This window comes from Sphaerodactylus townsendi, linkage group LG09 (genome assembly GCF_021028975.2).
Source record: "Sphaerodactylus townsendi isolate TG3544 linkage group LG09, MPM_Stown_v2.3, whole genome shotgun sequence".
NCBI lineage: Eukaryota > Metazoa > Chordata > Lepidosauria > Squamata > Sphaerodactylidae > Sphaerodactylus > Sphaerodactylus townsendi.
Genome location: NC_059433.1, coordinates 23,366,628 through 23,438,716, shown reverse-complemented (window position 1 = coordinate 23,438,716; position 72,089 = coordinate 23,366,628). Strand labels below are relative to the sequence as shown.

General features: G+C 44.5%; 1 protein-coding gene across 1 annotated transcript; it reads left to right on the top strand.

Annotated features, from left to right (window-relative positions):
* The first annotated feature begins 24,320 nt into the window (after positions 1 to 24,320).
* On the top strand, positions 24,321 to 57,201 carry LY86 (lymphocyte antigen 86). The gene is made up of 5 exons (XM_048508137.1): positions 24,321 to 24,465; positions 40,601 to 40,687; positions 45,672 to 45,800; positions 52,541 to 52,593; positions 56,748 to 57,201. Exons 1-5 carry the CDS (start codon positions 24,327 to 24,329, stop codon positions 56,829 to 56,831), a joined length of 492 nt encoding a protein of 163 aa, XP_048364094.1. The 5' UTR covers positions 24,321 to 24,326; the 3' UTR covers positions 56,832 to 57,201.
* Positions 57,202 to 72,089: the final 14,888 nt, after the last annotated feature.

Below are 72,089 nucleotides of genomic sequence, written 5' to 3'. Positions count from 1 at the left end.
AGGGGCCTTTTCTTCGGACATTTTTTTCTAACAGGGGAAGACTTCTGGCATCAGAGGAAAGTACCATCTCTAGGGAAAGTACCCATGGAATCCAATCCCTAGTGAAATCACTGACATTTTTTAGCATAGTACTGATACCAATTATTTCTAACCCTCAGATAATAGAAATCATCCATCTTTTTAAAAAAGATGGCCTACTGTTTTGAAGGATATGTTACCTTCATAGGTGAAACTAATCATTTAGCTGAAATAAAAACTAATACAGCTTCCGTATCCCCATGCTAGTTTGATTTTGGCCATTAAATCTGGAGAACCGGGTTTGATTTCCCACTCCTTCACATGCAACCTGTTGGGTGACCTTGGGCTAGTCCCAGTTCTCTCAGAACTCTCTCAGCCCCACCTACTTCACAAGGTGTCTGATGTGGGGAGAGGAAGGGAAGGGGATTGTACACAGCTTTGAGACTTCTTAAAGGTAGAGAAAAGTAGGGTATAAAACCAACTCTTCTTCTAAAATCAACCTAATGGTTAGTGTCATAGCAGTGGAATGGAAGCTGGTTATACTTCAAACAGTGGACTTCTAAGTTGAAATATGCAATGTAATACTAAGAACTTTTAAATCTGCATGTTTCATCTTATTGTGTTGGGAAACTACTCTTTACATACAACTGACTGAATGGGGAAGTAGAAGAACATTTTGAAGTCTATTGATACGGACTTGAGGCCACTATGATAATTTCAGACAGTGTTTTAATAACTGGGGTGCTGTGTGGTTTCCGGGCTGTATGGCCGTGTTCTAGCAGCATTCTCTCCTGACGTTTCGCCTGCATCTGTGGCTGGCATCTTCAGAGGATCTGATAGTAGGAATGGAAAGCAAGTGGAGTATATATACTGTGAGGTCAAAAGTGTTTTAATAAGGTAGGAATCAGGAGCCACTTTGGGGGGCCCTAGTGTACTGTATACAAAATCACCTCTCCAGTTTGGGGTACATTAGCTATTTGTGCATTAACTTTGGCCTAGAAATTCTTGCAGTTAAGCATTAACTACTGAGTATCCATGGCAATTAAATGCTCTGTAAAAATAAGTTATTTGGAAGGGAAAGTACTATCAAAAAGGTCAAAAGTGAAAATTTGCTCTTGAGTTTTTTTCTGTGTTTTTTCACTTTGCAATAACCAGAATGAGAAATTCATAAATTGGATTTGTAATTACTTGGGATGGCTTTTATAGCACTTGGGTAAACCTCAAGATAGCAGGAAAAAAGACAGGGTTACACTTACCTGTAACTGTTACTCATTGAGGTCTTCTGTGCAAACACACATTTGGACTGCGATTGCATGCAGGCCTGCTGTTTGACAGATTTTGCAAGTTCCTACTGCAACAGTAGGGGGTGGTGTACCCTCCAGATTGTGATGCGACGGCTCCTTCCCACTCAAACCGGTCACAAGATCTGGAGGGAAGCACCCCCTCTCTCTTGAGTTCCTGATTGCTGCTGTAAAGACTACATCACCCAGGAAAATCCACTGAAACACTTCGGGGGTAGGGCGGGTCATCGAATAAATAAATAAATAAATAAAAAACATTGTGACAAGAAGAGAGTTCACAGTGGAGCAGAAGGAACAGGACATGGGTCTGCACAGAAGACCTCAATGAACAGCAATAACAGAAAAGTACAGCCCTGTCTTCATTATTGGTTTTCAGTGCAGCCACACATTGGGATTCTAGTTTGCTTACCCCCCAAAAAAGTGATGTGGAACACTCAAAGTTCAAAGACCTTTATTAGGCATTAAAACATAGCAGAACTAGGTAATCCAAATACAGTTTAACAAGACAAAACAAGTACTTATAACACAACACAAGCCTTTATTGGCATATAAAACAGGACAAAATTTTAAAACAAAACAAGGTAACAGGTACTCCTGTTTCATAAAGTGCATACTTCAGAGAGAAAGAGGAACCCAGGACATTATTTCGTAATAGTGAGCAAGAATTTGGCCACTATGTCCAGTGGCTTAGGATTCTCTGTATTCAGAAGATAGTTCAATTTAAGATTAAAAAGGCTTGGGTGGACTAATAAGGGATCCCCTAAAAACAGGTTTGGTCTAAAATCGTTAAATTTTGGACAGACTAATAAAATGTGCTCCAATGACTCCTCGGAGGTTTGACAGTATTCACAGGTATGCTTTTGCTGTGAAGGCACCGTGAATCTCTCTGGGGAAAAGATTAGTGGGAACGTGTTGGTTCTCGCTCTGGTTAGTAACCACCTCAACTTAGGGTCAGACAAGATGTGTAAGTATGCAGCTGTCCTGCATTTCCCCGGCACGATGCTAAAATGGAGAACAAGCTCCTTGCTTTACTAACTAGATGTTGGTGGATGTAGAACACTCTTCCCTGGGACAAAGAGTGCAAAACAGCCTTTCCCACCTCTACATTTTTTCTTGTTGATTTCATTTCTCTTTGAGCATATCAAACTATTTATTTCCATGTCGTTTTCTGATTCTTCACACTGACTTTTACACTTTTCCAATATAATGTATGCATTTATGTCAGCATTACTCATACATATCTATATGTGTATGTGTTAAGTGTCATCAAGCTGCTTCTGACTCATGGCACCCCTATCAATCAATGTCCTCCAAAACATCCTATCGTTAACAGCCTTGCTCCGGTCTTGCAAACTAAGGGCCATGGCTCCCTTTACAGAGTCAATCCATGTCATGATGGCTCTTCCTGTTTTTCTGCTGCCTTCAGCCTTTTGTAACATTAGTGTCTTTTCCACGCGCTAGAGTCAGGTAATAGTACTAACTAGTCGGGCGGGGCAGAGTAAGGGAACTTCTGAGCTTGTGAGAGAAACCGAAGCGCAACAAGTTGTCAGTTAAGTTGAAGTTCAGACTGCGGACTGTAAGACTTGTTTGTGGGAACGGAACCTCACCTCCTGCTTACTGGAGCAGCAGTGGCGTAGGAGGTTAAGAGCTCGTGTATCTAATCTGGAGGAACCGGGTTTGATTCCCAGCTCTGTCGCCTGAGCTGTGGAGGCTTATCTGGGGAATTCAGATTAGCCTGTACACTCCCACACACGCCAGCTGGGTGACCTTGGGCTAGTCACAGCTTCTCGGAGCTCTCTCAGCCCCACCCACCTCACAGGGTGTTTGTTGTGAGGGGGGAAGGGCAAGGAGATTGTAAGCCCCTTTGAGTCTCCTACAGGAGAGAAAGGGGGGATATAAATCCAAACTCTTCTTCTCTTCTTCTTCTTCTTCTACTGTGAGCCACCTCTGTTTTGGCACCCGCCATGTGGACCCTTCTCATGCCCTTATAACACGATGACACGAAATAATCAAAACAAATAAAAGGCAGACCATTTGCTCTTCCCTTCTTGGAATTTGCATCTTCAGATCCAATCTAATCCATTGGGGCACAGGTATCACAATCCAGCCCCCAGCCCATACAGGTTTGCAATGAATGGGTTGGAAGGGTTCCTCAGTCAGTCACAATCAACCCCCTTTGCACAAGTAGGGCATGCAAGATTGCAGTCCAAGTTGTGACTGTAATCAACATGCCTCTTGTCTCAGTTCATTAATACAGTTTATGGATCCAAATAGGCATCAGGCAAGGAAAGCCGTACATGTTTTAATCCCCACATTTAAACACACACAATATTTTGGCACACACCATGTCCACAATGCATATATCTTGAAAACAGAAACAGGATTGCAGGTGGAGTTCATTTCTCACTGATTTGCTGCCATGAAATGGCACTTTGACGGAATTCCCAGGGAATGCTATGAAATATTCATCATTGGTAAACGGCCCAGGAATATACTGAGTAAATGACCCCTGATGAAAACATTTGCATTAATATCGAACAGAAGATTGCTGAAAGGAAAGAGAGCTACAAACAACTCAGGCTTTGTCAGCATTAACAAGGAACAACCACGAACAGAAGGATAATGGGTTGGACAAATTATGCTGGCGCTGAGCTGCAAATGAGGAGAATCCCTGTTTTCTTCAACCTGACAAAACTGCAAATACCAGATCGTAACAACTTATACTTGTCCTGAGTCATCCCATTGACCTACACAAGGTCAACACAGTCTGCACTGAGTGGCAGCAGCTATCCCTGATCTCTGCTAAGGATTGTTACATCATATCCCACCTGTTTCTGATAACTGGAGACCCTGCAGACTGAGCCTGTAATGGCTCTGCATACAAAGTAGATGCTTTACCACTGAGCCATGCCAGTCCCTTAAATATTTCCATACCAAAAACCAAGGCATTGAATCACCCCTCATATTCTGCCTTTGCCTCAAATTATTAAACAGTGCAGAGGTGAGAGGCAATTATTTTGATCAGTTCTCAACATTACATTCTAGAATGTTCACTGGCAGACTACCAAAACTCAGTTATTTCCTGGCCCTCACTGAGGTAAAATTTAACTATACATATCAAAATAATACATTCATTGCTTGTGGTCCACATCGCTCCCTCGTGTTTTTTTAAAATCTATTTTCTTTTTTTGTCAGAAAGGCCCTTGAAGTAGCTTGCCACAAAACCAGTTAAAATATATCAAAAATCATAGCAAGGTACAGAACTAATTAAATCAAATCTATAACCAAAGCTAGCAGAAAAGAACAGAACGGAATACTCCAGTATTTACTAATATAATTAGTAAAATAACTTTACCCAGCAAAATGGAATAGCAAGACTAGATCTCCACAGCCTAACTCAAAAGCTTACATATAGCAATCTTAAATCATTTACAAAAGCCATAACAAACAAAACTAACGACGAATGTGCTGTGAGACCCTCATTAGACTGGGAGTTCTACAATCTTGGGACATCACTTGAGAATAAACTGTTTAGAGTGTGTGTGTATGTGTTCACACACACATCAAGTTGAAGTTGACTTAAGGTGACTCCATTTTCAAGGTAGGAGAAATTCAGAGGTGGTTTGCCATTGCTTGCCTCTGCTCGGGCTGAGAGTTCTGAGAACTGTGAGTGGCCCAAGGTCACCCAGCAGGCTTCCTGTGTAGGAGTAGGGAAACAAACTCATTTCTCCAGATTAGAGTCCCACTGCTCTTAACCATTACACCATGCTGATTCCAAAGACCAGGCAGTCTGAAGCAGAGCTTTCTCTGGTGATCTTAGTAGTCAGGTTGGGTAGTTTTTTGTCCCTTTTTCTTCCTTCTCTCCCTTTGTCAAGGCTGTAAGCTCATTGGGACAGAGACATAGAACTGGATCCTAGTTGTCCATGTTGTTGACACGTTCTTTCAATGCAAGGACTTTGAATGCAGGTTACACCATATTCATAATAAAAATTAAATGTTTAACTTCCCCCTCCCCTCCCTTGCATGCCACCCCTCCGCCTCCCCTCCCTCCGCTAGGGTGGGTGGGCCATGTCCAGATGCCGGGCCCCCTCCCTCTCCTCCCTTGCATGCCACCCCTCATGTGAAATACAGATTGTCTTTACCTCACTGCAAACGAGTTTTAACACTGTTTCAAAGATACTCTCAGGGTTTTTGTATTATCTGTCTAATTGCTTGCAATCATACCCATTTGGAAAATTAGGCACCACGCCCCACCCTGCACCAAAAAAATACATTATTGCAGTTCTGCCTGAAAATCCAACCAAATACTAAACACACATGTTTTCAAGGATCCATGTTATTTTAGTATACATTTGCTCTAGGCATATTTTACCACATTTGAGATATCGTCACAAGGCACGTGGTAAGATTGTGAAGGAAGGATCCTGGTTCTGCAATTTATCACTGTTGATGTTTAGTATCCATATTGGAATGCTCCACTCTAGAGAGGGTGAGGGGAATGGCAAGCAGTTTCTGCGAACCTACCAAATAATCTTGTAATTCCACAATACATAAAGCAACCTAAATCCAGCTGTGCCTCCCCGCCCCCATTGTGTAATCCTGATATAGAGAATTTAAAATTACCATTCATTCCTTGCTCCGGGAATCAAAGGCAGGTAAGATACAGTAGCCCAAATGAGGGCAGACAGATTTCTTTAATTGTTAAATACATGATGCTTTGGGAAATTTTACTTTTAGGTCAATAGTACTGTTGAATAAAAAGACTGCTTATAAAATTACAATGTTAATAGACAGCACCATCTAGTGGCCAGGAAAGGGGGAAATCTGAAGAGGGACCATTTCTGACCCCCATTTGTTTACACCCCTCCCATCATTTTTCTGAAAAAAAATAACCTATTAGCTTATATGTGTTTTCAGCAGACCACAATATGATCATCTGCCATCAGAGATGTACTTGCATAAACTTAGATTCCAATATCCTAACTCTGAGGGAAATAATTTTCCCAGGATACAAGGAAACAGAAATTAAGGTGCTGATCTGTTGTGGTACATAGGACCAAACAAAAGGAAGCAGCAGCATCCTTTTTCAGTTGTTCCATTTTTAAACTTCCTCACTCATAAAATGCAATTCCTGCAGTCTTCTCGATATGAGCAAACACCATTTTGTGTGAACAGGGCAACTCACATGTTTCCATGCTTCGTTATATACAAATGCCCACCCGCAACAAAACTGGGATTCCAACTGCACTTAGCAAAGCTGGAATAGAGTCATATACAGATATGACCCTATTCAAAACAAAATGGCAACTGCCTATACCAAGACAATTGTGTGTAGCATGTTTTGGGCAGAGGTGGGATCCAGCAGGTTCTCACAGGCTGCCGAGAGTAGGTTACTAATTATTTGTGTGCGCTGAGAGGGGGTTACTAATTGGTGATTTTGTCACGTGATTTTTGCCTTAGTTATGCCCCTCCTCCGCTCCTCAGCAGTAGCGCGCAGAACTTGAAGCAGTCTAGCAGGAGGTGCACCGGCGTGCGTGGCAGCCTGCACCTGCGTGCATTCGTTTCCCACCCAAGGACCGGCGCACCAGCTGCGTCCTTGCCACAGCCCTGCCCAGCAATGCCCCGCCCTGGAATGCCGGCCACGCCCCCGGCGTGCCCCACCCAGCCCCATTGGCGCTACACCACAGTTTGAATCCCACCATCATGGGAACCTGTCACTAAAATTTTTGGATCCCACCACTGGTTTTGGGACTCAAGTCAGAAGCACCAAAAGCATAACTGGAAAGGACTCTTTGGAGGAAAAGGTAAAGGGGTCAGAACAAATTAAAAGGGAGGCTGTGGTGTCCATCCAGGAATCTCAAACCAGTATAGAGTCTGAGAATTATTCATAACGGACTGTAGCCCTTCCAGTATATGCTTTATTAGCATGATAGGAAAACAAGTATGGTCAAAGAGTTTCAGAGGGTAGCCATGTTGGCCTGCAGCAGAACAGCTAAATCTGAGTTCATTAGCACCCGAGACCAAGAAGCCAACAAGATTTTGGGGGTAGAAGCTTTCCAGAGTTAAAACGTTGCGGAAGTTTTACTCCCGAACGTGTTGTGTTCCATGCTTTCCCAATAAACAGGCTCAGATAGAACTGAAATCAGTTTGTTGAGTCCAAACAGATTACACTTCAGGAATTCATTGCCAAGACTAAAACTTTCCAGCCAAATTATCCCAATGAAGGTTGTTGTGCACCTCTTCCCTGTATCCCGTTACTAGGTGACAGCTCTCGCTCTCTGCTTTCACAAGCTTGCTCCATCTCGCCAGGCCATGCTCCAGATAACAGTCCAGATGCACCCAGCCTGGGAAAGGTATTGCTGAAATAGCAGCAACAGCGAAGGAGCGCCATCCTCTCGTCCTCCTCTGGAAACATTCTGGTGAGACCAGTTGATATACAGACAGGTCTTGACAGACAGTTTACGCACAGAAAATCTTGTTGGTGTCTGAGAAGAAGAAAAGTTTGGATTTATACCCTCCCTTTCTCTCCTGTAAGGGGATTCAGAGGGGTTTACAAACTCCTTTCCCTTCCTCTACCCACCACAGACACCCAAAGGCATAGCTGCAATGGGGACATCCGGGGCAGCTCACCTCGGGTGCCACCATTGCAGTCACGTGGGGGGCATGGGCGGGGCGGAGTGTAGCGTAGCATAGCGTAGTGTAGTGTAGTGTAGCAAGACATGGGCATTTGGGGACATTTCAGAGGCAGGGCGGGAAGGGCACACATGGGGAGTTCATGCCCCAGGTGCAGTTTCCCTTCCTTTCGTCACTGCAGACACCTTGTGAGGTAGGTGGGGGCTGAGAGAGTTCTGAAGAGCTGTGACTAGCCCAAGGTCACCCAGCAGGAATGTAGGAGTGCAGAAACACATCTGGTTCACCAGATAAGACTCTGCCGCTCATGTGGAGGATCAGGGAATCAAACCTGGTTCTCCAGATTAGAGTCTACCTGCTCTTAATCACTACATCACGCTCGCTCTCAGGTGCTACTCAGGTACTACTGGACTCAGACCTAGCTATTGTGTAGGGATTAGAATGTTAGGCTAAGATCAGGTTCAAATCCCCTCTGCCATGAAAGCTTCCTGGGTGACCTTGAGCCGGTTACACATACTAAGTAAACCCTACTCTCAGAATTATTCCTATGAGGAGGAAAAATTAAGTTGGGAACAATGTAAGCTCCTTTGGGTCGCCATTAAGGAGAAAGGTAAAATATCAATGAAGTGAATAAACATAACATAGACAGTTTTTAAGGCATTGAAAAGCAATCCAAAGTGGGCACACGTTTCTTTTATTTGCATGTTCTTTTAGGTCTACAGAGATAATTCAGGGAAGATTGTGCCCTCATTTACCACTGTGAAGCAAAAATATTTTCAGTGACTAGCTCAATAGGGGGATATTAATATAAATACTTAGATAAAAAGCTCTCGAGCTCAATATTGAACAGATGGTTCATATAGAACAGTGGTGGAAAAACTTTGGCACTCCAGATGTTATGGACTACATTGTAGTCCATAACATCTGGAGTGCCAAAGGTTTGCCACCATGGATATAGAACAACCCCTCTGAGCCCACTCCCACCTCCAAACTCAAATAGAAAATGTGGGTAAGTAATCATTTGTGTTTTCAAAGCCATTAGCACCTTTGGCCAGGCAAGGGATGGAGCATAGTACTTTGCCCGTGCTATTACTCCTCAATGATGTACATACTGAGTACATTGCACTCACAATTAGCCAATGTGCTGCTCATGGCTCTCTTGTTCTTGGGGGCAAAGAGGGGAGATGTGCTAAAATTATTGCCACTAATGGAGTAGGTATTTGGCTTTGAGGATCCAAGGCATCCCCAGCTCAGCTTCTGTCTCTCTTTCTGCTGGCGCCTACTCTCTCTTGCCACTACATTCTACTCCTTCAAGCATCACTGTTTCACTGTTTTTGTCCACAACCAGGGGCAGAGTGAATGGAAACTGTGCCTAGGGTACACACGCCTGCCACCACGGAGCCTGCCCCTGCCACGCCCCCACCACACCCCCGCCGCGGCTTCACCCAGGGCATCACGCGCCCCCATGCCCCGTTGGCACTACACCACTGTTCACTATCAATACAACCATTATTTTAATTTTTCTGTGCGTGCCCAATAAAAGTGACCTCGGTTGGAACACTGAGAACCTACCTGTTAACACTGTCTACTAACCTGTGAATACCAGTGCCAGGAGGCATTATAAAAGGAAGGTCTCAGCCTCTATGCCCTATAGTTGGACCACCAGAAGAACAGATTGGCTACTGTGTAAGACAGGATGCTAGACTCGATGGACCACGGGTTTGATACAGCAAAGCTCTCATTATAAGACTTAACAAAAAAAGTATTTTAATTATCAGTTGTGGTTATTAAGTTGGAATTTTAAGTATGTGGTTAAAGAGCAAGTGATATTGCTTTTTACTGTCCACACTCGATGTAGATGAAATTAGGAGTTCTTATGTTAAGTCCTCATGTTATAGTTTTTTATCTTTTCCTTTTCTTGGTTTTTTGTAAGCATTTTAAGTACTCATAAAATTTGATACTATAGAGCTCTTCTTATGTTCTTAAGCCAATATTTACTCAGAAACATCCTGGAAAATTTGCCAAAAGAAGAGAATGCTGGTCTATTTTATTTCTTACTTGATAGAAGGGAGAAAAAGGTTTGAGGACAGAAAGGAGATTTGCAAGGAATAACATTTTATGTTTTCATAATTATCAGAAGTGCTCATCTTTGTTATTTCATCACCTTGTGGTGATGACAACCCCCTCCATCCTCCATGCCACCCCATTTTTTCTGGCCAAAGAGTCACATGGCCAGCTAGCTAGTCAGTGTGTGGACAGGCAGGAAATGGAATCTCTCTCCTCCTCCAACCCTTCCCTGGGGCTTCAGATGCTGTTTACAGAATGTTCCAGGAGTCTCTCCAACAAGGGCGGAGCAAGGAAGAACTGCCCCGGAACGCCCCCAGAACACCCTCGAACGCCCTGCCATGCCCCCTCCATGGCCCGGCCACGCCCATGCCGCAGTGCCATCCAGGGTGTCGCTCTCCCCCACCCCATTGGCACTACGCCACTGCTCCCCAAAGGACACCCTGCAGGAATATCGTCCTTATAGTGTCTAACACTGTATTTAACTTAGGCCTCAAGAGTCATTGCAGTTATTAGGGTATCCGTCAAGCTCCTGAAAATGACAATTATCGAGGGTGCACCAAGGCACTGCACCTGACCAATCACATCAACTGAGGTGACGCAAAATGTACGGTGAGAGTCTCTCTTCTCCCACCTGACTGCCAACTGACTAGCCAGCAGTATCCAGGGCAGGTTGGAAGGAGAGGGGAGGAGAAAGAGGCAACCCATGAATTAATGACATTAGCTATTTTGTTGTTTTCATTACCCAAACCAATAAAATGAACATAACTTTCAAAAATTCATTTCTCAATGCAGTTGGTAACGAGTGCACATTCCCATAATTCTATGGAGAATTGGTCTCACCTAATTACAGGTATTGCTTTCTGGATGACAATCGCCTCCCCCAAAATGGCCTCAGTGCTAAGTAATGACCAATGTAAAATGTACATGCATTTACACTTTTTTTTTCAATAAAAGATCATTGCTAAGGGTAGGGTCTGAGGGTTTTCCCCATCGGGTAAAGATCATAATTCTTCTCAGGAGTATGTTATCCTCACTGAGTGACTATATGAATTGTCACATAGAGATACCAAACAAGGGACACGTAAAATTGAGTGTGCAAGCCAACCTCCAAATCAGACTTGCACATAATTCTCAGCTGGAACAGTTTTCCTTTTTTTTTTCAATATTAAATTCAGTGCATTCTCCACCAATGCCAGATGGAGTTTCTCCATCACATTCCTGCGGATAATCGCTCTTCTTTCACCAGAGATTGCTACTGGTTTGTTTGATCAAAAGTTTGATCAATTCACACAGATCTACAGTCACTCTATCCATTCTCTTAGCTATCATACCTGTTCTGCATCATGGTTGGTTTCCATATATACCAACTCTGAACTTACCTGCTTTACATACATCTTGCAATTCTGCTGTCTTAGAAGGGAAATATCAAAAGATACCTTATGCTGCAAGGTTATGTTCTTACTCTCTGAATTCTGTAGAAACTATAGAGCATATGTTATTAAAGTGTCCCCTTTATGAGGAGGCAAGGAAAAAAATGCCTGTCACATCTACTACACAAGATGACATATTGTTCTGATAAAGTTTGTTGTGAATATTACAAGAAGGAGAATATTACTAAATGGGTAGCAAAATTCTGTCTATATATATAAAAAGCAAACAGTGACTTTGTTAGTCACTCCCTAACGCCAAAACGGCTGGACGGATCGCCCCCAATTTTTCACAAGACGTCCCTCCCTGTTGCGGGCAGGTAATCGGACCTTCAAATCGCCACAAGTCCATACCTGAGCCAGGTAAAATGTCTTTTTCCTGGCGCACCAGGCCATGAAGCTGGCTGTGTTTAACTGTCACCCTTAGAATGTCCGTGCAGCCTGTCTGTCTGTGGCCTGAGGGCTTGGTATGAGGGCTTAGAATGTTCAGCAGATGGGCAGAGATGAGCAGTGAAAACAGTAAATAGGTAACACTGTAAGGTAATACGAGTGGAAGTGAAACACATACACACTTTGCCATGTGAGACGTCACGTGGGGTTCCCCCACCCCCACACACATGCAGGTAACTTTCACTCTCTGTGCCTCACCCACTGCTACCACACAATACACATCCAGCTCATCCTCACACACCTCACTCTGCCCTCCCTCACATCCAACCACCACTTACCCACTTCCTCACCCATATTCACCACAGCTCTCTTTTACTAAAAGCGAGCTGGAGTTTCCCTTTTTCTTCTAAGAAAATCCACGCGGTGGGGGCAAACCAACACTACCCGCTCCGCTTCTTTTGCACATGGCCCTTTAAGAATCCAGGGAGCTGGCCTCGATCTGAGCGCCTCACCACCCTGCCTCTGCTGCCTGACTGGGATAGCCTCCTTGCCCCAGTTCTGCCTTCCCCAAGCCAGGACTGTGCGTGTCAACCAGCCTCATGGACAGCGGGATTCACACTCTGGACAGTTCCGTTGTGGAATGGAAAGGGTTACCTTATACTAAAAACACAAGACACCACCATATAACAATGTGAATTGAAAAGGGAAAGAGAGATTCCATTTGACCACCCCAAAAGGCTATGCTGGGGATCATTGGACCTGCATGGACATCTGTGTGGGTTGCGGACTGTGATGAGAAGGACAATTGCCACAGCAACGCTTGGCTGGGCCCCGCTAGTTTATTATAAAAAAGAAAAAATGATCTGAATATGGCATCCACCTTAGATATTTTTGTTTTCTCTAGTATTTTTATGCTGTTTGGTGTGTTTACAAAGTATAATGATATATAGATGGATAGTGCTGGAATACGGGAGAGAGATCTGCATTCTTGTTTTGTTGTAGATATTTTGGAGATTTGTTATATATTTGGTCATTGACTGTAAATAAAGTCTTCTTCTTCTTCTACATCTTGCTATGGGCAGAGAAGTTTAACAGAACCAGCCCAAAATTGTGGTCCTGTGTTCTCTCCTGAACACCTGTTCAGATGGTGCATATTTGTTCTCACTGCAACAGGAAATGATGGAGCAAATTTCACATTTGAAAAAACCAAATACCATTTAATGAAGAGCGTGCCTCAGGACTGCATGATGAAACCTCAAGTTTTCTTCTCAGATGTGCAAGTCATAAGTAACATTGTTTTCTCTGCCGGCAGGCACACACACTCAAGTTTCTGTTCTCTGCTTTAAATGGGCAATGCAGAGAATTGTTCTGCTTCTCAAATTCAACCAGAGTACAATATATTCTCATCACCACTGGCCTCCTACAACAACCACACTGGCACCCTGAGATTATCCTATTCTATTTAATGTAGAGTCCAAATTGGAATGGATGCAAGAGATTTTATCCACAAAATGTTTAGCAAAATTATTGCAGCTGCCTGCACAGCAGTACACCTCTTCCTGTCAGCCAGTATTCAATAGGACCCTATCCACCCTCAATATGCTGCCGGCAGGCAGGGTGTGGTCAAGTCCAGTCTCACAGGACAGACCAGAACAGAGCATAGTTAGGAGCCAGTCCAATAGGTCAAGGCAGGCGGCAGGCGAAGACGTAGTCACGGGTCAGTTCCACAGATCACGGCACAGGAGATCAGATAACAGGCTGGAGATCAGCAGTGGACCAGGCACACAGAAGCAACAGGAAACACACTTGTTGCACCCAGGCAGAAGCAAGCTCACAGCAAGGCTTATATAGAGAGCCTTGTTCAAGGGACTGGGATTCTGCAAGGAGTTAATCCTCATCAGATGCAGAGACTTCTCTCCCATATCTTGCTGCCAAACGAGCACGCCTTCTTTGCTTCTGCAGTAGCAGCCTCTGCTTCTATGCACAGCTGGTTCATCACTGGGTTCCCTAGGAGGATCTGCAGGCTCATCCACCTGCATGTCATCAGGCAGGGAAGGGCTGGGAGTTGGTTCTGCTGCCTGGTCTTCCTCAGGAGCAGTGTAAAGAACTTTCAGAAGAACTTGAAACAAAAGTAACTTTAAGCAGTTCGTTTATTCCAAAGCTTCAATGGTCTCAATACACGCCATGCGAGAACTGGCCCCCCTCAGCTAGCCTCGTCGTTTTTACAGACGAAAACACAGCCCCTCCTCCCATGCAAGTTCTCAAGCTCAGCTTCACACAGGAAAGCAAGAAAAGCAAAAGTAAGCATTGACATAGATGATAAGCAATACAAGGTCATTTCCCTGGGCAAGCAGCCCGTTGCGAGGGATGTACCAAGGCCGAGACGGCTGGATGAGCGGGCTAGCCCCCACTCTTACATGCCGCCTCCTCTAAGAAAGCTCCTTCCCCCCCCCCAGGTTTGCGAGGAAAAGCTTTATGAAAAGCCGCAATCAAAGGGGGGGCATCTATATTTTCCACATAGATCCACTGATTATGCCCCGAGGGATATCCCACCCAGGAGACCAAATATTGCAAGCGATTGCGAACAAAACGAGAGTCCAGAACAGCGTCGATCTCGTAATGCTTGTGGCCATCAACGATCACCGGCGGGGGAGCCTCCGTTGGGCCGTGCCAGACATCTGAAGCGGGAGCCTGCTTGAGCAAACTAGAGTGAAAGACAGGATGAATGTTACTTAAAGAGTTAGGCAATTCCAAACGCGCGGTCACCCCGTTAATGACTTGGGAGATTCTAAAAGGCCCTATAAATTTCTTGCCTAGCTTGGAATATTTGTGCACATCTCTCAAGTTTTTGGTAGACAGATAAACCCAGGCGCCCACTTGTAAAGGGAAATCAGCCCTATGTTTGTCAGCTTGCATCTTTTGAGCTTCTTGTGCCTGAGAAAGGGAGGTGGAGACCGTTTTCCAGCCCTCCCGGCCAGGGACTTGATCCAGTCTCCAAATTCTGGGGTTGCAATGTAGAGTCGGGGAGCTCAGGTAAAGGGGGAAACGAATGACCCGATACAATTTCAAAAGGCGCTTTTATTGGTACTACTGTGTACCGCATTATTGTAAGCATATTCAGCGAAGGGGAGCAGCTCGACCCAATTGTTTTGATGGTAGTTGGTGTAGCAACGTGGGTATTGTTCCAGTGTTCTGTTGGTCCGCTCGGTCTGGCCGTCACTTTGCATCGTAGAGGCGCAACAGCCGAGGTGGTCCCCAGAATGTCCAGAAACGCCTTCCAAAATTTTGAAATGAATTGGGGGCCCCTATCTGAAATTACTCTCTCCGGAGCGGAATGCAAACGATTTACGTGTTGGATGAACAACTTGGCTAGTTTAGGCGCCGACGGGATGGTTGGACAAGGAACGAAATGAGCCTGTTTCGAAAAAAAGGTCTACTACTACCCATAGTGCCGTATTCCCATGACTCTCAGGCAGATCCGTTATAAAGTCCATGGATATGATCTGCCAGGGTCTGGCAGCTGGAGGGATGGGGTGCAGTAGTCCATGAGGTTTCCCGGGGATTCCCTTGGCTTCCACGCACGTGGGACACCCCTTAATGTAAGCCTCAATATCCTTATGGAGCGCCACCAAAATTGCCGCCTAAGTAGGTGTAGGGTTTTCAAAAGCCAAAATGACTCCGCTTGGCGGGCATCATGCCCGGCCATTAGAACTTGTTTGCGGAGGGAAGGCGGCACGTACCAACAGTTTCCCCGCCTCCAAACCCCGCCTTGCAGCTGCAATAGGGGATCCGACTCCCCCTTCGGAATGTCCTCTTGCCCCGCCTCCTCTAGCTGACGGAGGAACGGCGAAACCACGTCCGGAATATCCAGGGGGTGGGGGAATGGCGGGGAGGCAGTCGTTTGGGATCGCGTGACCGCCAGCCCCAACTGGGAGGGAGAAAGGATAGTCCGAGGGGTGTTACGCAAGGAGGAGTCCACCCCCTTCGGCTGGCAGGACAAAGCATCAGCCAATTTGTTGCTGTTGCCCGGGAAAAAATGGACTGTAAAAGCAAACCTAGAGAAGAAATCGGCCCAACGCAGCTGTTTAGCTGACATTTTAAGTGGGGTAGACAAGGCAACTAAGTTCTTATGATCTGACCAAACCTGAAACGCGGTGGCAGCCCCCTCCAGCCAGTGCCGCCAAGTCGAAAGAGCCTCTTTAATGGCGGCCGTTTCCTTGTCCCCCACAGTCCAGTTCAGTTCAGGCCCAGAAAGTTTTTTTGACAAGTAAGCACACGGAACAAGTTTATTCGCTTTATTTTTCTGCAAGAGGGCAGCTCCTAGAGCCTTGTCCGAAGCGTCGACATGTACTATGAAAGGCAAGTCGGGATCCGGGTGCTTTAGAATGGGCTCGGTAGTGAAAGCAATCTTAAGAGCTTGAAAGGCGGATTGGCAATCCTCCGTCCAGGGAATGGGTGTCCCGGGTTTAGATGCTTGAGGACCTTTTCCTTTGGTGCGCAATAGATCTGTCAACGGCAGCGCCAACTGGGCAAACTGGGGAATAAAGTCTCGATAGAAATTGGCAAAGCCCAGGAAAGATTGAAGTTCCTTACGAGTGGTAGGGACGGGCCAGTCAACGACCGCTGCCACTTTGGCAGGGTCCATCTCCAGCCCCTCGGGCGAGATACGATAGCCCAAATAGTCCAGGGAAGTCTGGTGGAACACACATTTAGACAACTTGACAAACAGAGAATTATCGAGTAGCCGTTGCAACACAGCCCTGACCAACCGTTCATGCTCTTCCACCGTTTGTGAATATATCAGCACATCATCCAAATATACCACTACCCCTTTGAATAAAAAGTCTTGTACGACATCATTGATTAAAGCCATGAAAGCCCCTGGCGCTCCGGCTAATCCGAGTGGCATTACACAGTATTCATATTGTCCGAATTTAGTATTAAAAGCTGTTAAGTGTTCATACCCTTCAGCAATTCTTACTCGGTAGTAAGCCTCGCGTAAGTCCAATTTGGTAAAAATTCGTCCCGTTCCCAAAGCGTCTAGCAAATCTTTGATTAATGGCAAGGGGTATTTGTTGGAAAGAGAGACAGCATTTAACCCCCGATAGTCGGTGCAAAGGCGCAGGGAACCGTCCTTCTTTTTGACAAACAAGACCGGAGCCGCGTGGGTGCTTTTGGTTGCCCGCCGAATGAAACCCCTAGCCAAATTTTTATCAAGGAAAGCACGGAGCTCCTTTTGTTCAGCGGGGCTCATCCGATAAATTCTTCCTTTCGGCAGTTGTGCCCCCGGGACTAAGAGGATCTTGCAATCTGTGTCTCTATGGGGGGGAAGCTGATCGCATTCTCGTTCTTCAAAAACCCGAGCCAGATCCCAGTATTGTTTCGGGATCCCCGCCAGCTCAGGGCTCGGGGCGAGTTCAAGGGCCATTAAATTTTGTGAGATTGGGGTAACTAGAGGTTCGTCAGGTGGCTCCCCCTCATTCATATGTCCCCCACATGGTGGATCCGTGAATCGGACAATGCGTTGCCCCCAGAAAATGGTAGGTTCGTGGGATAGAAGCCAAGGCATGCCTAAGACGATGGGATGTTTGGCAACCGGGGCCAAAATGAAACTGCGTCTCTCCCAGTGGTCGGCACAACGTAAAAGCACTGGTTGGGTTCTGAACCGAGCCGGACCCTCCGTTCCCAAAGGGCTGCCATCCATCTGTGTAAAGGGGATGGGCTTGACTAATGCTATACGTTCGAGACCTAATTGTTCTGCCACCTGAGGTCTCATTAGACAGTGCGGGCAACCTGAGTCCACTAAAGCCCGGGCTAAAATATGGGTGTGCTTCGCTGAATTGGTTAAAGTGGTCATAAGGGTTATGGGGGCCCCCCCTTCACTCACCGCGTCTGGCGCCGTCTTTTCGTCAGCTGGACCAGAGGATAGGCTTACTCCTCCAAAGTCGTTGTCCTCGCTGTCATCTGGGTCATCATCCGCCAGGCTGCGGGCAGCTCCTTGAGGCTCCTTCGGGCCTGATTTACGGGGGGCCTAGCTATGGATTTCCGGGGCGCAGGGACAGGAGCCTTGGATTTCTTCGGACAGTTGGCTGCCAGGTGACCTGGGTCCCCACAATACAAACATAAACCAAGACGACGGCGACGATTGGATGTAGACTCGGTGGTGGGAGGTCCCGTCGCGGCTTTTCTTTGTGGAGCGACGGCTGTTGCCGGCTTTGCCGTTGCTTTGGTTGGTGGGGTTCTCCCTGTCTTAGAGCGGTTGAGACGGGATGCAATGTAATTCCCTGTTGTAATCCATTCCGCGATGGTTTGGGGCTGGCCCACCATATCTGCCCAGGTGCAGATCTCAGGATCAATCGCATCGTGAAAGTATTCGCATTTCATACGTTCGGGCCAGTCAGGAAGTTTATTAGCCGCTAAACGGAACTCACGAGCAAATTCGGCAAAGGGTCTGTTCCCTTGTTTGATGGTTTTAATAGTCTTACTGTCCTTGTTTGCTTCTTCAGGATCTTGAAAATGTAACCTAAGTCCCTGGAGCAAGGCGGCTACAGTTTGAAGTTCCGGGGCTCCCCCTATTTCATGTAGTTCCACAAACCATTCAGCCGCGTCTCCATCTAACACCGACCCGATGTCCCGTACTTTTTCCGCCTCGGAGCGGTAGAGATCATCAAATTCGAGCATGTGCGCATCCAATTGCAATATGAAGTAGGGCAGCCGGGAAGCAGTACCATCGAAACGGGCCGGAATAGGAGGTCGTGGGTGGCCTCTGCCAGCAACCGGAGCTGCTTGGGGCGCAGGAACCGGGGCAGGTGCGGGAGGCAGTTGGACCACGAATGCGGGTCGCGGTGGCGGCGGTGGGGGAAGAATTCTTTGCTGTGGCACGGGGGCTCCCCGTGGCGCCCCAACTGGAAGGTGAGGAAGGGGTGAGCGTGGTCGAGCAGCTCCGTCGGTCCTGGTGGCTGTTGCTGGCGGTGCTCTGACATCACGTCGAGTGGCGGCTTCCTTGTCTGCCAAATCCCTCTCCCGGCGCACCAGCGTCTCCCGTTCTTGCCGGAGCCTTTCGCGTTCCTGTCGTTGCAGGGCCGCTTCGACTTCCCCCTGAGTCTGAAGCGCCTTAACGCATTCGCGTTGGCAGTCGAGGTCCTGTTTGGTGTGGTCCAAAACCATGCGGGAGCGTTCGAGATCCTTCAGGAATTGTTCTCGGAGCATTTCTTTCTCCTGGGCTATTTCAGCGTCACGTTCATGGCGAAACTGTTCCCATTCCAATTCCAGAGCCTCCCGTTCCCTTTCGAGGGCCTCGCGTTCCAACTCCCAGTCCTGTTTGGCTCTGGCTAGGGCTACGCGTTGATCCTCCCAATCGTCTGGTTCCACGTCCGAACCCTGCTGCGAATCTTGAGTGGGTCCGGCGGTTGTCCCCAAGAAACTACGTAGGTCGGGGGGGGTCGGGTGCGCGGGCATCCTCTGCAAAAGTCAATCTGCGTTGGGACCCTCCAGGGAAATCCAAGAGACTCTCTACCGATTGTCGGGCCCCCGACGTAGTCTTCGGGCGCGCCCCCGTACTTCGCCAGTGGTGCACAGGTGGGGGTTCGAAATATTGTTCCAAATGTTTCTCCAACGATTCTTGGGTATCCCCGTGGATGGCTGAAACCCCAATTTCCTCCCTAACCATGCGCATTATTGGTTTGTAATCCACATGGTGGCGGGTGGTGATGTGCCTTTCTATGGGGGCACGATCCATCGACACTCCTCCACCAGGGTCGAAAAATTCCTGGCGCACCTCGAGACGTTCGGCCGAAACCGTGCGTCGAGATCTCAATGGGGCTTCCTCCATCCGCTCTTTCAGTTGGAGAAAGGCTACACTTCGGCTGAGCTGAGGCCTGGAGAGAGTCACTAGGGAACTTGGTTCTGTTGGCTCCTCCACAGGGACCGTCGAAAGCGCGGCAGAGAGGGAGCCCTCTTTGGGGGCTACCACAGTCTCTTCATACTCATCGTTTAGCGGCCCCTTGAATGGCAACCTCTGCATGTTGAAGGACACCAGAGATTCACAGAGTAGTTGAGTGTGAAGACTCAAACTCATACCAAACGTAGGTGGTGATTCCGGAGTTCTCGCATAATGTAAAGAACTTTCAGAAGAACTTGAAACAAAAGTAACTTTAAGCAGTTCGTTTATTCCAAAGCTTCAACGGTCTCAATACACGCCATGCGAGAACTGGCCCCCCTCAGCTAGCCTCGTCGTTTTTACAGACGAAAACACAGCCCCTCCTCCCATGCAAGTTCTCAAGCTCAGTTTCACACAGGAAAGCAAGAAAAGCAAAAGTAAGCATTGACATAGATGATAAGCAATACAAGGTCATTTCCCTGGGCAAGCAGCCCGTTGCGAGGGATGTACCAAGGCCGAGACGGCTGGATGAGCGGGCTAGCCCCCACTCTTACAGCAGTCACCTCTGGCTGCACTGTGTCCTCAGGTTCTGCTTCCGAGTCCTCTGTGTCCTGGTAAGTACTCAGGGGCTGGCTCATGACATGCAAGAGTTCTGCTAGTCTGCACTGTGCAGCTGCAGTGGCAACAGAGGAATATGATTTATTTAGTGCTATCGCTGCCACGGCATAAGCTTTCAAATGATCTCCAGTCTGTGTCTTCTTGGATTCATCTCGAGTCTTTCTCCACTGCTGCTCTAGGTGTCTCCTCTGTCTTTTCATCATATGTAGCCTCTCAGTAAGCCAAGGAGAAACCTGGGCTCTTAGACCTGAGAAAGGGCACCTGGGTGTGATTGTGTCAATTGCCCAGGTCCTTGCCCTGTTCTCAAAGTCAACCAGAGCATCAACAGGAGCACTGACCAGATCACCAAGAACATCCCCAATGCCATCTGGAAACTTATTGGATACATCAGGTTATGGGGGGTGGGTCATCTTAATCAACCCCACACCCTACAGTGTCTTGGTACCCCATCTAAGTCTAAACCCCAGCATGACAAGCCATATGTCCATGTCTAGAATCCCTCTCACCTTCAGATTATCTTCTTCTCACCCAGAGTAAACACCAGATCAAGATTGTGACCTGCACAGTGCATGGCACCTGCTATTACCTGAGACAGAGCCATGGTTGACAGGGAGACCATGAAACCCTGAGCCACTCTCAAGAAGGCAGCTTTCGCATGGATGAAATCCAAGACAACCAGTTTAGGAGACCTCAACACCACATCTGAGACCATCTTCACAAGCTCAGGTCGAGAGATGGTTGGGCAGCAGGAGTGGTTAGTATACCAACAGAATCCCAATCCCCTCTCACACTCAGCACAAGATACACAGGCTCTTTCTGCACAAACCTTTAAGGCAGGAAATAAACTGTTCCCTCCATGGAGCTCTGCATTGTTTTTATCCCCTTTGGTTCCCAAAACGTTTTATTTGCAGCCTCCAAACGCTTTAAATAAATGCCCTTTTAAAACAGCTTCGTTTGCTTGGGCAGACCTTTTAAGATGTTTCCCACACCTTCCTGCCTTCTCTGAACCTCCTCCTTGGCGCCATTTTCTGACCTTATTCCTTGCCCCTTGTCTGCTTTTCCTGCACCAGTCCTGTGGGTGTCTTCAGTTTTGTGGGGCTAATCTTTGAAGGATAGAGTATAGAAGGCAAAGAGAATCACAGCAAGAAGCTGTGAAGCATAGAGGCATCAATGAACAACATACTAAAACAAAGAAAGGTGGGGTGGGAATTAAACAATGGTGGCCAGGAGTCATTTCAAGGGGGTGAGTGTGGACATAAATCGTGGTAAAGGTGTGGATTGAAAATGTTTTAGAAACGTTTTGGGGGGATTTGTGCAAAAAGGGCCAGTGTTTCAAACCCAGCAGAGTTGTTGGAGCTTGAGTTCTGAATAGATCAAGGCAGGGGGATAGGATCACAACCTATAGCTGCACCACCTTGATACACTACTGAGTCCACTGGGGGGCATAGTTGGGAGAGGTTAATTCCACATCCTCCGAGCCAACTCTCAGTAATACATGCCAGATCAGCTCTCATCCAGAATTAAATCCTGAATGGCTGCCGCTTTACCCATAACTGATCCAGCATATAAAAGTAGGAGATTATAACCCAGTGGGAGGTTGATATTGTCATCCGCATCAATACTTTATTTGACAGCCTAGTCAGATCTGGACTCTGCACCAGTTTTTCAAGTAGTTCCAGGGAAATCAGATGGTAACTCAGGCTCAAAATACACTTTATGCAGAGACAAACATTCTGACCTGGGTCTCTTTCACTGACTGGATAGTTGACCCTCAAATAAGTTCTGGTCAAGAAATGGCTCAGTGGGCGTTTCCCCACTCTCCATGATCCCCCCTATGCAGCGCGCGGCATCCCTGGCGCGCGCCCGGGCGTCCCCACGACCCCGCGCTCTGTGCAGGGTCATCAAAAGGCGCCGTTTTCTCCAGCGCCAGGGATGCTGCGCGCTGAGAGGGTGTGACAGCGGCAGCATCGGGGCGGCTGCGCTGTCGCCGCCCCTGTCGTGGGGAGTGCCTGGGGGCCCCGCGCTACTTGAGGAGAGTAGCGTGGGGCTTAAGGTAAGTGGAGATAGGCCCAGTGAGATTCCATATATAGGTCTTCCTCCACAAGGAGAGCAGCATCTCCCCACATTTCTGGGAGCTTCCACACAATGTTGTGCTCTTTCTAAATACAATTTATCAGGCTGCCGGGACTTCCCCCTCTGAACCTGTTTAAAAGAGAAGTGTGGGGTGGCTGCACACTGGGGAGGGGCACACAGTTAAGCTCCACTCTCCCTCCCCTCCTTTTCAGCCCTTTGAAGGGCTCTCCCCTCTCCAGCTAAACCACAACGCTTCAAGCATCATGACTCAGTCGTAGAGGAGGTGGTTGACAGGGTGCAAGGAGAACAGAGGGAGACTGTCATCGCCTCAGAGCTTCTGCACCAAACAACAAAGGAAAAATGAAATGTGGGAGTATCACTAATGAGCAGTAGAAGGACAGGGCATGCAGATGGGGCTGCCCGGTCCCCTCTCGTCAGTGCTGGGGGATGAGGGTAAGGTTGGCAGATCCAGGCTGAGAAACTCCTGGAGATTTGTTGATAGACAGGGACCTCAATGGGATACAATATCATAAAAGTCCACCTTCCAAGAGCCAGCTTGGTGTAATGGTTAATAGCAGGTTGATTCCCCGCTCCTCCACCTGAGTGCAGCAGTGGCGTAGGAGGTTAAGAGCTCGTGTATCTAATCTGGAGGAACCGGGTTTGATTCCCAGCTCTGCCGCCTGAGCTGGGGAGGCTTATCTGGGGAATTCAGATTAGCCTGTACACTCCCACCCATGCCAGCTGGGTGACCTTGGGCTAGTCACAGCTTCTCGGAGCTCTCTCAGCCCCACCTACCTCACAGGGTGTTTGTTGTGAGGAGGGAAGGGCAAGGAGATTGTAAGCCCCTTTGAGTCTCCTGCAGGAGAAAAGGGGGGGATATAAATCCAAACTCCTCCTCCTCCTCTTCTTCTTCATTATCATTATTATCATTATTATCATTATTATCATTATTATCATTATTATTATCATTATCTGGTGAACCAGATGTGTTTCCCCAATCCTACATTCCTGCTGGGTGACCTTGGGCTAGTCACAGTTCTTCGGAACTCTCTCAGCCCCACCTACCTCACAAGGTGTCTGTTGTGGGGAGAGGAGGGGAAAGGAGCGTGTAAACCGCCTTAAATCTCCTTACAGGAGAGAAAGGTGGGGTATAAATCCAAACTCTTCCTCTTCTTCTTCAAAGCATCCTCTTTCTCCAAGGGAACTGATTCTGGAGATGAGGAATCCCCAGATTCCTCGTGGAGGTTGCAGAGCTGGATTAAGCTAGTGCAGTGACTGCAGCATATGTGACAAAGGGGCCCCAATTTTTTTAAATGAACAGAAATATTGAAACATAAATTATTTACTTGCATAATAAAGCAATTCGATTTTTTTCATTTGATATACATCCAGATAATACAGCAAATGTCTGACACTTCAGTAATACCACTACTTTATTGTTTCAAAAGTCAAAAGTAGGAAAATTACTGTTTAAAAGTTTCATTTTCAACAGAATTGCCAGGTAGCAAGAATACAGCGAGATACCAATTTTACCAGACAGTTTGCAAAGATTTAGTGTGGGGCCCTCAAAAATACTTATGCCACTTTTGCCACTAGGTTAATTCAGCACTGGGAAGCAGGCCTCCCTATATTCGGACAATGTTCCTGTACATTCCCATGTTTTTCATGCTTCCATGTGGAAACAACCAATGAAGCACTCTTAGAACCTTCAGTATTAACATAAACTACTATGAAACAGAAAGCAGTAATCCTAACAGAGAAGTGCCACTACAGTGGCTAACTTCTTGCTCCTTCTGTTCTCCCCTTTCAAGGCACGGACCTGAATTGGTTTTAACACATGCGCAGGAAGTTGCGGTTTTCATGCTCACTATAAGAAGGAAGTAAGCAAACTGAGTCTTCAAACCCTGATTACGAAGAGGGACGATGACACAGGCAGTCTCACACAGCATGATGACATTCAAGGTGGCTTCTCTCATCTCTTTGCTGTTTTACACCAGCACTGGTTGGCCTACACACACAGTTTGCAAGAGTAACCATTTGGAAGTATATTACACGAGCTGCGGTGAGATCTTTAAAATTCTGTTTCTTTTTCTTCGTTGAGACAATTGCATATTAGCAGGGAATAGGCATTTTGAATGCAACAAAGAGCTTGCTGGGTTTGGAGAAGGGTTCCCCAGTCCCCCTCCCCCAGCCACCAGTGTGTGTGTGTGTGTGGGGGGGGGTGCTAGGATTCAAGATTCAGGTTGGGATATTCCTGGAGATTTGGGGATGAAGACTGGGGGGAGAGGGGGGAGGGACCTCAGTGGGATACAATGCCATAGACCCCAACCACCAAAGGAGCCATTTTCTTCAGGGCAAATAATCAGAATACTGGAGATTAGCTGTAATTCTGTGGGATCCCCATGTCCCACCTGGAGGCTGGCATCTCTAGTAGAGAGAGACACAAATTTTAAGAGAGTCAGTCCCAGTGGTGGGATCAAAAAATTCTAGTAACAGGTTCCCATGGTGGTGGGATTCAAACTGTGGCGTAGCGCCAATGGGGATGGGCCAGGCACGACGGGGGCGTGGCCGGGCATTATGGGGGTGGGGCAATCCTGGGCGGGGCTGTGGCAAGGATGCAGCCACTGCACCAGTCCTTGGGCGGGAAACAAATGCACGCAGGTGCAGGCTGCCACGCACGCCGGTGCACCTCCTGCTAGACTGCTTCAAGTTCTGCGCGCTACTGCTGAGAGGAGGGGCGTAACTAAGGCAAAAATCACGGGGCAAAATCACCAATTAGTAACCCCCTCTCGGCACACACAAATAATTAGTAACCTACTCTCGGGAACCTGTGAGAACCTGCTGGATCCCACCTCTGGTCAGTCCTCACAGTATAGGGATTTATTTGCACCTAGTTATATACACATATAAAAGTAAAGGAAGTTCTCTTTGCAAGCACCAGGTCATTACTGACCCATGAGGTGACATCATACCACGACATGTACTATGTCTACGGGCTGTTTGCCATTGCCTTCCCCAGTTGTCCACACTTTACCTCCGGTAAGCTGAGAACGCATTTTGCAGACCTGGGAAGGATGGAAGCCTGAGTCAACCTTGAGACAGCTACCTGAAATACACTTCTGCCAAGATCAAACTCAGGTTGTGAGCAGAGGTTTGACTGCAATCCTGCAGCTTACCACTCTGCGCCACGGGCTCCTTATACATGGATATCTTGTGCTAAAAGGGACTTCATTTTCTTCTGTGTCTAGCCTGCCAGTTGAAATCCTCTTCCAAAGCCTTCTGTCCAGTGGTGACCCCCAGTGGAGTAGCGTCAGGGAAGGTGGCTGCGCCCCGTTGCCCTGGAAACAGCCACGCCCGTGCTCTGCTCCCCCCGGAATCCACTCTGGGATTCCCCCGCTCCGGACGGAGAAGCAGCAGAGGCGTGGCCAGGCCATGGAGGGGGCAGGGTGGGGACGTTCTGGGGTGAGGTGCGGGTGGGTGCCGCCACGGCAGGGGCACAGGGCATGCACGTGCCTTGGGCACAGTTTCCCCTGGCTCCACCTCTGGTGGCCCCTCACCTTTGTCTTTGGAGTACCTTTCCCCATGATGCCCACCTGGCACCTTTTATTATTTATTTATTTATTTATTTATTTATTTATTTATTTATTTATTTATTTATTTATTTATTTATTTATTTATTTATTGTTTCGGCTTTTATACCGCCCCATCCCCAAGGGGCTCTGGGCGGTGTACAGCACAAGCATAAATAAAATGAATTACTAAAATCTTTAAAACAGCGATACAAACATAATGATAATAATAGTAGAGGCGTCCGACCAACCCCACTTTAAAATTCTCCCCAGGAAAGAAGGGGGGAGGAGAGCGGCAAGTCATATTAGGTGGTGGCCTAGATGAAAAGGCCAACTGGGGGGGCACCATATCAGCGGCTGGTCCCTCCAAAGGCCCGGTGGAACAACTCCGTTTTGCAGGCCCTGCGGAACTCGCCAAGGTCCCGCAGGGCCCGAACAGCCGGAGGTAGAGTGTTCCACCAGGCTGGGGCCAGGGCCGTAAAGGCCCTGGCCCGCGTGGAGGCCAGCCGCATCATTGAGGGGCCAGGGACCACTAATAAATTGGCCTCCACCGAGCGGAGAGGCCGTGCAGGGACATATCCTTCTGGAGCAATGCCAATTTTTTTCTCTTTATGACAGGACATTAACTAAAGGGTTCCATCTTTTTAGCTGCCTTATTGCAAACTTCTAGTCTAAGTTTTATCATTATCATTTTATACTGCTCTGTTTTATGTACTTTTATGCCCAGGCTTGCTTTTATTGGTATGCCTTGAGATGTTTTATTTCAGTGTTCTTGACTTTCTGGTTTGTTTTGATTCACTGTTATGAAGCAAGAATGCAGGAAAGGGCAGTGAACAAACTTGATAAACGAACAAGGATCTGATCTGGATACCCAAATCACTGTGTGAATAAACTGACTCCTTTCAGTTGAAACAACTCCTGGGCAGATATGTCTGCGCGTATCTTAGGATATCTGTGCCTGACCTGATCAGCTGTATTTCAGTGTAACTTGAGTCACAGGCTGTTGGGGGAGGGGTATAAAATCAGATGGTGAATAAAACATTTCTCATGCTGAAGTGTTCTACAGACAGGATAGTTGTAATGGTTATCAATAGTAAACTGTGGCCCCTTCCACACACGCAAAATAAATGCGTTTTCAAACCACTTTCACAACTGTTTGCAAGTGGATTTTGCCATTCCGCACAGCTTCAAAGAGCACTGAAAGCAGTTTGAAAGTGCATTATTCTGCAGGTGCGGAATGAGCCTGTGAGAATGTAAACCTCCACGTTAACCTGATCATTTTTTAAAAGTCAAAATAATCTAAACCAGTGGGGTGGGGTGGGGGGAGAGAGAGAGAGAGAGAGAGAGAGAGAGAATGAATGGGACTAATGCCAATGCATCATCAGTTACCAAAAATACCACACCGCTGAGTGATAAGATTTTTCTAACAGACACTTAAAAAAAATACGTTTCTTCTTTTGAAAAGACAAGGAAATCCTCTTAGTGTCCTATAGATTAAACAAGGCAGAGAGAAAACAGGCTGGCCCCACTTCCCAGCAAGGTTTCTGGCCAAATTTTGTATCCCCTCCCCTCACTCAACCTGACAAGAGGCTTAATGTGGTTCTCTGAAGGAATCATGTCGTCAAAAACTGTCGCCATGCTCAGCCAAGCAGTGGATGCACACAGTGGCAGCGTTTCCCAGGGACTCCGGGCTTGTTTGTTCTTCCAGCCTGCTCAGAAAGAAAAGGAACACGCAGCTCTGAAATGAATGGAAACAAATCCGCCCGGCAGTGTTTCCTTTTCAGTTCCGCGGCTTTTGCTGGCCTTGTGCCTCAGCCGTCGCACGGATGCGCTTTGCAACGGGCACAAAGGGAATTAGCTTCATGAGACATCTCATTCATGCCCGGCACGTGACGTGAAAAGTGATTAATGGCAAACGAAAACCCAGGCGTTTGTTTTTCCAATTCATCCGCACACACAAAGGCTGCCCCTGTAGGACTTTCGCCCGAAGCTTAGGCACAGCTTTGCACATCCATTAAAATAAAACCAGCAAGGGGCGCGAGGAGTAAATAAATATTCCTTTGCCCGACCAGTTCCTAGGAGACAAAGTCAGCTTTCAGATGTTGTAATTGGATCTCTGTATTAGAAAAATATAATTAGAGCGATGCAGCAGGCTTGCTTTTCAGGAGGAAAAATGCATATGAAGCTAATTTATGCTGAGTCAAACCGCTGCCCCATGTAAAACTCAGTAGCACACTGGCACTCACGCCCCCCCCCCCCCTTTCAGGTAGGGTCCTTATGTCCAAGGATTGCGATCTTTTAATTGGAAGCATCAGGAATCGAACCTGGGACCTTCCCCTTGCAAAACATGCTGTGACACTGAGCTATGGTTCCAGCTCAAAAAAGGCTGGTTCTCTTAATCAGGAAACTGAAATCGTCTCTCTGGTACGATAAGAAGAACACTAGGCTCATTCCGCACATCCAGAATAATGCACTTTCAAACTGCTTTCAATGCTCTTTGAAGCTGTGCGGAATGGCAAAATCCACTTGCAAACATGGGTGCTGTGTGGTTTCCAGGCTGTATGGCCATGTTCTAGCAGTATTCTCTCCTGACATTTCGCCTGCATCTGTGGCTGGCATCTTCAGAGGATCACTTGCAAACAGTTGTGAAAGTGGTTTGAAAACGCATTATTTTGCATGTGCAGAAGGGGCCCTAGTGAATATATCAGTGAGGAAGAATAAATACTGGTGGACACCATACTGATTTTAAAAGTATCAATCCCTTCCCCTACCCAAAATAAAGCAATCTCACTGTTACTGAACAGCAGGCTAAGTTTATGATGTTTTTAAAAATGAAAACATCATTAATGGAAGTTCGCGTTCTCCAATGTTTGAGCTGGGCTTGGTTATATATTCCTCCAGCAGGCTGGCTAGAGGAACCGGTACACTCTGAGGAACAGCACTCAGGCTGCCCAGATGCTTCGATCCCCACCCATGCTGCACCAATTTGCATTCTTGGGCTTTCTGTTAATAAATTCTTTGGCTATGGCCAGTTTTCTTACCCACATTATATATTGTCTTACGTATTATTGTGCGAACTAGGATATTCCAAGCAGGAAGGGCCACACCTCTGCCTGCAAAGCAATCTCACGGTTACTGAACAGCAGGCTAAGTTTATAATGTTTTTAAAAAGGAAAACATCATTAATGGAAGTTCACGTTCTCCAATGTTTGAGCTGGGTTTCCTCTGCCCCAACTCAGCCACTATATCTATATCCATATCTATAAACATATCTATAAATAACAACATACCCTTTATTGACATCATACCTATCCATATCTATATCTGCCACTTCGTAAACATATCCTTTATCAGCAACAATCTTGCATAGGCTAAGCAGACAGGAAACAATAAAGAAGATCTCTATGGACTCACAAGTAACTCCTAACAAACTTATGGTTTTTGTTCTTCCGTCGATATGTTAGCTAATTCGTTATTTTAAAAAATCTTGTGTACACAAAAAAACTGCAACAGTTGCAACCCTAAGTATACGTACTTGAAATCTATAATGCTTACATCACTGGCTGTATACATTATAAGAAGCTAGCCATCCCTGTTGAAGTTTATAGGGTTTATTTCAGTCAACAAATCTTTGTTCTGTGTTACTCATTACATGAGAATTAGTGTGCATGGTGTTTACAACAGCAGGTTTTGGTGTATTAACCTACAGGACTTACTTGTGCTATTACCATTTTCAGAAGTTTCAAATATTTGCACAACTCGAAAGGAGAAAAGTTAAATGGGGACAGAAAGAACACTCTGTTGTTCAGCAACTTCAAAAAACAACAATCCATGTACTTAAGTCACTTGGAGGTGAGCCCTACTTGCTACTGGCAATTAGGCAACTATCTTTTTTTCCCTAGCATGTCTAAGGCTATGTCCACATTGGTCTTCAAAACATATCCAGGCCATTCACCCAGGACTTTGTGAGCACCAATGTCAGCAATAGTCAATTACGCTGCATCCCCTAGATCCGTGGTGGCAAACCTTTGGCACTCCAGATGTTATGGGCTACAATTCCCATCAGCCCCAATTGGCCATGCTGGCAGGGGCTGATGGGAATTGTAGTCCATAACATCTGGAGTGCCAAAGGTTCACCACCACTGCCCTAGATGATACAAAAGTGAACTCATCAGAATCAGGAAACTGAGTTAGTCCCATTTATCCAAACTCTGTTGAATTTTGCCAGATTAACAGCTGCAAAATTTGCAATATGATCCTTTGAACTGCGCTAGTGCAGGGTAAACGTTTATCAGATCTCGATTAGTCCCTTCATTGTTGAAGAGGAATTTAGTATCATTCCCCATTCTTGCGTTAAAATCACCAGCCAGTATTATTTCTATATGGGGGCAGTTTTGTTCCATCTCTGCAACGTAGACTGAAAGGCGAGCCCAATGTACAAGCAAGGACACGTTGTCCAAGCCAGATGGCATATAAACATTCACAGTGATGAAAGTGACATTATCAATAGATAGCATAACAGCTTGAGCAATAGAACCGCAGTCAGTGAGCTTAGCTGCAACTCAGTCTACAGAGATGAGAATAGACAGACCAGCAAGTAACCATCGCCATTGATTTAGTTTAGCAGCCGGGAGGGTGTATGGTCTAAATCCTTGAATGGGAGCAACAGAACCCAAAATGGAGATCCAACTGTAGAGCCTGCGGGACCGGCCTTGTTTGAGAATGAGATACTGACAGAGGAAAGGGTAATTGCTTACTCCAGGCACAGTAATTACACTTCTAAGTATGGGCTCCACTGATCCATAAAGAAGCTGTCATGTGATTACATTTGAAGCCATGGCAAAGCTTCAGCTGCCAGCGCCAACAAGAACATTTCTGTATTATTATGGCAGACTGCAATCCACCAACATGAGTTTCAAAGGATGCAGTCCCTGAATTTTCATTTTTAAAGGCAGCAACTTGGATGCTTCTGGGACAAATCTGCCACTGTGCCACTGTGATTGGGGGGGGGGGGCTGCCTACTGTGACAACTGACTTCCAAATGACCAAGATCAGTTCCACTGAAGGAAACAACTGCTTTGCAGGAGGGACTCTATCTCATTATACTGTGCTGTGGTCACTCCCTTCCTCAAATAACAGCCTCCAACCCCAATACCTCCAGGTACTTCCTAACCCCAGGCTGGTAACCCTACTTCGTTTTTTGTCAATTACAGGATCAACTCCAAAACCCATCACAAAACAAAATGGCCCTTCAGGAATATTAGTTGTTGATCAGGAGTTTATTACAGGTTTTTTAAGCTAGTGGCAATGGGGGACGGGGTGGGGGGGGGGAGGGAAAGACACAGGTAAAACAAATGAAGTAGCAACTTTCAGGACCAAGAAAGGAGAGGATAGAGAATCGGTGCTTTACCCTTTCCAAATCAGACACCTACTTATCCTCTCTTTTTATTTAGCTTTTCTCCCTGCAAGTTTCCATCTATTGATTTACCTATATAGGGAACCCTGTCGAAGGAAAAGCAGCTGGGGAGATGGGCGCAATTTGAACAGAAAATAAGCACTTATATCTTTCACTTCTGCTTTCTTTACTGAGAATGAGTCCCTCCCAAAACCTCTTTTCCTGAGGAAAAAAGAGAATATTGAAGTTGCATTATACACTTTTGATAATCATATAGTGTGTCATATGAGAGGGGTTTTGAATCTCTTCTAGTCCACAGCCAACACGTGGTTCACCATACCACCTTTCCTCTCAAAGATAGCTTCTCAAATGAGTTTAAGTATGCAGCATTGGAATAAAAAGATTAAAACACTGTCGAAACACTGTCTAGGAACAGCAGTGGTGTAGTGGTTAAGAGCAGGAGTACTCTAATCTGGAAAAACCAGGTTTGATTCCCCGCTCTGCCATCTGAGCTGCAGAGGCTTATGTGGGGAATTCAGATTAGCCTGTGCACTCCAACACACGCCAGCTGGGTGACCTTGGGCTAGTCACAGTTCTTCTGAGCTCTCTCAGCCCCACCTACCTCACAGGGTGTTTGTTGTGAGGGGGGAAGGGAAAGGAGTTTGTAAGCCCCTTTGAGTCTCTTTACAGGAGAGAAAGGGGGGCTGTAAATTCAATTCTTCTTCTAATTTGCTAGCCTTGTATCAAAATAAGGATGATGACCTTTCCCCTCTAACACGTTCCCACCTGGAAAGGGGAAACGGATTATTTTTCTGCTTCGTGGAAACACAGTGCTACTCAATCCCACCCCTTTTCTCTGTTGCCAGTTCTGTGAGGGACTAAATCAGGTTCATCCACCATTTGACACAACTTGGGGGAGGAGACACCAACCCCAGAAGCTGGTACATGTCAAATTTGTCTTTCCCAGAGGTTGTGGGCTTAGATTAAACTCTGTCATTTAAAATGAAGCATAACCGATGCTATTTCCAGAAATCAACACCGTGGCAGCAAGAAGAAAAATACCTATAAGCTTCAAGGTACTAAAATGGCTCCCCAGTGCAGGCTTCAGGAAAGTCAGCAATAAAGACAGATTAGACACCAGATGGTTTTACAGATCATGCAAGTCACAAATCAGAGCATGTCAATACAAGGCAGACTTTTAAAAGTACTTAGAAACCTGACTTGCAGGGTGACATGTGTCAGTCCCAGCGTGGTCCCATTCTTCAGACAACCAAGAGCTGCAGTACACAGATTTCCTTCCCTCAGACACAAGGTCAGATTCTTCCACATCCACTTGTTTGGCTCAAGTTTAACAGCTTGAAATAAGATGAAGGCATCCTTTTAGATTTCAACAAGAAAGGCCCTCAAGGCACGCTTCTGGGAATCTTCAAGACTCCTTTGCAGGAGAAGCCATACATACTAATAAGAGTTGATGTGGCTACTTTATTGCACCACATAATGTAACTATCACAATATTGGCAAAGGTCACATTGTCACCTTTACAGCCCCCCCCCCCCCCGTCCCTCTACCACACACCTTTTTTTAAAGAAAGGGATATGTGTTCCTTTGGTATACATCCCTTACACTAGTGTTTGTTTGTTTGCTTGCTTGCTTGCTTGCTTGCTTGCTTGCTTGCTTGCTTGCTTGCTTGCTTGCTTGCTTGCTTGCTTGCTTGCTTGATTAGCCAACAAGTCACAGTTGACTTATGGTAACCCGTGTACAGTTTTCAAGGCAAGAGGTGTTCAGAGGTAGGAATAAATATTGGTGAATTTCAGGTTCGGGTTTTAAAAACCTGGGCATTTTCAGTAAAACCCATCAGCTTTATTTGGCTTTTTACTGAATTTTTTCAGGATTCAAAAACCTGGAAATTTTCAGTTCTCCCCACTATGGCTTCTGAAGTCCATGTGAACTGCAACTTACTGAACACTGCACTGGGCCCAACCAAGCACAGCATTCACCTACCTCCCACCCACTCCTCAGCCTCTGCCAAATAGTCTGTTTTTTTCCAGTAAATTAACCCCCCCCCCAAAAAAAAACCCGAAAGGGTTTTGAGTGGTTTACCAGATCATCACCCTATTCAGAGGTGGTTTGTCATTGCCTGCTTGTCATTGCCAGTCATGCCCCTGACAATCCTTGGAGATACCTCATTCAAATACTAGCCAGGGTCGAGGCTGAGTCCGCTTGACTGGGCCAAGGTCACCCACCAAGTTTCCATAGCACAAGTGGAAATTTGAACTTGGGTTTCCCAGCTCCTAGGCTGACACTTCAAATACTACAGCATGCTGGCTCTCCTACAGAGGCCCATTTAATCGTTTATAACAACAGACACTCAGTGCACAGAACTAAGAATATAGGTGGCTCCTGTGAAACAGTCACATGATGTCAAACTGCAGAAAACGGCATCACCTCAGTCCACTCCTTCCTTCTTTGAATATCATCTCTGAAAAAGCTGGTAGGTCTTTTGCTTCCTATCCTCATAGTGCCAGTTTTCAAATACCGGGTCCAACAAAGAATTGTAAGCATCCATGTGGGAAGGATTACTAGGCTGCCTTCTACACAGGGACTAGCTTATGTCGTTTCTCTGTAGCTGCTAACGCTGTGAAGCGGCAACAGGACTTCCACAGGACCTCAGCCGTGTACAATGCCATAGAGTCCCAACTCTAAAGCAGCCGTTTTCTCTGGGGGAACTACTCTTAGATGTCTGAAGATAAACTGCAGTAGTAGGAAATCTTCAGGCATAGGTGTACCGCCCACAGAGACAGGGGGGTCAAATGATCCCGGGTGCAACGTTGGGGGATGCAAAATCACCCCCACCCTCCTCCTCCTCCTCCATGCTGACCTGGCTCAGAAGAGCTGGATTGGCGCAGGGGAGGCACCTAAAGAAAGAGCCAGCCTGCTGCCACAGCACCCATCCAAGCTGCCTCCTTCCCTCCCCCATCCCTCGGGGGCGGGGGAGGCTCAGATGGGTGCCATGGCAGCAGGCCGCTACTGGGCCACCCACCACAATGTCCTGCCTCCCAGCCTCCATGCAGTCCAGATCCTGCCATCCCCAGGGCAGGAACCAGCCTACATGGAGGCCGGGGAGCACCTGGAGAAGGTGTTGTCCTCGGGCACCATTTCCCCCCAATACGCCTCTGTCTTCAGGTACTACCTGGTGGTTGGCAAGCCCACTAGTTTCCATCAAGCTCCCACCCACACCACCACAGCTTTTTAAGTTTTTTAAAAGAACCAGCTTTTTGGACCCTATCTAAAAACAAAACACAACACAACAGTCAGAATTAGGATAAAATGGCTCCAAGTCTGAGGAGTGCTAGTGTTGTTTTGCCTCTGCCTTATGAAATAGTTCAATACTATTTCTGTGTAAAGGAAGGAGAACATCAGAATCCTATTTGCCAGACAGACTCTGCCTTTATCGATTATTCACTCTTTCTATGACAGGTTTTGTCCCCAACATCAACCGCATCCTTCACATTGGTGCTGCTGGGCTGGAATAAAAAGGGGAAACGGTTACAACGCCGATTTGTTGCATTTGTGTATTGAAATCATTAAAAGTAAACAACTGGAGGTGCAAAGATGAAAAATGCCTCCAATTTACATTCAGAATTAAAAAGTGCCTCCGCTTTCAGAAGTGTGTAAAACCCTGGTTTGAAGCACTATTTAAAGACATATTACAATGATGGGGGGGGGGGGACTGTGGCCCTTTTCCCACTAACCTTAAGCCCCACGCTACTCTCCTCAAGTAGCACAGGGTACAGCTGCACTCCTCACTTCAGGGGCAGCGAGAACGCAGCAGCCCCAACGCTGCCTCTCTCGCACCCCCTCGGCGCACATAATTCCTGGCGCCTTTTGAAATGGCGCCTTTTGATGACCCCGTGCAGAGCGCGGGGTCGTGGGGAAGCCGGGGCGCGTGCCAGGAATTGCGCGTGCCGGGAATTGCGCACAGCAGCCCTCAGACAGAGGTGAGTGGGGAAAGGGCCCATGAAATTAGAAAGATTTTGTAATCATGTGTTCAAGACAGCTGTTGAGTGGATTAATTAGAAAGTCTTAATAAGGGCAACGAAGGTAGAAAGTACTATTTAAGTGCATCAATGTTTTGTGTGTATGTTCATTTCCAGTTGCTGCTCTATTTTAGTGTAAACAAAAAAGAAGCTAAAATCCTTCACTGTTGTTCTATTGTTGAAAGCGTAATAAAGAAAGGCCAAAGTTGTTGAAATACTCTGCAGAGAAAAGAAGGCTCCCCCTAATTCTGGAACTGGATGAACTTGGGCCAAATCAGTGCCAGAAACTCATAATATTAATCTAAATTCTGTTTTCACAACAATAAGTTAAAGAAGAAGAGCTGGTTTTTACACCCCGTTTTTCTATACCTTAAAGGAGTCTCAAAGCAGCTTACAATCACATTTCTTTCTTCTCCTCACAACAGTCACCATGTAAGGTAGGTGGGGCTGAGAGAGTTTTGAGAGAACCGTGACTGGCCCAAGGTCACCCAGCAGACTTTATGTGGAGGAATGGTGAACTGGACCTGGTACATGTAGAAAACTTTCTGATAGTTTTCTAAAAGTATCGTCCCTGAACTTCTGTTAAGTAAGAATTGAGAAAGAGGAGACAAGTATACCTAGTGCATAATGTTTTAACCAATGGTTCCAAAATTGTGGGTTCTGTCTCCCCCAGAGATCATCAGAATATCAGGCCTGTCAACTTTTCCTCACACCTTTTGGGTAGAATCTATTTGGAAAGTTCTGCCTGTCATTCAATTTGCTCTTTAAGCTCATCACTTTCACCCACTCAGCCCATAATTTGAACATCTTCTTTAAAATGAGTCTCAACCCAGCTTGTTCCTCAATATTTGAATAAAGTGACCATTTTTTTATTGGGCACCAGTGAAACTACTGCACAAAAAACACAGTGGGCTTCATTTCTGCATCAGGATTCCAACAGACTGAAACATTTATCCAGTTTGTTTGTATCCCACACTTTCTCCAAGGAGCTCAGGTTGACATACATGGTTCTCCCTTCCTCAGTTTAACCTCAGAATAACCCTATGACCATGGTGGCAAGCCTCCAGATGTTCATGGACTACAGTTCCCATCATCCCCTGCCAGCATGGCCAATTAGCCATGAACATCTGGAGTCCCATAGTCCATTAGTAGTCCATGAACATCTGGAGTGCCATAGGTTCGCCACCACTGCCCTATGAGATAGGTGAGGCTGAAAGAGAGTGAATGGCCCTCCTTTTCCTCAAATGCTGTACTATCCCGGTACATACTGTGTGCTTCATGGCCAAAACAGGAAATTAAACTGGTTTTTTTAACCTCCAGCTTAACACTGGCCACTTTCTGCACAACACAAATAAAATATTTTGAGGCAAAAATAAAATGTTTCATCCATGGAGTTCCATGTGGTTTTTAGCCCAAAACATTTTATTTCCTGCTTGAAAACTTTTCATTTGTATGCTGTTCACTGACAATTTGTAAAAAACGTTTTCACTTGCTGTGTGATCTCTTTAAAGCTTTGAAGCTTCGTAGCTACAAATCTAAGGAGTTGTTTTAAAAAATACACAGAACAACCACAAAATTGTTGAACAACCAGGAAGCATTTTCAAGGGGATGAGTGTAGACAAATGGGTTTTTTTGAAAATGTTTGCAAAATGTTTTTCAGGGGCTGGTGCAGAAAGAGCCATTCTAGCCACTACCCCACATTGACTCTCTGCAGATCCACCAGATCAGCAATTCTGTAGTAATTCATTCCAGCCTTGTCCTACCCCAGAGGTCTGCAACCTGCGGCTCTCCAGATGTTCATGAACTACAATTCCCATCAGCCCTTGTCAGCATGGCCAATTGGCCATGCTGGCAGAGGCTGATGGGAATTGTAGTTCATGAACATCTGGAGAGCCACAGGTTGCAGACCCCTGTCCTACACTGTCCCCCTCTGTATATCTATATAGATCTAGACATTCATTTAGGAAATGTATAGCCCACCTCTCCAAAGTCCTGTTCAAAGTGGCTTATAAGTAAAAACAATACCATAAAATCATTTAAAAATACCATAAATAGTTTTAAAAAGCCATTACAAACAGCATGAGCATTTTAAAAATATCCATAAAACAGGTTTCAAAACAAAATCAGGCATTAAAACAGCTAGATAGATAAACGTTAGTTAAAAGCCTGGATTAAAAAAAACTGTTTGGGCCTGGTGCCTAGAAGACTATGTGGTAGGTGCCGGGCAAGCCTTGAGGGGGAGAATATTTCAAAAGTGAGGCGCTGAGAACTGTGTAACACACACACATAGAATTCTCACTCCAGATTAATCATAGCATGGGATAGTCTCCTTTTGGGAAAGCTCTATCTGTTCTTGAAATGATTTGCTGAAGTGGATGAAATGGATGAAGCATGACAAGTCAAAGATATTTAAATATTGAATTCTGAAGGGAATAACAGATTGTAGAAGGTGGGTGGTGGGAAGACTTGGAACATATCAATGCTGTCTGTTCTTAACGGCACGAAGAAAGCAAAAGGTCGAAGGTTTAAGTAACAGTATCCTGTTTTCTTCTGGGGGGTAAAAAAAAACAGTAAACATTTTGACTCTGAGAATTCAAGATGTGTTCACTTGCAGCCAGAGAAAGAGAACTCAAAGGAGGCAAGTTCTCATGCCAACAAACTAAGGCTCATTCCGCACATGCAGAATAATGCACTTTCAAACAGCTTTCAGTGCTCTTTGAAGCTGTGCGGAATAGCAAAATCCACTTGCAAACAGTTGTGAAAGTGGTTTATTTTGCGTGTGCGGAAGGGGCCTAAGCTTCTTTTTTCTGCCTGAGCTGCATTTTGCACCAGTAGAGAGCTCAAGCTGACAGGGCACCATCTGGGGCTAGCATCTGAACCTGCTTTCGAAAGCACAGCTTAAAATGTCTGAAATCATACAGAAGGAAGTGCCATTTAGCATCTGTAGAGTGATCTTCCGGAACCACTTCTGGAACCACCAGACAACTGGGTGTATAATGCGACTTCCAAGCTGTCTCGAGTCTCAATAGCTGTTAATTTAGTAATCAAGCAGTTTGGAAGACAAACGATTTGCCCCAAGCAAAAGGTCGCAATAACTGCAGGATTCTCTCAAACGGTATATGCTACAGCGTCAATCACATGCAACCAGATGGACTTTCTTAGGCTCAGTTTGCCATCCTGATTTCACCTCATCTGAGCATACGATACCAGCTGCTGTGCTACCATGTCCCCATTGTAGACAGGAAATTAATCCATATTTCAAAGCACTAAACATTTCAACTGCTCTCATGTATGGCCACATAGTGTGTACATTGTAGAACATGTTCTTTCTCTGACCTTCTTTACACAAGGCACGCATGCACACACACAAAAGGGAAGCGAAACATGCCCAGGCAGAAATCAAATTATCTTAATCCACAGTTCAGAGAACAGTTGAAAAAAGAAAGAGGAAGAGAAACTAAAGGTTAAACTCAGCGAAGTTCCTCTGGTACAGGAAAACAAGCTTGCAACACTCTGAAAACTAGATTACAAAATAAGAATTTATGAAAATGCAAGCAAAATTATTAAGCAAAAAAGCATGAGTGAAATAGCACCTTCAAGGTCAACAAAGTTCTATTCTGGGTACAAGATTTTGTGTGCACGCACACTTCTTCAGATACACAGGTGCCCATCTGAATCCACACAAGCAAAATTAAACAATGCTCCATTGCTAAAGAGCACTCAAAAATACTCCAGAAGATTTAAGACCCAGCCTGCCTGTTATTTTGCCAGCCTTTCTCTCCTTCAGCATCTCTCCATTGATATGTAGCTGTAATGCAATATAATCTCATTAATATTTTTGCCACATAAATAGCAGCCCGTATAGTGAGAACAGGGGACAATGTGATGAAGCGAACACAGCGCCATATCATACATTTTTAGAAATTATGTATTACCAAGGAAATATAGCAGGAGATTTAGGAGAAGGAAATGCTTTCTCATGTTTCCTCAGCGTGTAGTTTAAATATCAAATACTCTTTAATTCTTTCCTTCGTGTGCAAAAGAAAACAACTGCGGTTAATTTGCTACTTGAACAGAAAAAGGTGCTGTGTTGCTTTTCTCAATTATTTTCTATAACTGTTGCAAGTAACTGAGAATGCAACAAGTTTGAAAAGTGGTTTACTCAGTCCAGAATGTATACACTTTAAGGTGAGCTTACAACTGGATTTGATGCCTTTGTTTTCCTCTATATAGTGAATCTCATCATCCACATGTAAAAGAGAATGCCACACTGATTTTTAACAGAATATCAATGACCACAGATAAAATTTACACTGGCATAGTTTTGAGGGACCTTGTTGCTAAAAATAGACATTGCGTTTCCCTATATACCACTCAGAGAAAGAGAAGCAAAAAAATATAGATGCAGGGCCACTCCCTATGAGAACATGATGATGTACATTATGAGAGCAATTCAGTGGGGCATATTCCCAGGAAAGTGTGGTTGCAAATACTGTCAACATAATGCATCTTTAGAGTACATACAGAAGAAGTTATCCTTTGCTTGTCGCCAGCAGAAATAAAAGGACTGCATAGCTTTGGCATAAGCACAGTGGAAACATAAATATAAGAAATGGTGGCAGACAGAAGTAGGCTTCCAGATTCAGAATTATTTACCCCACAAGACAGCCCTCATCTTTCAAACACCCAGGGAACAACAAATACCACTTGTTCTTAAATTTTGGTCTTGGGTTTGCAGTAGACCTTGGAGCATTCCTGAAAATCAAGGAAATGTTGAGGAGATGGGGGTTCCTTAGAAGTTTTTACTATGAGCTGAAGAGGCAAACCACAAAATTGCTTTGAACTGCAGCAGCCTAAGTGACTACAATGGAAACATCAAATATTCCATGGAGTCTATAAATATTTCTCCCTGCATAATGGGACCATGGCCACAGGATAAATGAACTTGCCATACCACTTTTTGAGCATCGTTCATTGTGGAGGCCATAAAATAAGAAACTGTGGCAGTAAACAGAAAATGTTCAAACCAAAATGATAATCCTCAATACAATAAAGTTTAAGAACCAGTTTCCTTCATATTGAATCCAGACTGGCAAAAGGATATTCGCTGGATAATATATCAGAAACCAGACATAGTTTCCAAGTACTGGCGATGAAACTGATTATTTATGATTTGTATGTTTCCTTTTCTCACAGATCCATTGCAAGACTTTGCTTTCACTCTTGACAGTTGTTCTGGTCTGACCAGTGAAAGTGTTACCATCAGGGCAGCAACAGTTTTAAGTAAGTATAAAATATATTTTACCATGACTGTATACAAGACATAATTACAAATGTGCACATTTTACTTAAATTATTGATGAAAACCAAGAGATGAAATTCTCAAATGTGGATGATTTACCTCAGAAAAAAGGATCACAGGCCGGAATTTGGACCTAATGCACTTAATAGTTAAAATTGGCTCACATCCTTTTCATCATCACATTTAGCAATAAGTGACATGTGCAAATAACCACTGCAGATCAAACACTACAGAGAAGTGATATGATGTGATACAGAAATCCTGAGTCGCTCTTCAATTAACGCTTAGTCTACATGCACAGCACAGTGGCGGGAGTAAGCCCTGCAGGAGTACACATGGTTGTATGATTTTGGACTGTCACTGAGGGAAATTACTTTTTTTTGTTAATGCTCCCTCACAATAAAAAGACTTTCCAAGTATTAGAAAACTAGCAGAACAGACCTGTCTTTCCTTGACAGGAGTGTTATAAGTGAGTGTTCAAAAAAGGGCAATCAACATGCGGCCTGAAATGGAAGAGCTAAAATGGAAGAGCCTGAAATGGAAGAGCTCGTATGATACCTTTGGGAAACAGGATTCGCAAGGCTTTGTTATTGTCTACGGGTGGGGGGAGTGAAGGAGTTATTCCATTTTCCCAGATTGCCTGCCCAATGCAGACCCTCTCCTTCCACGCTCAGTATCTGATTCACTCTCTCCGTAACAGTTGCAGCCACCAGCTAGTCAATTTCTGGGGCATTTTTTTTTAAAGTAAGGGTTTTCCGGGACGCCAATTTCATGTAGCAATCGCTCTTTTAAATTAAATTAATATTTTAGAGTTTATGGGGCTGAGTTCTTAATGTTAGGTATTTATTGGTTGTTATTTACTTGCCCCTCTTGTTATTGTATTTTATGTTGATGTTGTACACTGCCCAGAGCCCAAATTGAATAATAATAATAATAATAATAATAATAATAATAATAATAATAATAATAATAATAATAATAATAATAATAATAATAATAATAATAATAATAATAATAATAATAATAATAATAATAATACCTCGGCCTCTTGGTGAGGCTCGAATTGTAATGAAGGCCAACAATCAGCTAAAGATCTGGCAGCTGTGAAATCTACAATAATAATAACCAGCTAAAGATCTGGCAGCTGTGAAATCTACAATAATAATACAACTTCCTAGGCCTCTGGGTGAGGTTCGAATTGTAATGAAGGCCAACAACCAGCTAAAGATCTGGCAGCTGTGAAATCTACAATAATAATAACCAGCTAAAGATCTGGCAGCTGTGAAATCTACAATAATAATACAACTTCCTAGGCCTCTGGGTGAGGCTCGAATTGTAATGAAGGCCAACAACCAGCTAAAGATCACAGCAGCTGTAGAAATCTACCCCAATAATACAACTTCCCTATGAGCCTCTGGGTGAGGTTGAATTGTAATATGAAGGCCAACAACCAGCTAAAGATCTGGCAGCTGTGAAATCTACAATAATAATAACCAGCTAAAGATCTGGCAGCTGTGAAATCTACAATAATAATACAACTTCCTAGGCCTCTGGGTGAGGCTCGAATTGTAATGAAGGCCAACAACCAGCTAAAGATCTGGCAGCTGTGAAATCTACAATAATAATACAACTTCCTAGGCCTCTGGGTGAGGTTCGAATTGTAATGAAGGCCAACAACCAGCTAAAGATCTGGCAGCTGTGAAATCTACAATAATAATTTTCATCCTGGGGACATTTATGAATCTTCTACTACCTTGGCGCTGAAATGCTTGGCTCTGCAGCCACATCTTCCTCATTTCTCTTGCTGGTTCCCATTGGATCAGCATGCCTCCTTAGTTGCTTTGTGAGAGTAGGATTAAGGACTGCCTCCTCTGCTCTCTTGTCCCTTTTGGTTAGTGTGGAGCAAACTTGATGGAGCATGGTTAGTAGAAATCAAACCAACCATACTCGAAATGAAAGGAAACTTGTTGAAAAAATAAAAAGAGCGCACCATATATGCAGACACAAGTGACTGAACAAGGACAAAAGAAAAGGTGGTAAAACTGCAGTCCTCTTGACCCTAACTCTAACATACTCAACAGAATGGGAAATTAGAATAGGCTAATAATTCTTGGGTTTGCAAGTATTAGAAATCCTCCTTTGCCTTGTTTCAGTATGTTGGGGATCTCCTCAGCCATGCATGCTCAAAATGGAGTCCAGGTTAACATGTGAGCCAGCGTGGTATAGTGGTTAAGAGCAGGTGGATTCTAATTTGGAGAACCAGGTTTGATTCCCCACTCCTTCACCTGAGTGGCAGAGGCTTATCTGGTGAACCAGATGTGTTTCCTCACTCCTACATTCCTGGTGGGAGACCTTGGGCTAGTCACAGTTCTTCAGAACTCTCTCAGCCCCACCTACCTCACAAGGTGTCTGTTGTGGGGAGAGAAAGGGCAAGGAGCTTGTAAGCCACCTTGAGTCTCCTTACAGGGGAGAAAGGTGGGGTATAAATCCAAACTCCTCTTCTTCCACTAGTAGTAAAAATAGCAAAACGGCAAAAACAGCTTCTTCCTCGGATCTAAAGGTTTTATAGTTGCCCCTCTCCCACTCCCTTTGTAGACCCCCTTTCTTTTCCTGCCCCAAAATGAAGGTATGGCCTAGAAGCCAGCTCCATGGGGCCCAAGGAATGGCAGGAAACTCTCGTGGCCTGGTCAGAAAGAGAAATGACTGGAAGAGATGTGCCATCGGGGAAGTGGGACCTGGCTCCCATATTTAAAGCCTTGCAGTCGGAGAGCTGGGCGAGTAGCAAGAGGAGTAGCCAAGATACAGGCCAAGTAAGTCAGCAGTGGTAGCAATTGAGGAAAGGACCAGGAATCCTTGGAAGACAACAGGACACGGAAGGCCTAGAAGAAAGGTCAGGAGCACTGGTGGGGCTGGCAATGAAAACAGGGAGCTGGAAGAAGCTGGGGTCAGCAAAAGAGTGAACTCCAGAACAGGACAGAACCAGAGTAAGAGCAAGTGGCAGGGAAAAGAGCAAGCCCTGTCCTTGGAGGATGAGCTGGAAGAGATGTCCTTGGAGGATGTCCTTGGAGGATGAGCTGGAAGGGATGGAAGAGAAGTCCCCAGACTATGTGAGACAATGGGAGGGGATGATTAAAGGCCAGCCCCAAAAGCCAAGAGGGGGCAAGGGATGAGAATCAGGAGAAGCAATTGTTCTCATTAGGAAAGCATAGAGGTGTAGGGGTGGGCTTAGAGTCCAAGCACTGCTAAAACTTGTCTGGGTGATTGGATGTAACAGAGAGGATCTGTAGCCTGAGAGGGTCACTCCAACACACAAGCACATAGGATCTCTGGTCTGAGTCCACAGTAAGAAATGACAGAAGGTTCGTCCTTCTCTTTTGACCTCCCAAGCTCTGTAGCTCTAGGTCTGACTATGAGTGAGCTGTGATGTTGCCTATTGTCCTTCTCCAGGCCACAGCCATCTTGGATAATTTCATGATTTGCATGTGAGTCATATTCTCCTCTCTTTCTCCTTCCTTCCTGCTAGCCAGATAAAGACTCCTCATAATTTCTGAGTCTATACACAGTGCAGACCTGTAGAAGAGAAGGAGAAAGGTGGCTTGCAAGCCCCATTTCCCCACAAGTATTATGGAGGCCTTATATCTGTGGCATCATTACTAAAAAGTTGATAATAATGCCTGGTAAAGCACGGTAGGTTAGCAATTTGTTCAAGTTCATGTGCGTGGAGGTGGAGGCAATAGGCTGGTCATCTGACACAGGAATGCTGAGTAACTTCGTCACTCCCATATGGGCAGAAATGATGAAGGCTTTTTAGTCCCATTTCCCCACAAGTCCTTATATCAGTACTGCCATTATTAAGAAGTTGGTCAAGACAGATGGCACATGAACATGGAAACCTACATGGACTGCCCCAAGGATCAGCAAGAGCCGCAAGTAGTTGCTAGGCAACGTTCCCTGCTAGGCAACATTCCTTTTCTCTCTTCCTCGGACACCAGAACAAGCAGCAATATCAGCCACAAGACGGGGGAGAACATGAGAAAAGATGGATAATTAACTCCCAAGCAACAGGTGTGTTTTCCTTGATGTATTCATAGCCTAAAGTTTAGTAATCAGGTATTGCTCTGTTGCATCAGCAACTCAGTATTTATACCAGGCCTGGCAAATTCGTCAGTTTCATACACTGCTAATTACAGGGGTTCACGCTGTGTACCTCAGTTCTCTTATGCACCTGAAGAGATTCTAAAGGATCTCTAGCTCAGGATCAGCTACAACGTTTTGATTGATCATTGTTGTCTGCTAATGTTTGCTATTTGCCTGTGTGTCAGGGATTGGGAATAGACAGCATAATCTTAAATTTGATACGGATGAGAGCTACAAAGAAACTTAAGGGGAAAAAGAGCCAAAAACATCTGATGTAGGGACCTTAATAATGTGCTGCAGACTAGAGTGTTAGCTTTCAACTCTGTAGTTTTTAAGGTCCTTGCATCAATCCAAATTTGATCCAATCCAAATTTGATCCATCCCTCTGATGGCCAATATAGGCAAAAATAGCCAAGAAGAGAAAAAGTTTGTAGTAATGTTCTTTCTCCCACTCTCCTCTTCCTCCGTGTTGCTCTTCCTCTCTTCCCTAGTTAAATTCACAAGTCTAGCAAATATTTTTATGCTACTTATTTCATCTGTCAGTCAACTAGACTCCAAGCCAGCCTTTCCAGGAGGCTGGGTTTTTTTTTATATATAGATCAACTATTCGCAAACATTCCTCTGGCTTTGTAGCAATCGAATTGATTTAATGAACCCATCCAAGTCCCAAGTATTCAGGAATATCCAGAGGATGTAAGGCACTTTATTGGGAACAAAAAGTAGGGTCTTTCTCTCTCCTTTTTTAAAAAGCAAGCAAGCATTGTGATAATTGCTTTGATTTCCATACAGTTGCTATCAATAAGTCACACCTCACTCTCTCTACTACAGGATATAGCATCAAGGAACTCTTTGTAACAGTAAGTCTCACCATGACTAGCAAGAGCATGCCGGTGTTTTCAAAACAACTCTGTGAGCGCGATCATCCAAACTTGAGTTTCTGTGGAAAAAAGAAAGGAGGTAATTGATTTTCTACATACCTGCTAAGTTCCTGACTACTGGATGTAGTAAGCAGGGTGTCAGGTGAATAGTTGGAACTCTCCTAATATTCTAATTATACTAACACAGCAAGTTCTTCTCACTGATCTGTAGTTTGCATAAAGCATGTGGCTAGTATTCTCTTCATAACTACAGGAAAGATCTGCTTCAAGCCCCAAGGAAGAAAGGAAGAGGGGGAATTCAAGATCATCTCTAGAACTCATTGCTGGCTAAAATAAAAGTTCTACAAAAAGAAGGCTCTGGGTATTAAGGCCAAGACAAACGATGTCGAATAGGAAGCTTAGTCCATTTGCAAAACGCCCACCTTCAGTGTGCATAGATAAGGATGAGGCTCAGTCATACAGCATCTGCTTTGTGTACAAAAATCCCAAATCCAACCCCTGGCCTCTCCTTTTACAAGGACCATGTAGCAGGTGTTATAAAAGATGTCAGTAAAGAAACTTTACACCAAATGAAGGGTTCAAGTGCTGACAGTAAGAGCATCAAACAACATCCCAATACAGAAACCATCAACGGCAAATGCTATACAAACTTTAACATCAGAAGAACAAACAACAAATGCCTGTACCAGGGCTTACTACTAAAGCCTGTACTGGGGCTAACTAATAGTACTCAAAAAGACAACACCATCTTAAGACAAAGTACCTCTACTAGTCATAAATATTGCAGCCAAAGTGCAACTGTCTAGAAACAATCTTTAGACATATCTTGCTAATGCTGCATATGCAAGAATGGGCTTTTGTGGTTTGTTCTTCTGGTAATAAACTTTACATAGCATTTAAATTTGATGGTTCCTGTATTGGGTTCAGTGCATGTTGATTTGATGCTCTAGCTGAGACAACTGCTGCTAATCAGAGTAGGCAACACTAATCTTGATAGACCAATTTTTATTTTGTTTATTTATTAGGTTATGCCCTACCCTTTCCAGCCCAGACCAGGCTCAGGGGAGCTAACAGTACTAACAATCATAATGCATTAACTGATACATTAAAACAATCATAAACATATATCTATATCTATCTTTATTTCTAACTGTATCTAGATAACTATATCTATATAGATAGAGATAGATATGCTGTAGATGTGGTGGCGAACCTTTGTCATTCCAGATGTTATGGACTACAATTCCCATCAGCCCCTGCCAGCATGGCCAATTGGGGCTGATGGGAATTGTAGTCCATAACATCTGGAGTGACAAAGGTTCGCCACCACTGTGCTATAGTACAAAAACCTTAAAATTCAAATCAACCAAACTAAAAGGGCACCCCAACAATGATTCCTTCATTACACAGATTGTTCTAGATGAGGGAAGGGAAAGGAGCTTCTATAAATCATTGCTGCCCTCAACTGCTGCCCAGTGGAACATTGCTCCCCAGTGGAACATCTGTTTTATAGACCTTGCGGAACTGAGCCAAGTCCCGCAAGATCCAGGTCCCATTCAACAAAGGGTCTTTCCCCACTTACCTTAAGCCCCGCGCTACTTGAGGAGAGTAGCACAGGGTCCCCCGGCACTCCCCACGACAGGGGCGGCGACAGCGCAGCCGCCCTGACGCTGCCGCTGTCACGCCCCCTCCGCACGCGGCATCCCTGGGGCTCTTGCAAAGGGCGCCTTTTGATTACCCCGTGCAGAGCATGGAGTCGTGGGGATGCCCGGGCACGTACCTGGGATGCCGCGTGCTGAGAGAAGCGTGGTGCATAGGGGGGATCAGGGTGAGTGGGGAAACGCCCAAAGATTTCCACCAAGCTAGGACCAGGGCCTGGGTTGAGAACAGCCTGATGTTTCTTGGCCATAGACCCCCCAGAAGATTGTTATTAGCTGAGTGTAATGCTCTCTGGAAGGTGTAGCAGGAGAGGCAATCCCAAAGGTACAATAATCCCAGAATGTTTAGGGATTTAAAGGTCAATACCTTACATCTGATTTGGTACTCAGTCTGGAACCAGTGCAGCTGGCGGAGCACTGGTTGTATATGTACTCTCCAAGCGGCCCTAAGCAGAATTACCCCCTTCTAAGTCCATTGAGGTCTCCTTAGGATGGCACTGTTTCTTTCTTTTCAAGTCAGAAACATGCTATGACGTGGTGGATGTGGCTGCCTGCTATAAAGCAAACTGCTATCAGTACATATTTCCATTTTTCCTGCATGTGCAAAAACATGTAGAGAGCGTGCCACAAATGAAAAATGAGCATCTCTTGGCAGAAAATGACCCAATCACACATAAAGGCACTAAGCTTCTTCTTTGCCACAATTGGTTCTTAATCAGATGTATAATAATTAATTGACTTCTCATACATTGCTATGAGTTCCATGACTGTGCAACAGTTCGTCTACTAAGATGGCCTCTGAGGAATTACTAGCACATTTTTACATGGAATAGAGATACTGCATAGAATAATAGACACAAACTGCCAGAGCAACCAATCATGCAAATTATGGAAGCCAGACTGATGAAAAAATTAAATTCCAAGACCTTTTCAATTGTATATTGAATTAAAGAGAAAAAAAATAAAGGCGCCCACAGATCTCACTGGAAGGCTGTCTGACTCTGATGAAATGCTCAATAAGAACTTGTAGAAAATACATTATACAGAGTAGGAGTCCAGACCAGCCACAACACAAACTGCTGCTTACATATTAAATCACAAAGCCAAATTCTTTGGGGGCTTTGCAAGTCCTTAATCTTAGCAAGGCAGGAAAATCGTTTTCTCTAACTGAAGTATATTATGATATAAAGCCATAGTTGATTGTATTAGATAATACCATATATCTTAATATAGACACTGTTCCCGTATGCCAGTAAGCTCTTACCACCATGTTTTGAAGAACCACTTTCTCTTTAACAAGATAAGGGCAGGGGACAGTTTTTGCATTTTTAAAGTATTCTTTGCACGGAAATTTTATTGTGTATTTCTATGGAATTTCGGAGGGGGGGGGCAGAGGTGGGATCCAGCAGGTTCTCACCAGTTCCCGAGAGTGGGTTACTAATTATTTGTGTGTGCCGAGAGGGGGTTACTAATTGGGTCCACTTTTCCATCTCCACACCCTCGCCTCCCCGAGAGGCATACTGCTTTTGAACGTGAAGGTTCCATATAGCAATTGCGACTAATAATGTAACTCCCTGAACTGGGTAATCCCTTTCAGGTACTGCAATTCATTGATTCTCAGCCTTTCGTACCTTTTATCTCACCAGTCTCTATAAAAGAAACTGTTTGTTTCACCATTGCTGTGTTCACATTTGTGAGTTGGGGCATTTTCTATAATCTGATGATGATTTAGAAATGACCTGGTGCAAAAAAAATTGGGGGGGGGGTCGTGGTGGGGTGGCTGCCCATGGGGGGTGCATCCAACTCAGGTTTTGGCCAGGGCTCAGGTTTGCCTAAGTACGCCTCTGCCCCCTTTGCTGAGGGGGGGGCTGGCGAGGGAACCTGTTACTAAAATTTTTGGATTGCACCACTGTCTATATCATTTCTAATATACTATTTCATTCTGCTGTTTTCTTTTAACTCTCAAATCCTCCAATTATTTCTCTTCTACCATGTTTTCTCAATAGGTAGTCTGTAAAAGGTTTCCAGTTTTCTACAAATTTCTCTATATTACTTCATTAAAATTGTTCGTTTTGCTATTTCTGAGTAGTCTGTGACCTGTATCCAATCTTCCTTGGTTGATATTTTTTTCCTCTCTACATTTCTAGGCATACAGTGTCCTTGCAGCAGTACACATATACCGTATAAGTCGACCCGAGTATAAGTCGAGGCACGTAATTTTACCACAAAAATCAGGGAAAACATTGTCTCGCGTATAAGTCGAGGGTGGGAAATGGAGCAGCTACTGGTAATAACATCACAGCATCACAAGCTTGATCGGGATGGGGTGGATGGGAAAGCTGACATTGCCCATGGATCACAGGATCCATGGGCAAAGGAGACTGGAGCACCCCTCTCTCTCTGAGAGGTAGCCTCTCAGACAGAGGGGCACTCCAGCCTCAGCTTTTGTTTGTTTGTTTTTTAAGCGGAGAAAGGGTCCCTTTCTCGGCTTAAAAAACAAAAAAGCAATGCCCTATCACCGAAATTTTTATCACCGAAATCCTACCCATCAAAGAAAAATTCAGCCTATTCCATCTCATCAAATCTTTCTTCACATCATTCCACACTTTTACTTCTTTTAAAATAACATACAATTCTTGTTTGTTAACCACACTCCCAAATACTTAATTTTTTTCCACCATGCATCCCAGTAATTGAGATAATCTAAGTTGTGATGCTTGATCCACATTTTGGTCAGTATCTTAGTTTTGTTCTTATTCAATCTAAATCCCGCCAAATCCCCAAATTATTTTATTTTTCCCAACAAACTTGCAACATTTTGTTCTGGTTCTTCTGGTATCATCACTAAATCATCTGTCAAGTCTTTCAGTTTATAATGCTGCTTACTCTCTTTCAGCCCCCTTATTTGGTCATCCCCTCTTATATTTCTATCAAGAATCACTAGGGTTAATATAAAAAGTAATGATAAGTCACATTTCTCAGACATTTCTCCATTTACAATTATTCTAGCACACTGTTTAGCATAAATTGCTTCTATAGCTTCACAAAGTTGTTTCCAAAGCCCATTTTTCTTAAAACCCTTAGCATAAACTGCCAAGAAATGTTGTCAAAAGCCTCCTCCGCATCCACAAAGAGCAGAGCCGCTTGCTTGTTGCTGTGCTTCTCATAATACTCCATCACATTCAATATTGTTTGAAGATTGTCTCTCAAAGGTCTTTTCGGCAAAAAAAAGCAAATTTGATCATCGCGTATGCCTTTTAACCTTTTTGCCAAGATTGCTGCAAATAGTTTGTAATAATTATTTAAAAGTGATATTGCTCTACAGTTTTCAATATCAGTTGAATCTTGGTCTTCTTGAGATATCAAGATTATATTGGCATCTCTCCACAAATCTAAAATCCTCCCTTTTTGTAAAATCCCACCCATATTTCAAGAACAGGTTCCATTAATACATTTGCAAAGGTTTTGTACTACAGTGCAGATAGTCCATCAGGCCCCGATAATTTATTCAGCTTTATCTGCTTCAAAACCTCTGTTAGTTCCAGAGGCATATTGTGGGGAAATGGCACCCGGGGACAACTCCTTCTCCAGGCGCCCCCCCCCCCCCCTGTGCTTTCAAAAGCCGGTTTTCAAAAGCACTGGCTTTCAAAAGACAGCAGGAAGGCAGGGGTGTGGGGCTTGGCGTACAGCTGCAGCACACATCATTTGGTCACTTGGGGGGGCACCAGGTGCCCCCCCCAAGTGGCCAAATGATGTGTGCTGCAGCTGTACATGACCAAAAGGCTTGCACCCATGGACGTGGGTGACCCCATGTCCCAATAGGCCGTACACCTCTGGTTTGTTCCATAGTTGAGATTGGGCCACTCATTATCTCTCTTTGTTCTTTGGAAAGTTGTGGTACATCTTATTTAGCTACGTACTCATCAGTGTCCTTTTCCTTTGATACATTACTTTCAAATAGTTTTGAATAATATTTGAAAAAGACAGTTTTAATTGTTTTCTCATCCAAAACTAGGTTCTCTTTCCATTGTATCTTTGTAATAATTCCGTTCTCTTTCATTTTTCTTAATTTTGCAACCAGCAATCTCCCTGGTTTACTGGCCCATTCAAAGGTCTTTTTGTTTAGCAAACTTTAGAGTTTGTTCTATCTCATTTGTTGTCAGCATGGATAATGGTTGCTGTAAGATCTTAACACTATACACAATCTCTTTATTATTTAGATATTTTTAAATTCCTGTTCTTTTGCCTTTATCAAGTCCAACACACCTTGAATTTTCTGTTCTGCCAATTTCTTGTTAACTGTATTTTGTTGAGTTAAGAATCTTCTCGGGTATGCTTTGCAGGTATCCCTCACAACATTTAGGTCTGTTCCTTTGTTAAGATTTAATTAAAAGAATTCTTGTAGTTTCTGTTGTTTTTCTTCAACAATATCTGGGTTTTTTAATAATGTCTCATTTAGTTTCCATCTAAATACAGAACTTTTCTATGTAACTATCAACGCATTGTGATCTGAGAATGTTTTAGGGCAAACCTCCATCTTTGATATGTTTAACAGACTCTAACAGATTTAGAGTCTGTTTTTTCTTGCACCCACTTGGATGTTGGAGATACAATGCAAAGAGTTTATCCATCTATCACATTTTTATTCCACCCTTGATCCAAAAAGATCAGAACACGTTACATGGTTTTGTTTTCCCATTTTACCCTCATAACAATCCTTTGAGGTTATTCAGGCTGAGACAGCATATCTGGCCCAAAGTGAGTTTCATTAACAGAGTGAATGTGAACCTAGAACCCCCAGATCCTTGTCCAATAAGCCACAGTGGCTGGCTGTGTATTCAAAAGATCTTGACTGGAGCAAAATCTTACACAAATTATTTCAGTAGACAGCTCTGCATAGGATTGCACATGTTATCTGTTCCTGTTTTACATAAGTGACAGATAATGCTAATTTTATAGAGTTGGTTTTAATGGAATCTGCATTGGAATGTTGTTAGGGGACTTTACAATGGAAATTTTACAAACCACTCATTTTCAGGCAATGCAGAAGGGTACAAATGCATGAAACAAACAAACATAGCTGCCAGTGTAATGTTTAGACATAAATAGTTTCTACCATTCCTGAGCTTTTCAACCTATCAGTGGTCTATTTGTTTTGCAGAACATATCTACTATGAAGGGGCTATTGCAACCAATATCCACACCATCCCTCAAGTAAGTTCTTGGTTTACTCACTGAAATGCAAATGCTAACCAGGTGGGAAAGCCACCAGCAGCAGTGCTGTGATTATGGTATGATTGTTGTGTCCTTATTTTGTAGTTGTACTCTATTAATAGCCGTAATTAGTAAAACCTTGCACTTCTGAATACATTACCACGTGCAGCCATTGCCTAATCCACCAGTTGAAGCAAGGTGAATGTGTGAACTGCTTGAGGTGACATGGCCATTCTACCACTGCCAAAACATTATCAGTCATGGTTTATTTATAAATGAAAGCCATCACATGGGGTTATGATCATCCAGTAAAGAACATGTATCTGATAACTAGCTTTAAAACAACTACCTTAGAAAGGAGCTGGCTAGATATCCAAGTCCTGTATCTTTTGTACCCGATCCATTGAGAATAAAACTGATGCTTCATAGAATTTTAGAATTATAGAGGTCCTAATGGCCATCTAGTCTAGACCCTGCTCTGTGCAGGACCAGCCTAGAGCATCCCTGACATGTGTTTGTCCAGCCGCTGCTTAAAGACTGCCAGTGAGGGTGAGCTAACCACCACCCTAGGTAGCTAACTCCACTGTTGAACTCTTACTGTAAGAAATTTTTCTTAATATTCCATCAGTGCCTTTAAGTCCGTAATTTTAATCTACTATTGAGAGTCCTATACTCTACTGCCAATGGGAACAGCTCCCTGCCCTCCTCTAAGTAACAGCCCTTCAAATACCGGTACTTAAAGGGAGCCGCCATGCACCTCCTCAACCTCCTCTTCTCCAGACTAAACGTTTTCAAGTCTCTCAGCCTTTCCTCACAGGGATTGGTCTCCACTCCCTGATGGTCCATTTCGCTCTCTTCTGTGCCAACTCCATTCTGTCTACAGCCTTTTTGAAATGAAGCCTCCAGAACTGCATACAATGCTTGTCAAGGTGCAGCCTGATAAATGCAGAGTACAGAAGGATTATGACATTTTGGGATTTGGATGCTATGCAGAGGTGGGATCCAACCAGTTCTCACCACTTCTCTAGAAGTGGTTACTAGTTTTTTCTGAGTGCCGAGAAGGGGTTACTAAAGCAACCTCCCTGCCCAATAGGGACTGGAGGTGCGTGTGTGCGGCGGCGCCACTGTTTGAATCCCACCACCATCGGAACCTGTTACTAAAATTTTAGGATCCCACCACTGATGCTATGCCTCTGTTGCTATACCCCAAGGTTACATTAGCCTGCACTATATCACACTGACTGCTCATATTTAACTTACAATCCACTAGTGCCCCCAAGATCTTGTTCACACACATTGCTACCCCATCCAGTAGGTGTGTTCCTCATTTTTTGTTACCCAGATGTAGAACTTGGCACTTATCCTTGTTGAACTGCATCTTATTCATACCTATCTTCTTTTTCTGCGTGTTCATATCTCACTGAATTCTATCTCTATCTTATGGTGAGTTTGCTGCTCCTCCCGATTTGGTACCTTCAGCAAATTTAATGAATAGTCCATCCACACCCACATCCAGATCATTTATAAAAATAGTGAAAAGCACCCAGCACAAAGCCCTGTTAACAAAGGGAGTGTTAGTTGAAGAAACTTTTAAATTAAGAGATTTGAAAGGTGTTGGGATTTTCCTCCAAATACAATTGGCTGATAGTTTTGCTGGAAGAGGAAAAATAACTCAAGGGCAGAAACCTGGCCAACTCTCAGGGGTAAGGACTGCGTTGTGAAGCTTTGAAATAATCAACCATCTTTGAAAGTATCACTAAAAAAATGAATATCTGCAGAGTCCACCTACCCAATGGAAGAGGCTCTTGGAAGTTGAGCTACAACCTTTATGAATTATCCTAACAAATAAACTTGAACAGTCAGTCAGGAAACTATCTGTGATTACTGCTCTCCTTCAAATACAACAAAGACTCCCTTTTTTCATTTCAGCGAAGATACACATGTGCAAACACATCCATACACAGATTAGTTCCCTCCACTGAAATGAATTATGAAAATCTTCTAAAGCAAGGGTGTTCTAAAGACACGCCCTGCTCTTAGAAACATTTCTGGATCAAATCACTTATCTGCAGAGTAAGGTGTTTTTTTTAAATTTTACATTCAATTAGCCTTAAATTCTGTAAGATTTAAGGAAAAGCGTAATAATCTAATATTAAAATAAGATCACAGAGAGAAGGGACAATGAGTCAATCACAGGAACTCCTCTCTTATTCTAATTATGCAGTAGCAGCTGAAAAAAAATTGCTGCTGCATGTAATTGAAATAATCAAATGTTATAATCTGCAAACCATTTATTTCAAAGATATGACACTGAGACCCCACTGAAATGTGTAGGTCAGAGGAAGCAGGTTGCAGCCAAGGCAATCCCAGTCTTATAACGTTTTCTATTCTGGCACCATACACAGAATTTCTCACTGACTTCCACCCACAGAATTGTTCATATCCTCTAGGGCCGTGGTGGCGAACCTTTGGCACTCCATATGTTATGGACTACAATTCCCATCAGCCCCTGCCAGCATGGCTAATTGGCCATGCTGGCAGGGGCTGATGGGAGTTGTGGTTCATAATATCTGGAGTGCCAAAGGTTCGCGATCACTGCTCTAGGGAATGTCTGGTAACAAAAGACATTGAATAAGCATAAGGCAAATCTTTCACACCCGGGGTCAACTAGAAACGCAAGTGAGTGCAGAGAGGTTGTAGGAAGCTTATTATTTATTCGATTTAATTTCAATATTCAAACATTATAGATAGATAAATAATGTGAAAGTGTAATTATTTATTAACAGTTCAAAGAGATCAACATAATTTATTCTATCATTAAAAGAGTTGATGATGTGTGTTGATTATAGACATATACATATAAATACACACACAGATAGATAGAGAGATATAGAAAAAGTATGTATATAATATATGGGGGTGTCATTTTGTACTTTTGCCCCCCTTCAAAAAAATGTTGATCCTGTCCAGATCTACTTCTCTACAGTCATCCACAAAAGCTGACTAATGATAACCAAATTCACCCAGTTTCTTTGGGATATTCCACAAGCTGCAGGGTAACAAAACTGAAATATGCCACTAAACAGAGGTGGGATCCAGCAGGTTCTCACAGGTTCCCGGGAGTAGGTTTCTAATTATTAGTGTGTGCTGAGAGGGGGTTACTAATTGGTGATTTTGCCACATGATTTTTGCCTTAGTTACGCCTCTCCTCTCAGTAGTAGCGCGCAGAGCTTGAAGCAGTCTAGCAGGAGGTGCACCGGCGTGCGTGGCAGCCTGCGCCTGCGTGCATTCATTTCCCACCCAAGGACCGCCGCAGCGGCTGCATCCTTGCCACAGCTCCGCCCAGGAATGCCCCGCCCCAGGAATGCCCGGCCATGCCCCCATCATGCCCCACCCAGCCCCATTGGTGCTGCGCCACAGTTTGAATCCCGCAACCATGGGAACCTGTTACTAAAATTTTTGGATCCCACCACTGCCACCACAGTTATCTTCACAAGCCTCCCACAGTCACTCCTGGCTCTCTGTGTGATCTCTTGTCATATTGCGTACTGCTTTTGAGCTAAATTTTGAAAATACCTTTCATGTGTGAAGAAGTCTCCACCTGCTCTTGCAAGGTGTGTGGACTTTCTGATTTCTAGGTCCGTGAACCCCTTTTTTTGGCCTGGATGAATTTTCTTAGTTCAGGATCTTATTACATGAGACGTAAAACATAAGTTTGGGTTGGGCTGTGGAACACTGTTCAGTGGCAGGATGAGCTATAGCCCCTCCCACACTGCTGTTTCAACAGCAAAAAAAGTGGTAGGTGGTCTTGCTGTTCAAAGCTGAATGGAATGGAATGGACAGAAGACTGAAGCCCTTCCGGTGATCACACCGTGCTCCACAGTTGATTTGCTCACCACCCCTTATTTTCAAGATAAGGCCAGAGCGGACATGAAATGTGACTTGTTTGGAGAAATCTCCAGCCCAACTTGCAATCCACATGTCCTGTAATGAGACCTTCAGCTTTGCCGACTGGAAATGTGCACCGCAGCCGGCTGTAATGAGATCGAAATCAGATCGCCAGAATTACACACTATACATTTTACTATGTAAAATAATAGATCAGTTGTTGCAGATTTATGCTGAGCTAACATTTTGCTATCCTTTTCTTGCAGGGAGACTTTAATGTAACAGTAGAGTTATTTAATGAAGACTGGCGCACCGTTGCTTGTACTAATTTCACCATAATGAGCCACTGAGACATCACCGCATCAGCTGAAAGTTTGGGGTTTTTTAAAGAGAAAAACTACACTGTTGTGGTGTGAAAATAACAGAACACAGAGGTTTAGGAACAATTACTGCTTAAGTTCAATTGCTTTTAAGGAAGCTGTAAAATCCTTATGTGTTAATTTGTTCTTCCAGATTCACTGCAGTATATTTAGCTTTAGTTTCCTAACACTCTGGTTCTTTTGATTAGATTTTTTTTGTTTAAGCGCAGCCATGTGGCAAGTCCATTAACAGTCATGATTCTTACAAGACAGATCTGGACTTGCCTTCAGACTGGAATTGGCCCGCATTGGTTGCAAAGCATCGTGCAGTAAAGAGCTAAGATATGCATTTGTTCTGGAAGCAAGCCTCAGAGCATCTTTATTGGGAAACGAGCATTATAAGAAAAGTGGCTCACACCCTAGCACTCCACTAAGCCAGGTCTGAGGCATGTTTAAGCCCAGCAAACTTTTCTTCAGAGACGTTGGGGGGGGATGGTGCCCAGGGCAACACCTGCTCCAGCCACCCCCACCCCACCCACTGCGTCCCACTGACCTTAGCCGGTAGGAGCCTGCCGTGGGCCGCCCCTTGGCCCAGCCAGGCTACTCTTTCAGCCAGCAGAGCCTCCACCGGCTGAAGGAGCAACCTGGCAGGGTGGGTCCAAGGGGAGGAGGGGGGCCCCCCACATGTTCCCATGAGTGCCCATGAGCGCTCCGCCTCTGCTTTCCTCCAAGGAAAGAAGCTCTTCTGCCAGATCAGAGTTCCCAAATTTTCCAGGCTGTCGACCCCTTGGCTCCCAAGCCACATTCTTAGTGCCCCCCCATAAAAATACATCTCTTTCAAGGACGTAGGTAAAGGGGGTTCCTGGGTTTAAACCTCCCATTACATGTCCAAAGCTCCGACCCCTGTTTGTTTTTTGTATTTTTAAAGTGTTTTTCAGTTTTTGGTCTGCAGGGGGTGCGGTTTTTAGGCTAACAGCACCAAAATTTCAGGAATTGTTTGGAAAACTCTCCTGATGATACCACCCAGGTTTGGTGAGGTTTGGTCCAGGGGGTCCAAAGTTATGGGGTGCCCCATCCTCCATTGTTTCCAATGGGAGCTAATAGGAGATGGGGGCTACACCTTTGAGGGTCCATAACTTTGGACTTCCTGAACCAAAGTTCACCAAACCTTGGTGATATCATCAGGAGAATCTCCTAAAGATACCCAGTAAGTTTGGTGCTGCTAGCTTAATAATTGCACCCCTGACAGCAGGCACACCCCAAATTTCCTTAGATTCTCCTTTTAAATCCACCCCCTTGGCACGGATTTAAAGGGAGAATCTGAGGTCCCCAGTTTAAACATTGAAAGTGATGCTGTTTCTGGGTGGGGGAGAATCCACCCCAAAACAGCATCACTTTCAATGTTGTCTTAACTGGGGACCTCAGATTCTCCCTTTACGGTGGATTTAAAAGGAGAACCTGGGCACCCTAGTTTAAACACCATTGAAAATGATGCTGTTTGGGGGTGGATTCCAGGATCACAGTGGCTGCCCATGCGGGGGGGGGGGGCACAAAACTCAGATTTTGCACTGGGCTCCATTTTCCCTAGCTATGCCTCTGCCCGGAGGGGAGGGCAGAAGGAACTGCCAGCTGCTGGCTGGGAGCCCAGCTGGTGGGGGGGGGGGGGCAGGGGAGTCTGCCGTCCCTGGCCTCAGAGAGCTGCTTTTATAAGCACTGAGGCCGGGGCAGGGCTTGGGGAGGTGTGCCCACGCCCCCAGGATGAGTGGGGGCAAAGCCCTGCCCCACAACCCCCTCATAAAAAATCTTATACCTATATCCCTGATCTCTTTCTTGGTATTAGATCTTGGTATTAGATCTTGGTATTAGATCTTGGTATTAGATCTAATTAAAACAACAGTGAGGAGAGTGCTGCTTTTTCTTTAGAGCAGGGGTGATGAGACTCTTTCCTTTGGCTCCCTCCCCATTTCTGGGGCTACACAGCAAGGAGAGCACTGCAAAGAAAAACCTTTGCCTTGCAAACCAGGATCACAGGTCTCTTTGCCTTGGCTACCCCCTCCCCACCGGGCGACACAGCAAGGAGAGTGCTGCTGCTTTTCCTGTAAAACTCACTGGTCACAACTATTTATTAAGGAGTAACTTCACATGGTCTGCACACCAGACACCACCATTTGGTAAGTTGCTTACCTAAACCCACCTGCATGAAGAGGAGAAGAAGAGGAAGAGTTTGGATTTATACCCCGCCTTTCTCTCCTGTAAGGAGTCCCAAAGCAACTTGCAAACTCCTTCCCACAACAGACACCTTGCGAGGTAGGTGGGAATGAAAGGGTTCTGAAAGAACTATGATTAGTCCAAGGCCCCCCAGCAGGTTTCATGCCTAGCAGTATGGAAACAAATCCAGTGCACCAGATTAGAGTTCACCTACACTCTGCACAAATCCTCATTACCAATATTCAGGAAGGTACTGACAAGCAATCACAGAACAAGAGAGCTCACTCCCAAGGTTGTCCGATAATCTGAAGGAACACCAGATCACGTACATGAACAGCTGTCCAATCAGGTGTAGATATGTGGTAAAGTTTTCCTCATAATTTGGCAGGACAGTGTGCATACCGTGCTTATGTACTTACTGGCACACAGTAATGCGGTTCCTTCGCAGAAAGCTAGCACGATAAAGGATAATCTTTATTTACCCTAAACAAAGTGTGTATGAGTTTACATACATATCTATATCTTCAGAAAGGGAACATCTTAGCCTGTCTGCAAAAATCCTTAAGGAACTCACAAACTGCAAAAGGAGCATTTCCACATGGGAAGTAACAATTCTTGGGGACAAAGGAGGAGAAAAATTATGTCTTAGTGACACAGCTTCAAAATAGACTACCGATAGAGACACACAGCAGCGGGGTAACAGAGAGCAAGTGTAAGAACAAGATATATCTAGCCAAGTACTTGTGAAAGAAGTCTCTTTACCTTCTCCCTGCCCCCAGCCCCCACCTTCTGAACTAGAAACTTCGGCAGTTTCTGCCAAGCTGAGTTTGACTGAGGTAACATCCAAATTTAGAACGAACTGAACAATTACTGGAACAGTCCAAAATAGCCTTACAGACCAAATTCAACTATACCTAGCAACCTAACAGATTTTGATTGTAACCTGAGTGAAAGAACATTCTACAGTGACTCACAGCTCCAGAGAAGAGGGCGAAAATACTTTTTTTTTTTTACAGAAACATGGACTTGTGAACTTTCCAGTCAGTTTCTAAAATCAAAAGATGGAGGTATTAGTTTATCTGCTCCTTTGTGCAAATGCTTGACAACTTTACTAGGAAATGTGAGTGATTTGAGACAATTTTGACCAAAGAGAAGTGTTTAAAAGGGGGGCCCTTATAAAATTTATTTTTATTTTAAGTGACTTTGTGTTGAGATAATTCCTGTTAATTAAAGGCTCAGACACTCTGGAGAATGATGATAGAGATTGTCCTGTCTATAAAATGTTTATCAGAAGCTCGTGTGGCCTCAGCTTGCCTCAGGGCTATGCAGAAGAGTAGTGGGGGGATGTCGCATGGGGCAACACTTGCTCTGGGCACCCCCTACTGCCCCACACTCCCCCATGCTTCCCCCCGTGCCCTACTTACCTGCTCCAGTGGCCAAAGGAGCAGCCTGGCGAGGTGGGGCTGAGGAGTATGTGGCAGCAGCCCCACCAGGCTTATCCTTTGACTAGCAGAGGCTATGCCGGCTAAAGGAGCAGCGTGGCGGGGCCACAGGGAGGACTGCAGGGGGCGGAGAATTCACATGTCCCCCATGCATGTGTCCGGGCTTGTCCCCCACGCATGCGCTCCTCCACGCTTCCCCCTGCGCCCCACTTACCTGCTCCAGTGGCCAAAGGAGCAACCTGGTGAGGTGGGGCCGAGGAGTACGTGGCGGCAGCCCCACCAGGCTGCTCCTTCGGCAAGCAGAGGCTCTGCCGGCTAAAGGACCAGCCTGGTGGGGTAAGGGGAGGACTGTGGGGGGTGGAGAATTCACATGTCCCCCATGCATGTGCCCGGGCTTGTCCCCCATGCTTGTGCTCCCCCATGCTTCCCCCTGCGCCCCACTTACCTTCTCCAGTGGTGGCCGAGATACGTTCAGGGTATCTTTAGGAAAGTCTCCTGATGATACCACCCAGGTTTGGTGAAGTTTGGTTCACGGGTTCCAAAGTTATGGACCCTCAAAGGTATAGCCTTCATCTTCTATTAGCTCCCATTGGAAACAATGGAGGATGGGGGCACCCCCTTTGGGAATCCATAACTTTGGAACCCCTGAACCAAACCTCACCAAACCTGGGTGGTATCATCAGGAGAGTCTCCCAAAAAAGTCCCTGAAATTTTGGTGCTGCTAGCCTAAAACCAGCGCCTCCTGCAGGCCAAAAATAAAAACACTAAAAATACAAAAAGACATAAACAGGGGGCAGAGCTTCGGACATGTAATGGGGGGGTTGAACCCAGGGAAACCCGCCCCCCTTACCTACATCCTTGTCAGCCATCAACTTCTCTTGAAACTAGAAGAGTAATTTTTCAGGATTTTGTCAGCTGTGAGTCTTAACAGAAAACCTAACACCAAAATTTATGCTATAAAATTGCTGGAATGTATAAACCTGGAGCTGAATCATACTTAAATTTGAGATCCCTCCTCTGTATCACTCGGGTACAAGGCAGAAAAATGACACCTCTCCTACACTGGGCAGCAAAATATCTACTTGGGAAACAAGCTTCAACAATAATATTCTAATCGCACCAGCCAGTCTTGGCCCGACATGGCAAAATAGCTGTTTAGCTTACTCCAAGGCTTTCTCCTCACTAAGAAACTGCCAAGTGACTTGCTATTTCAGCTAATCTGAATTGCCCATGGGTATCTGAATGCTAAATAAGCACTTTCCTCTCTTAATTATAGTCTTTACACATTACATGATTTATACTGCTCTTACTTTTGTTTGCAATACAAAACAAGCAATATTTGCACACAACATGGCTGGCAGTCGTGGAATGTATAGTTTGTGAGTTTACTAAACCTACAATATACACACTCACAGGGCTGTGTCTCAATGGTGCCCCAGTACAACATCAAGTGTTTCTCTCATACAGACCTAAGTACATTCACAAGTGTCAATCAACACTATTACAATTGCCTCCCAAATCTCCTCAGGGAGCGAGCAATTAACTAAATATTGAAAACCCAACAAGAGCTGGTCAGCTTCTGGATATGTTCTGGTCTCCAAAGTCTTCAAAGGCTTGTGAGTACGTACTATTTTCAGTGCTGGTCAGTAAGTCACATAGAAGCTTGCTCTTGCAAAAATCAAGTCAGACTTCATTTGTCTCTGCAAAGTTTTCTCTTGCTGCCAAAATGTCCTTACGAGGCGTGTTGTGTGCAAATAGTGCTTGTTTGTTATTTCTGTTGCACACGCCCCTTCTATTGTACATATTTTGTTTGCAATACAGGCTGGGCTTGCATAATAGAATGTAAAAGAACACGGTTACGAGAAGGGAGCGAGGGCAATCTATGTATGTGCAAGAGCAACTAGAAAACAACTCATCTGAAAAACAGCAGCACAGAAGCATGGAAATATTACTCATCTCCTCTTTCGACTCATGGAAGGGATAAGCTGCAGGAAGCCACTCTGCTAACCTCTGTATGCTGTTTGCATACGTCTAATTATTGCCACCAGTCTATTTGGCACAATAGGTTTCTAATCCGTCTGGGTGCCCTTAAAAAGCCAGTCCAATTATGTACTGTAAACTGCCCCAGATTTGCGTGTGGGGCTGCAAGCAACATCTTCCAAGGGAAAAAATGGTGATAAGCGTGCCGGGGGGGGGGGGGGGGATTCCTCTCTCAGCAATTTGGGGTTTTCATTCACTCAGTGATTAGAACAAACTTTTTAGACCACTCCCCAGACATAACTCTAGTAGTTGATCTCAAATGAGAGATTCATTCAAGTAAAAATCAACACAGAATAAAGTGAAATTAAGTGAAAGAGGCAGCCTTTGGAATTCCAAAGTCTCCTCTGCTTCAAAATGAAAGATGTTATGTTTGTATAAACATTAACAAAATATTGTATTGTCGAAGGCTTTCACGGCCGGATTCAACTGGTTCTGGTGGGTTTTCCAGGCTGTGTGGCCGTGGTCTGGTGGATTTTGTTCCTAACGTTTCGCCTGCATCTGTGGCTGGCATCTTCAGAGGTGTATCACAGAGAAAAGTCTGTTTCACACTGCGTCTAAGTGAGAAGGGAAAGTTTAGTGTGGTATATTGTCCATGTCCCAAGGTGGGGAACCAATCTTTAAGTGTTTGGGTGGAACTTGCTATGCAAAGGCGTGGTGGAGTGCATTGTATTGCGGGTGGGGTTATCAGTCCATTTTTTAAGTACTGGGAGCCAGGCTTCGCTAATTTTTAACGTCTCTTCTTTCTTATTGAAGTTGTCCTGGTGTTTGTGAATTTCAATGGCCCCCCTGTGCAGTCTGACATAGTAAGCTTCTGAACTGTTCAGAATTTATCGTATCTTTCCTCCTAAGGGCTTTTAGTGGCATATAGGGACAGGCTTAGATACATTTGGTGTCTGAACATCTGAAGACCTCCCTGTACATGACATCACAATAATATAACTTTTTAATCATACCCTTCGACCCTTTAGTCTTAATAATTTCTCAGCGATGTTTTGAGTTGCCTGCCAAAGATGGCATTGGATAATATTTAGCAATCATTCTCTCTGATTAGTCATTAACCCAAAACTGGTCTTTCTAGATATTCTTTCCACTTCATATTGTGCTTGAAACATCAACTTGATAATTTAGAATCTTCTTTGCCCACAAAAAGGGCATTTCCACTACAAACAAGCACTGTTAGTTTCCAGATTATGCAACATAACTGAATTTTATTCCAACAGGCACAAATTCTTTAGAAAATGTTTACGTTTTCTGCTTGCACAAATCATATGTGGGCATCAATAACTTTCATTCCCTCCTTCAAATTGATCAAGGCAATATATAAGGTTTACCTTGCCTCGGTTTTACCTTTACAAGAAGGCTGTGTGAGCTAGGTTAGGTCAAGAATGACTGGACCAAGGCTATCCAGTGAATTGGCGAAGGCTTTCACGGCCGGATTCAATTGGTTGTGGTGGGTTTTCTGGGCTGTGTGGCCATGGTCTGGTGGTCTGGACACAGTGTGTAACAGACTTTCCTCTGAGATACACCTCTGAAGATGCCAGCCACAGATGCAGGCGAAACATTAGGAACTTATATCCACCAGACCACAGCCACACAGCCTGGAAAACCCACCACAACCAGCTATCCAGCGAATTTCATGGGAGAGTGGGGACTTGAACCCAAGTCTCCTCCATCTTAGTACATTAGTATAATCACTATTCTGTCTCTTGTACAAAGCAGGAACTGTAACATACACAGCTATAAACTAAACAGAAGTTTACTGGCACACTTTATTATGAGTCTAGTAAACTCTGTTAAACATGCTCTAAGTAGATTTGAAAGCCACGAAATTACAGATGTGAGGAACTGCTTCACAGATTCCAGACAACCAAGAATTCAAAACAGAATACTATAAAAAATACATTAAACTTGCTTATGTTAGTGCAGAATTATAAACAGCAAGTAGGAATTGTCAGTCCATGTACTGCCAAGTTGGTGGTGTAGAATAGAGGGGGGGAAACTTTAGTTCACAAGTGTCAAACTCGCGGCCCTCCAAATGTTCATGAACTACAATTCCCATCAGCCCTTGCCAGTATAGCCAGTGCTCATGTTGGGAGGGACTAGTGGGAATTGTAGTTCACGAACATCTGGAGGGCCGCCAGTTTGACACCCCTGCTTTAGTTCAGCTCATCAGATTGCAAACTCAGTGATTAGAACAAGATAGGCAGTGGTAAGCTGACTAGTCTGATGACAACTCATAGACAAGTTACTCTGAGGCTTCATAGTCCCAAGTGGAGTTCCCCTGGTTCCTTTCGGAACCTGACCCTTTTAGGGCTTCTAACCTCAAAGTTGGACCTGTAATTCTACCCCAGAGATCTTCAAACTATGGCCCTCCAGATGTCCATGGACTACAATTCCCATCAGCCCCTGCCAACATGGCCAAGTGGTAGGGCTCATGGGAATTGTAGTCTATAAACATCTGGAGGGCCATAGTTTGAAGACCCCTGTTCTACCCAAATTACAACTGACAATTAGAGCTCCTCTAAATGACAGCCTTGGGTGGGCAATTCTAGGCACGTCACTGCTGAGATCTCACCCCGCCCAAATTCTAGCCTCTCCAAACGCTGCCCTCCAAATCTCTGGGAATTTTATTTCACTGGATTTGGCAACAACATCCCTGATGAGTGAACCATAGGTCACTGGCTGCCTATACGTTTACCTCATTTTTTATGCATCTTTCTCTGCAATAGGGACCCAAAGGGGCTGACATTGCTCCCTTTAATTGTATCCTCACAACAACATTGTGAGGTAAGTTAGAATAAATATGTGTGATTTGCCCAAAGTTATTCATCAAGCTTCCATGGCTCACCTAGAATTTGTCCTGGGTCTCTAAACCTAAACCAGCATGCAGACCCTAACTCAAAACTCTAACCCAGGAGTGTCCAAGTCTGGCACTTCAGAGGTTCATGGACTACAATTCCCATCAGCCCCTGCTGGCATGGCCAATTGACAGCCTTGGATGGCCAATTCTAGGCATATCACTGCTGAGATCTCTGCCCTGCCCAAATTCTCCCCAGCCCAAATTCTAGCCAATTCGCCATGCCAGCAGGGGATGATGGGAATTGTAGTCCATGAACCTCTGAAGTGCCAGACTTGGACACCTCTGCTCTAACCACTACCCAAAACTGACCTCATGTAGGTACAGCAGGCAGCAACTCCTTCTAGCAAAATATTATAGCCTTTTCCCACACAAGTTGCTTAGAACGTTTCCAGAACATTTTCAATCCCATCTCCCTTTACCATGATGTTTGTCTGTACTCACCTCCTCCAAATGCTTCATGGCGACCATGAAGTTTTCTTTAAAAAAAAATTTTTTTGCTTACTTGTTGAAACAACGCTTTGTTGATTCATTGCTTCAATGCTCCGCTGATCTGTTTAATCAATTATTTGTTGATTCACCCAAAACAGCAAAACAACAAAAACAAAAAACTGACACATGAAATGACAAAAATGAAGAGGCAAGGGGGAAAGGACACGAGGTAGTGGACACGAAAAAATGGCAGTTGGGCGATGGCACAAAGACGTGGAAAATGGCCTGGCTTTTCAGCAGGATACATAAAATGCTTCATATATAACCATATTGCAAGGGAAACAGCTTGGAAACATTTCAGCAGGATAAAAAAATGTTTTCAAAAACAAGGCAAAGGGTGTTTGGAAACGTTTTTGAATCAAATGTGAGGGAGAACTGTGGAACGGCATGAAGGAAATGTTTCATAAAAATGATGTGAATGGCTTGTGTGGAAAAGGCCATAGTGGTACAGACAGTCCAGGTCTGAGTGAGACCCCCCCCCCCCAGTGATTTATATTTACTTACTCGTATACACACACCCCGTTATTTTACACAAACTGCATTCATTTACTTAGTCGCTACTTTCCAATGCAAAATACACCGATCAGGGGATCCAAAAATACTATAAAGATAATCCACAATGTGCCTGAACAACATATTGAAGCACTCCAGTGTGTAGTAGCCTCTATACCAGCCCTAGTGAATTCCGGCAATCACATTGACACGTGGTTAGCTTCCCTCAAACTGGGGTCATATTTAAAATGTTTTATCTTTTCAACTGAAAAGCCTGGTCATTTTCCATTGCCCCCGCTCTACTTCTGCCTCAGTGTCAATATCTCAATCTATCAATAGACTGCAGAGGTCGGTGTGTTTTGGCTAAGCCCGAGGGAGTGGGCTTCTTTTCTTGCACTTGAAGGAGCCGGCAATATGGAAAGGGGACAAGGTTCGGAAGATGTGGATGGCAGTGGGTGGAAGGAAGATGCCCAGGGCAAAGCTGTGCTCATTGGCAAATCTGCCTGTTCCAGTGGTGAAGCAAAATTAAAATCATGCTACAAGTGGTCTTGCTTGCCCCAGAGAGAATGAAAAGTGAAAGTGGGGCTTAAAGAAATACATTGTGGAGGAAATCGTGCTGTGATGGACATTTGCCCCCACCATGCAGCAAACACATCATGCGAAATCGGCCAGTGACATGTATGGAAAAGGCTTTCATCTATTGCAACTGCCAAAATCAGTTTTTTGAAGGCCTCAGGTGACTAGTGTCAGAAGGGGAAAGTTCTGCATACATATTTTTATACGCATACACATACCCACTGCCAGATTTAGATGAAGAGAGGCCCTAGGCCAGTGGTGGCGAACCTTTGGCACTCCAGATGTTATGAACTACAATTCCCATCAGCCCCTGCCAGCATGGCCAATTGGCCATGCTGGCAGGGCCTGATGGTAATTGTAGTCCATAACATCTGGAGTGCCAAAGGTTCGCCACCACAGCCCTAGGCTATTCCACTTGTGAGGCCCCTCCCAATCCCCCACCCTCATGACTAGAGGAAGATGGAAGAGTGTTTTTACCAAAATTAAGTAAAACTGAGGACGACGAGTGTTTACAATTCCACAGTTAACAATTCCTCCTCTAAAGGACATCAGATGTTATTGTTAAATACCACAGTGATTTTTTTTTAAAAAAAATCATAAATGTTAAAATTAACAATGTGAAATTTTTTTTGGCCATAATCAAACTTTGTAAACGTTTTGTGGAATAAGCAGGAATTCATCAAAAATATAGTACCCCTTGACTGGAGGCTCCACAGATTTTGAGGTCCTTGGCTTCAGCCTACCAAGCCGATAGGTAATTCATGCACTATGCATGCTACTGAATTTGAGCAACTGTATCTATGCATGCACATTTTTAAAAAATTGTTTTTGCAAACTTCTCCTCAAAGTGTTCTCGCAATCAAATTTGGAAGACACTGATATACGGACAGCAAACTGAGTTGTAAACCATTAGAGGGCAGCATGTACTTAAAAAGTATGCTTCTCTATTTCCAGGGCTTACAGTTACAAACAGGAGTAATTTTAAACGTAACAAAGTTCCCACAGCATTTAAGGCCTTGGCTTCAAATAATAGGCATTGTTGTCAGGATGCAACTTTTAATTGTTTAAATAGTTCCGTAGACAATTAAACTTCAAATTGATTAATGAGTGTTGAGAAGTTTTTCATCTGCAGGGCTGTGAATTCGGAATGCACTAGCTTAATTTTGTAAGTATTTTTTTTTCTGACATGAGTAGCTGGGGTCATTAATCAAGTTGCTACGTAACACCTTCTTCCATTCTTAAAAAGGTAGCCATAATGAGGTTACAGTGATACATAAATTTATTTTAGGATAAATTACATTTAAATTGGACAATCATTTAAAAGCCAAAAGATTCACCAACTTAACTGTACAAGCCCTATGTGTGTGTGAGTATATATGAACGAGGGCATGTACACATCCACTTTGCAGTCGAAACCAAGGACACTTGATAAATATGTGTTTCCAATCACATGTTCAGTTGTTCGTGTACTGAATGTAAGATGATAATTACTCAGCACATGGATAAAGAAACACAAGTATACCCTGGACACTGACTACGCATTTAGTCTGTCTCCTTCTGTTGCCATACTCCTCCAGCAGGTGAAGACTTTTGGCATTCCCTCAAATATTTCTTCTTCCCAACCAATTTTTTAATTGTTGTTTTTATGTTTTGTACAGATTTTAACTCTGTTTTCTAACTGTGTTATTAATGTGTGTTGGGGAGGTGATTTTAAATGGCTTCAAAATGTGATTTTATGCGGCCCATGTAAAGACAGAAAGATCGAACACAAATTTTGTATATTCCTCCAAATACGTGTTTGGATTAGACAACCCTGGTCCTTCCTGCACAGCACAAATAACACATCTTGAGGACATTAAAAGGAGCCTTTTGTGGAGGAAGTTCACAGTTATTTCCCCAAGACGTCTCCAGGACATTTTATTTCTGCTCAGCCCATTAAAAAAACAACACTAAACTAGAAATCATTTTTTCCCCAAGATGGGGTCAAGAGGTTTTCTCTTGCCTGTGCAGAACAAGAAGTGTTTTATGTTTTATTTTTCCCACCTAACTTAGAAGCTGTCTACTTTCAATTTCCACCTACCAGGTGCCACCTACCATTCACTGAAGATCCCCTGGGACCTCTGCTCGGCAGGCATCCTAGTCACCCACCCTTTTAGTCCATAAAGTACATTTCCTGATGATTTTGGCAATGTATAGTTTTCCTGGTTTTTTTATTTTCGATGCCATGTCTTTGTAGCTACGACGTGAAATGAGAATCGGCATAGATTCTCTTATCATGTCTTTGTAGCTTCAAAGCTACATCCCCGGAAGTTTTAAAAACAGGGAAATTACACACTGCCGTAATTGGCAGGAGGAGCAGAGTCAATTCATGTATTTTAATCACCGAAAAGGCGCCCAACTTCAATATCAGCAGAGTAAACATCCCAAGGGAACTTTGGCAAATAACAGGTGGCAGGGAGGATTCCAGCATCAGAATAGTGAAAAAGAGAGAAGATGAGAAATGACTCGTCCTCTGTCTCAATTGAATGGTGAATTTACATGCTACATTCGCTTTAAGTTGGAAGAGTGTAAGAAGTGAGCGGTATCCTTTCAGAGCAGGGAAAGTGTTCCCCTCTCTGTTTCCAGGAGTGCTTGCATGCAAAAGCCCTCAGTGCTGAGAAAGTTCCCCCTCTTCCCATGAGTTGTGCATGCTTCCGTTCCAGAAATAAAAGCCTTCCAGATGGGCAGGAGAAATCCCCCACTGTTTGCTTATTCTCTGTATTTGCCCGTGCTGTCTGGACAAAAAATGAGGAGAGCCTTTTTTAAAAAGACAGCCCCAAGACGTGTTAAAATGGTTGTGCTGAAAGGATCCCTATCATAGGGCCTTTCCCCACTTACCTTAAGCCCCGCACTACTCTCCTCAAGTAGCGCGGGGTCCCTTGGCACTCCCCACGACAGGGGCGGCGACAGCGCAGCCGCCCCGACCCTGACGCTGTCGCGCCCCCTCAGCGCGCGGCATCCCTGGTGCTCTTGTAAACGGCGCCTTTTGATGACCCCACGCAGAGTGCGGGGTCGTGGGGACGCCCGGGCGCGCACCAGGCATAGGGGGGATCGTGGTGAGTGGGGAAACGCCCATAGAGGCCTCTGGGACTGCTACTCATCTTGCACCACAAAGCCTTAAACCATCAAGCAGTCGTTAAGATTGGAAGCAGTACAGTGCCCCACATATTTCTTCTGACTTTCCTTGCAAAGGACCATTGCTAGGTCAAGAGCAGCACACAAGGGCTACACAATATTTCCAGGCTAGTTCAGAAACCTGATAAAAGTACATTCAAAACTGAAAAAATACATTAAGTTGCACATGTGAATACCATCTAAAATAATCCAGGCTGTCTGAGGCCAGATAGCCATGTATGTACCTGATAGCTGAATGAGCTGGATAGTTTTAAAGGGGTGAAAGCTGCACAAACTTTGGCTCCAGGAGTCAAAGCAAACCCTGTCAGTCTCAATCGACTGGGCTGTCTGTTGCAAATATAAAAATTTGGGCTCCGTTCACGCATACAGAAGTGGACATTTTTCTGGGACTTCCTCAGTCCATGTATCTGACCAAGCCAATTCAAACTAAAACTCTAATTCTGATTATCACCTATCCTTGTTATTGATTTATCTCCATAGAAGTGAGACAAAGTAGATCACACTGCAGCAATTAAGACATATGAATCACCTTTAACATTTACTTTCTGATCTAGTTTCCAAAATACACACATCTGCATGCACAAACATGACGTTTTCGGAATCTCCTGCTGAAAATAAAGTATCAACAAACACTGGATTTTATAGTTGCATTCTGAAGCTCGGGAGATCGAGGGTTATGGCATTTTAACAGTCCTCCTCCCTGGATACAAATAGAAGGCAACCGTAAGGGAAAACATCTGGTTTCACTTTTCTCCACCACTGTTCCCATCTGACTAAACTTTAGGACTTGCCAGGTTTCCGTAACAAAACTAGCTTGTTTGCACCCGCTCGTTTCTGCGAGCTCAGATTCACTGTGTCATCACTGCAAGGTAAAAATGTTTTCATCATCACTAGAGTACGCTGAAGGGCTGAAGCATCTATTTATGACCACCTGCAAGCCGCCTTGGCAGCTAGCCAGGAATCTGTGGATTTAAACCGAAACACAACTCAGATCTTCTTCAGTCTTAATGCAGAGGCGCAATCCACTGAGGTCTTCCTCAGCACACAATAATCCTCTTTGAGATGTGTGACCCAAAGGTGCTTTACTTGTTGTGATTCTACATTTCTGAGAGCCAAATTACTAGCTACAGCACGAGTAAAGCAAACTATATTATTTAAATTGGGCCTACGGACTTCAATCTTTTACCTTGAAATTATTTTCATGGTGATATAATAATAGATTCTTCTCCCATGGAACAGAGTTGGCTGAAGAAAATATATATATATCTGTGGAAACTTGATTAACTGCTCTTCTATTTGGAAGCTCCATGATGGCCTTCAAGTCCAATTCAGGCCCAGTTTAAATTATGAAGAAAATGTTTCCCCAGTTAATTTCTGTTCCAGAATTTTTAAAATCTTGACAAAGAATTATATGTGGGCAGGGGGAGGGATTTTTTGATTCTATGGGTATCTCCAGTAATGATATAGTTTTATGTACTCTGTTAAATTACCAGTTCAGAGTCTACCATGCCGAAGAGTCCAGATTCTGAATATATCCATCAGTTCTCACTCCATTATATTTCTGCTTATGTCATCCAATTTCTTGCATTGTTTCACATGTCATGTTTAGTACTTGTGCCTTGTTCCAGATTTCTGCAGTGCTAGTTCTATAAGGTTGTTTATTAGATGTCTCTTCATACTGTTGATTGTACTGATTTACAGGATGTAATTTGTCTTGAATCTTACAGAGAAAGTTTGGACTATAAGGAATATAAATAAAGTACAGATACAGAAAATGTAAGTGCTTCAGCCACAGAGCAAACCAGGATAGCAATGAACAATGGATTGTGCACAGCGAAGCCTAATCTCTGTGTGTGCCAGAAGTAAAATAACTCAGAGTCTTTTTATCTATTCAAACTAAGATACTTCATTTATTGTAGGAACTCCATTTCTAGATAGGACCCTGTAAATATAACTTCCTAATCTAGT

What these genes read in the sequence shown, in the direction of transcription:
- LY86 (XM_048508137.1), top strand. Translation starts at nt 24,327, where the DNA reads ATGACACAGGCAGTCTCACACAGCATGATGACATTCAAGGTGGCTTCT. An exon ending in AGTATATTACACGAGCTGCG is followed by an intron (nt 24,466 to 40,600) that starts GTGAGATCTTTA and finishes CTTTTCTCACAG; the next exon opens with ATCCATTGCAAGACTTTGCT. An exon ending in ATATCCACACCATCCCTCAA is followed by an intron (nt 52,594 to 56,747) that starts GTAAGTTCTTGG and finishes CTTTTCTTGCAG; the next exon opens with GGAGACTTTAATGTAACAGT.